This window comes from Amaranthus tricolor, chromosome 7, assembly GCF_026212465.1.
Source record: "Amaranthus tricolor cultivar Red isolate AtriRed21 chromosome 7, ASM2621246v1, whole genome shotgun sequence".
Lineage (NCBI taxonomy): Eukaryota > Viridiplantae > Streptophyta > Magnoliopsida > Caryophyllales > Amaranthaceae > Amaranthus > Amaranthus tricolor.
The window spans coordinates 25,287,111-25,359,199 of NC_080053.1; the positions used below are offsets into that span (position 1 = coordinate 25,287,111).

Sequence of the window (72,089 nt, forward strand, 5' to 3'; positions counted from 1 at the left end):
CTTCATATTTTTACTAATATACTATATCATTGAAAAATAATGTAGGAAAGCACATGCCTAGCTATTGATGTGATCATGAGTGGATTATATAAGGTTCATATCTAATCTAAATCTAATTTAATTCGACTTTCAGTTCAATCTAAAATTGAATTAAATATTTAATTGTAATCGATTTCATGAATAATGGAGCATGACCAATGATGCTTTATCTTTAAGTAAATTTTATCTATCTAAATCTAATATAAATTTAAGATACTATAGAAAAAAACGAACGTATTAAATAATAAGGATCCAAACTCGAAAAAATAACTGAATAATATTTTATTTCTAATAAATACAGATGCTTTAATTTATTTACAATATAGCTAAATGAGTGGTACTCAACAATAATACTCCTTGTTGTGACTTTTAAAAGAAGAATGCTGAGATTGGATTAATTTATTCACTAGAGATCAAGAGCTCCTCCCTTATAAAAGCAAGTTGAAAGCCACAAAATCATAAACACACACCACAAAACACTCATACTCTTTTTCTCTCTCTAATCACTCCCAATTCAAAGAGTTAAGTCTCACGTACGACATATATACTTAACCAAATCTTACCATATAGTCCAAAATACTACTAGCTAACTTTAATCATATTTATATTATTTGTCACTATAAAATCCTTAAATTTTCGTTTCTTATGGAATATTTAGGTATGAACAAAAACTCAAATATGACAAAGATTTCTTCACCAAGAAGTAAGAGAAAACACCACCAACAACAAGAGGACTCACCCTCAAATATCAAGTATTTAGGGGTGAGGCGACGTCCTTGGGGTCGTTATGCAGCTGAGATAAGAGACCCTACTACAAAGGAGCGTCATTGGCTTGGCACGTTTGACACTGCTGAAGAGGCTGCCCTTGCTTATGATCGAGCTGCGCGGTCTATGAAAGGGTCATTTAGAGCCCGAACTAACTTTGTGTATTCAGACTCTCCACCAGGGTCATCAATCACTTCTATTTTGTCTCCCGATGATCAATCTCTTCTAAACCAAATATTTTTTACAAGCGGCTCATCTTCGACCCAAACCCAACCCAATATCGTGGATCAAAATTTTTGGGCTTGTTGGAGTGCTAACTATCCTCAGCCCAATACTCACAATCAGCCGATTGAGAACAAGGATCATACCCAAGAAGTTGAGCTCCCCCCATTGCCCCCGGACATTACTTCAAGTTACAACATGGGCTTGGATGTGGGTATGGGCATGGGCATAGGTATGGGTATGGATATGAGTCAATGGGTTGGAAACACCCCGGAGGTTTTTGGGTTCTCGTGTCAGAATGAATCATTTGGGATTGATAACACAATTTATAGGGATCCCAATGTGATTTCCAACCCGATTTCTGATGGGTTTGACTTTGCCATTTAAGCCTCTTATTTATAGTAAACTTTTTTTTTTTTCCAATAAAACTATATTTTTTGTTTTTTTCCCACTTCTTTTCTTAAACTTCCTTTATTTGATACTAATTATATATTTAGGTGGTACAACACTATAACAGCTTGAGCTCTTGTCTATATCATTATATTTTCTAATCTAACAAAAAGAGTTATAACTAAATAAATGATATTCACATATTCTCAACATTTGGATCGTATGCCATTTGCAAGGAGAGGACGATTCACATAAAAATCAAATGGTATTGATAATATAAATAAATAAATAATTGTTTTTAAATTCTTTAAAAACATGTGCAAAGTACGAAGTTAAACCTGGATAAATGCTACTATCATAGAGGATAGTTAGCTCATATTCTCATACCAACTTAACCACCAAATATAATTAGTATCTCTACAAATATAAATTTATACATAATCACTTGAATGCAGTCAGTTGACAACATGCTATTTATGTTTACAAGCTTAATTGTTATTGTTGTGATTGGTGTGACTTGAGTGCACATTTGATGTGTGCATTCATGTAGTGACTCTTGGGATGGAATCCCATAAGTTTGTCATGAATGGGTGTATTAAGTTGAGTCTTGATGATTGTGGTTTATGATGGTGATTAAGTATGGATTAATAAGGTAATGAAGTGTGAAGAGTTATGGGATTTAATGGAGAAGTGCAAAGGGCTCCTAGGATGCTGTTTTTGACTCTTCATATACTTAGGGATGTTTCATTATCATTTAATCATAGCTTTAATGTACTTAATGTTACTTAGTATGATCTCTTCTATAAATAGAGAGCTCTCATTCACTTTGTAAGTGGTGAATCATCCACAAAAATACACCCCAAGCCAAACACTAGCCTATATCTCTTCTCTATTGTAATTCTCCATATTTGAGAGTTCTTTGAACTCCTTTTGATAATATAAGAGAAACTACACACCGGAGGACGTAGCCTTAGTTGGGTGAACCTCGTTAAATCTTTGTGTCATTTTATTGCTTTATTTTCTCTTACAAACATTGATTTCATTGATAGCGTAATTTGTTTGTCACTAAACTTCATACACTCGATCTTGGTAATATTGGAGTTTGAAACACATTGTTCGAACTCTAATACATCATCGTTTTCAGTTATCCACAAAACTCATTGATATTGAAGATATCTCTAATGTGTTTTGGATTAGAGAAAATTTTAATGTAGACTCCAGGGATCATGGTGTGTTAACGATAAAAAATGAATATTAGGCATACTTGGATTGGATATAAATATTTAAGGGGTGAAAAAAGTCAAAGTAGAAAAATGAAATTGATAAATGAGAAATTAGTGGAATTTAATTGTTGTAGAGGTGGAAGAATGGTTGCAAAGTAATAAAAATGAAGGGAGCTCTCAATTTAATGGGGTAATATTTATCCTAGGAGAGGGTAGGGGAATATATTACCTCCATAATAGGGGAAATTATTTTCTTTTTCCTTCATTATTTTCATTACATGTTTATTTTACCTTCTTCACAATCATCTCAACTACTTCAAATGCATCTCTATTTGCTTTCACTTTATTAGTTTGACTTTATTTTCCCGTTAAATATTTACACCCAATTCAAAATTGCCTTTAAATGTAAAGTGGTGGGAATTTTTTCATGTCTTATTTTTATTGCTTGTATTTCTTTTCTATAAATGTTTATTTTAAGAAAAGAGGGAATGCATACGTAATAATAGTAGATTGTTTATCTTTTATTTAACGTATTTTGTTTGTCTATTATCAGTACAACATAATATATTTTTAGTGAGATATATAATAACATTTAATTTATATGTCACTATTTTAAATTTTACATGGTATATATATAGTGGATTTAATAACATTTATTACACTTTTTAGCAGCATAATAAAAAATCATAATTAAAGTTTTTTGCGACATAAGATTTAGTAATATTCGTCAATTATATTGTCATTTTCATTTTATTTTTTATTTGTAAATGAATATAATAAAATTGAAAATAAATATTTTTTTAAACCTAGAAATTAACTACTTACAATACTATAAAAAAAAAAAAGGCAAGTCATAAATAATTACTAAACTAATACTTCTACAAATATATATGTTAATACAACTAATACTTTCTAATGCAATTAATATTATATAATAAGATAATTACTAAACTAATTACTAAACTAATACCACTAATAACCCCGTGATATCGCTATAGTTAATTCGAAGTAGAATATTATTTCTAAAAATATTCATTTGGATAATGGGATCTTTTCTTAATGACAACAAATACAATAATTTCCATTAAAAAAAAAAGGACTCACCTACTCCTTTATTTACGCAAAACGGTCACGTGATTTGAGGTATCCATTTAAAATGCTTATAGCTTGTGAATAAAGAAGAAAAACAAATCCAAAAACAAAAAGCAGGGAGAATTGAAATCAATGGAAAGTAAAAGAGGGGTTTTGATGTTTGTAATGGTAGGCTTGATTAAACAAATTGTTGGAGTTGGAGATCAACAAATAATTTCTGTCAAATTGAATCGCACTTCCTTTCCAAATAACTTCATTTTTGGCGTTGCTTCTTCTGCTTACCAGGTACCACACTACCACTCTATAACTATTACTTCTATTGTTGGAGTTATTTGGAGTATTATTTTTCTGTTATTCAGTATGAGGGAGCAGTGAAGGAGGATGGTAGAGGTCCTACCATATGGGATACCTATGCTCATAACTATCCAGGTTTTTTTTTAACCTTTTTTACATTTTTTTTGTCTATTTTAATCTTATATACTTTCTCCGTTCTAAATTGTAGCTTGCACCTGATTATGACCTGTTGTATAGGAAAATATCAATATGCAGTAAATACTCCCGCCTATTCACTAAAAATAGAACATTTACTTTTTTGACTCTATCTACTAATGCAGTTCTTCAATGTTTAATATCTTTTATTATATATAAAGAAACATTATAAAAAGTGGAAATTAATAATCTTTGTTTAGAGTTGAATCAAACAAAATCTCACTTAACTATGTTTATATTTATTAAAAATAAAATACAAATTAAGAGTAATAAATGAATAGTGCCAAAAAGTAAATATCTCATTTTAATGGAACGAAAGTAGTATTTCATCGGATTTTTCTCGTTTGCTAATTCGCTTTTTTAATTTGTGATTTGCTCAAGTTTGTCCAAGAATAGCCCAAAACCTACCATAACTCCTTTTTTGATCATCGAAAAGATTAGCGAATCATGTACACTCAACGAGACTCTTATACCCACTACGATTTATAAACTTGTTCTCTCTTGTTAATCTCAGGTAAAATAAAGAATGGTAGCAATGGAGATGTTGCCGCAGATTCATACCACAAATATAAAGTACGTACCTCTTCTATAGGAAGTGCTGTTAGTTTGTTTGGAGGGATTAGTTGAATTTGTTAGAGTTTAAATTTTGTTTAAATTGTAAATTTGTTTTATGTTCTTATGCTTTGGAGTATAAGTAATCTTAGATGCATCTTGTTCTGAGTACTGAGATGACTAACAAGTTTGAATCATGGCTAAAATTTCAAAAGATATACAATGGTGACTAACAAAAAAAACATGGTTATTCACAAAAGATTGAGTATTTTTTGTAAAACTCCTTAAAAACAATGTTATATTAGAGATTAAACAACGTGTTTTAATCTCTAATATCACCAAGATCGAATGTATGAAGTTTTGTAACAAACAAATACACTATCAATGAAAAAAATGTTTGTAGGAGATAATAATGCAATAAAATGACATGGATTTAACGAGGTTCACCCAATAAAGGCTACGTCCTTCGGTGTGTAGTATCTCACTTATATTATCACAAAGGAGTTCAAAGAACTCTCAAATCGGGAAATTACAATAGAGAAGAGATATGGCTTTGTGTTTAGGCTTGGGGTATTGTTGTGGATGATGTTACAATGAGCATATGAGACCTCTATTTATAGAGGCTATTACATTAATGAGTATAACATACTTAATACAAGGGATTAACTCCATAATAAATAGCTACTAAGAACACCAAGAGTCAAAAACCGAATCCAATGTTCGATCAAGGTAATGCTTCATTATTTGGATGCCTCATACAAGAATTTTCACCCTTTAGTCTTCTCATTAACTATCATTCATCATGCCATAATTCGTCTTTATTACGCCAATGTTTAAGTCTCTTATTAAATGCCTCATAACTTCATGCATTCAACACTAACTTAAACTCCACATTCAACATACTCATTAAGACTCACACTTAATTGCCCATAAGATTCCACTTCTATGCACTCATACTAATGCATAGTCTTGAATGGTGCACTCAAGTCACCAATAACTCTAACACTCCTTATGATGAGAAAGTTAATTTAGCATCTTTGTATATAGTGGATAATGTTGTTGATTGGGTGGCAATGTAAGTGCTCATTTGTTAAGCCATTGATTTTCTAGGGTGGGGTATGGGAGGGTCAGATGTTCGCAATCTTACCCTTATTAATGATAAAAGTAACAAAGAAATTGTTTCCAATTAACCTTTAATAGTGTTAAGCTTAATTGAGTTTAATTGGTGATGCAGTTCATAGTCAATTTAAAGATGATACACTAGATTAGGCCATTGAGAAGTTTTATTAGCTAACTCAAATTAATAGTTTAGAAAGTTACATTGATTATTTAATATGAGAAATCTTTAATTCTAGGAATGATGATCTAAATTTAGTGTTTAATAAATAAAGAAATTCAAATTTGAATTTCAGTTAAATCCAGTATTGTTATAAAAGTGGTTAATATGAGAATTCAAGGCTTTAGAGTGTGTGTGGTTAGTGATTGGCATGTACTTCATTTTGCAGGAAGATGTGAAGATTATAAAAGAAATGGGATTAGATGCTTATAGATTTTCAATCTCATGGTCCAGAGTACTACCAAGTAAGAGCAATTTTATAAAACAACAAATTATCAACATAACTCAGTATATATAATAGTGAATCGCTATCTTTTAATTGTTTATAATTTTACTGACATTGGCCTAATAGTTGAAGTATTTTTCTTTTAGTTTTATGACATAAATTTAATTCTCACTACTTACAAATCCTCGTTAAAGAAGAGTCTGACCAAACATACAAAAATAAGTTTCAATCCCATATTCAATTATAATACATGGGCGCCTAATCCAACAAGTTGTATGTTGATCACCCTCTATGAGATTTTTCAATGTGCGATCACAAGTACATATTTTTTAATTTATTATCTCATAATTAAGAACCTTTCATTATTTATAAGTTAAATATTTGGGTTACTCTTGTGAGAAACCGTCTTTCAGTGAGACAACCTCAAAACAAGAAGACCATATAATAATAATTCTATTAATTGGACTATTCAACCTATATATGGGGAGCGTCTCACAATAAGACCGTCTCATACAAGAATTTGTGTAAATCTTTTCATTAAACTATCATGACTTCTTAGTCTAATTGTGCTGGGATGTTTTTTGTTATTCTCCAGAAGGAAAGCTAAGTGGAGGAGTCAACAGGAAAGGAATTAGATACTACAACAATCTCATCAATGAGCTACTAAACAATGGTAATAATTAAGTGCTTATTTGAGATTACCATTTTCTGTTCACATATATCACCAGAATTATTACTGGGTTTTGGTAAAGAACCATCAATACACCCTAGTTTGTGCTATCCTACGAGTGCATTACTCTCGTACAATTAGCATACCCAGTAACAGAAAACACTATATTGATCAACTTCTGTCCAGTGTTAGAAGGATCCAAGGGGTACCACCATTTTTATTGTTATTGTTATTGTTATGATTCAACAAATTCTGATGGAATTTTACAGTTGTGAACTAGACATCAATTAACTTTTCAAACAAAGAATCGAAAACTCGCAAATCGTAAAGAATCCTAGCTATTCCAACTAACATAAGCCGACTTCAACAAGACTCCTTTACTGATCCTGATAAAATTTGGGCTTATACACAAAACCCGTACAAGAGGAGAGTTGATTGCACACAAATCCGATAAGGTTCCTACTAAAACAAATTAGTATTAGGAGGAGTAGTCCATCAAGTATATATCTTAGTCAAACTCTTTCTAATTTTCGATGTGGGATCGCATGTGGGTTATTTTCCAACAATTCCATCAGTACCTTCAATGTTGGGAGCTTGACCGTCATGCGTAGCATTCTCAAGGGTGGAGCAAAAAGTGATAAATTTTTTAAAAGCACTGTGCAATTTCAAAAATTATGATATTTTTCTAACAACTTTGTATCTTTAAACACTTAACATATACTTTATTACTTAAATTAACATTGAAGCCCCCAAATTTTCGGAGCCCTGTACGATCGAACATTTGAACATGCTCAAAACCTCCCCTAAGCATCCTACAACGTAGCTGCACCTTGCATTGTTTTACGCTTAATTCTACCATGATGAAATAGAATTCTGAGAGGAAGAGGGGTTTCCATATCTCCGTTCAAGATCAGCCCATACTGCACTGGCTGTCTTGAAATACATTATGCTTTTTGCTATGTGTTTTTCCAATGAAGAAATTAGCCATCCTGTTACCATGTTATTACAACGCCTCCAAGCCTTTTCCTCTACTGATCCTGCTGTTGGCATGGGCAAGCTACCATCTACAAAACATATTTTGTTCTTGGCATCTAGGCTAATCACCATAGATCTCTTCCAGTCACTGAAAGAGGTCCCATCAAAAACAGTTGACACTAATCTATTACTTGTTGATTCAGAAGGATGTAAGTAATATATGCTACTAGGATCTTGGGTTGGATCATTCTGTACCGGTGTGTGTGACACATTTGTTTGGTTTTGGTTTAGTTTTGTATTGTTATTCTGCTCCATGAGAAAGAACACAGAACAAAGAAGATAAGAAGAAAAAAGAAAAAAGAGAAAAGTAAAGTAATCAGAAGCTATTTGGCTCTGATATCATGATACACTTATGTGTTTTAAGCTTTGTAGAACAGAAGATCACACAACAAATAAAAGGAAGAAACGTAGGAATATTATTATGAATGAATAAATTGATACAAAGAGGAACCTCATATATATAGAGGCACAAGGACCAAGAACAAGAAAACAAGAAATAGCTAACCAACTATAGTTTAGAAAAATAACTAACTATAACAAACTTTAAACACTTATAAAACAGAATGTGTTGTTAACTAAAGTACTCAGCCCTTATTTGAGCATATATCTTCATCAGGTCTAAAACCCTTTGTGACTCTGTTACATGGTGATCTACCTCAAGCTTTAGAAGATGATTATGGCGGCTTCTTAAGTAGAAACATCGTGTAAGTTCCCCCTTTACATGTTACCTAGACGGCCCGTTGGATATGTGGTAATAAATAGTGGTAATGGGAATGAAAATTAGTGTAATAGTGGTTGAAAAATCTCTTGGCTACACTGATGGTCATGCAGTCATGCTTGTTCAACTTCAATCATCTCATTTTCTTCATAAACTTCTTACCAATGCATTATCATTAGGGAATGTGGTATTAGGTGGTAATAGAAATTTATAAACAAAAATTTTTTTTTTTGTGATCAATGTTTCAACACCATGAGAATGTCATGGGATTTCTAATGAAATTTTATACTATAAATCATTTTCATTAGCACCATTTAATACCACTAACTAAAAGGGCCAAGACTGTAATTGTAAAGTCTTGTTAATTGTTATGATCCCACTTCCATAAATGTTTGATATCTTGCATTCTTATAGAGATGACTTTAAGGACTACGCGGAATTATGCTACAAAGAGTTCGGTGACAGAGTTAAGCATTGGATGACAGTAAATGAACCATTATACTATGACATTGCTGGTTATGTAGTCGGAAATGGACCGCCAGGTCGATGTTCAAAGTGGCTTAATCTCAATTGTACTGGTGGTGATTCTGGAACTGAGCCTTACATTGTGGCTCATAACATTCTTCTTGCTCATGCAGCTGCTGTCAACTTGTACAAACAAATATATCAGGTCAATTAATCTTCATATGATTTGTCATTAATAGGTCTATATAAGAATGTCCTTGTCTTGATTAAATTTTGAGCCAATTTAGGACAAATTGGAAGCGGAATATCTAATAGTCTACTACCAAGCTACCACATTAATTATCGACCATAGTGAAAAAATACTGTTTTGGTCACGGTAATAATCGCCAAACGGATTTCACAGCTAATACATATGATTTTGTGGTCAATACGGTCTATATTTCGGTTGCGCTAAACTCAAAAATCTTTACAATACGGTCGCAATACGGTGATGCTGCCTTATTTTTGCACAATGTCTTGGGCCTGTTTTTGGTGGTTAGAATTGTATAAATTTGTTAATTTCTCCATTCCATTGAATTTTGGAGAGTTGTAGGAAATTGAATAGGATGAAGAAAGTAATTGACTAATGGTGGTCCAATAACCATGGAAATTGTGTCATGTTGGGCCGTCCATGTGTCATGCCTATTGTGCATTGTGTCAAATTGTATTATGTGCAAGTCGTATCGTAAATGGTGTCGTGCCGTGTTGTTCCTTAAGAGGCCTGTGCCTAAAAAGCTTGTGGTGTGTGCGCCCGCCCAACCCACTTACATCTTTATTGTTCAATCATCTAAAACATTTAAAATGTTTTATGTTGATGTGATTTTGACAAACTACTAAAACGACACAGGCATCTCAAAAGGGAAAGGTTGGGATTGTCTTAGCTGCAAATTGGAATGTGCCATTATCCAATTCTGTACAAGATCGCAATGCTACTCAACGAGCACTCGATTTCACAATTGGATGGTAAAGTTCATCGTTTCTACTATGTTTGGATTGATGGAACCAGAGTGAAAGAAAAGAGAGATTCAGAAGAATGCATTTTTCTTGCTAGAGCATATAACGTTATGGGACCTTAACCATCAGCTTAAACTTTTATTTGAGTTAGTTTCTTGACATGGTATCAGAGCTAACGTGACAAAAGGTCACGGGTTCCAATCTCAACCAACTTGACATAGTTTTTTGTTAGAGAATATTTTTTTGTTTGGATAACAATCAAATTGGACCAAACCGTATAGTTCGAAATTAAAATCATTTCCAATATGATATCACCTCTTCTAATATTTTTCATATATAATATATCTATTATTTGGCTCATTATTTTTTATTGTGATTAGGTTTATGGAACCTCTAACAAGCGGGAAATATCCAAGTATTATGAGGTCTATAGTGAATGACAGATTGCCAAAGTTCACAAGAATAGAGTCGATGATGATAAAAGGGTCGTATGATTTCGTAGGGCTAAATTATTATTCAACTTCATATGCAGCAGATTCTGCCCCATCATCACTTAATGCATCAAGATTCAGCTACCTTTCTGATTGGCATGCTATCTTTACAAGTAAGCACATCACATTATTTTTTCGTCCTTAGTAATAACAAATTCAAATGGACAGAAAATAAGTAATACATGCACTAAAGTAATATTCGCTTTTCCGTTTTATTTATTTTGGATCACCAATATATTTTTTATTTCATTTGAAAATCATTTCTTCGCACCCCAATTTATTTTTAATAATTATTCATGTTAATAGACACATTTGACATTATATTTATTAGATTATGTTATTGAAATGGAAAAGTTAGGTAAAAAAAAATGTATTTTTCATTTCATTTGAAAATAATGTCTTCCAAATTTTAAATCACCCCAATTTATCTTCCTTGTTATCACCAACATCTCTATTTTCTTAAGAGTTTTCATTTGAAATGGAAAATTTAGGTAAAAAAAATTTAATTTTCATTTCATTTGAAAATAATTTCTTCCAAATTTTAAAGCACCCCAATTTATCTTTTTTTTTTTTATCACCAACATCTCTATTTTTTAAGAGTTTTCCGTCAAATAAAAAAATAATTATCATTTACATATTCCATTAAAAATAGTTTTTATGTGATATATTGATTCTTTTACTTATTTTCACAGATGAACGAAATGGAATTCTTATTGGGCCAAAGGTGAGAATTTAACAATAGAAAATGTTAGGATGATTTATCCCACATTAACAAATTGAATATAGATTGCACACTTTATAAGTTTGTGGAGTCCTTCTTCCCATTGCCATATGATTTTGGGATAATATATATTTCCTTGTGCACACTTTATAAGTTATTGGAGTCCTTCTTCCCATTGCCATATGATTTTGGGATAATATATATCTCCTTGGCTTATGAAATGTGTGCACCTTGTGTCTCCCCGTTAATGTGCTGGTATTTACAATAAGTCCAACCTAATTTAACATGGTGTCAGAACCGATGGTTCGATCAAAAATTAAAAATGGTGGGTCCGAAAAGAATAGCGTTCCTACCCTAATTGAGTTTTTCTTCCCATTGCCATATGGTTTTGGGATAATATATATCTCCTTGGCTTATGAAGTGTGTGCACCTTATGTCCCCGTTAATGTGTTGGCATTTACAATAAGTCCAGCCTAATTTAACAGAAAATTATCACATTTTATTGCAAAAACCTCATAGAAAATACTATTGAAAGACTATGTTTTGTCAAGGCTGGCAATATAAGGGAGCAAGAGGGGCTTGTGTTTCTTGTCCATTCAAAAAATTCGAAAAACGATGCTTTAAAGTTTAATAATTAAAAATCTATAAAAATATATTTAGTAATTAATCGCTCATAATAATCATATTTCACTAGGGCATCTCAATCTTATGTAATATTTTACCAATCAACTATATATATTCTTAATAAGTTTTTTTTATATACAGGGTGTGGCGGAAGGGATCAACATTTATCCAAAAGGAATAAGGAATCTTTTACTATACATGAAAAAGAAATATAACCCACAATTAATATACATCACTGAGAACGGTAATTTATTCAACTTCTTGAATAAATATATTTATTAATTTTTATATCTTTAATTAATTAATATATAAATTAAATCTTGTGTAGGTATTGGTGAGCTAAACAATTCCTCATTATCCCTTAAAGAGGCCTTGGTTGACACAACAAGGATAGATTTTCACTACAAGCATTTGTATTTCCTAAGAGAAGCAATTCGGTACGTAACTTCTAAGTCTGCCATTTCTAATACTTTTCACAAAAAATCCAACTTTTTTTAAAAAAAATACAAAATTCTATGTGATGACTTAATTTTTTTTTTTACTTTTCTACGGAATAGACAAATATTTTTAACATTCACGTGATAATTTTAAGTTTCTAACTTTTGTACATAGTAGATAAAAAAGATGAAGTTTTTATTAAATTTACGTTAGTATTATCCATCCTAACAACTTTAAACAAATGTTGCGATCACCCTTTTAAGACATGTTTTTCAAAAGTTTATTCAAAACGGGTACATCTTTTAATAAATAATTTAACTTTTTGTTAAGGTGAAAGCTCGGGGCATAAAGCAAATTAAAAAAAATAAACTTAAAATTACCATATAAAATTTCCCTTAAAATATATAAGGATGCATTACTAAGTATTAACACAATTTAATTTTGATTGTTTTCTTATTTCTTAAATTTTAAATAAACTTGCACCATTTGATTTACTAGAAAATTTTGACCCAAAAAAGTAATTCCTCAGTTCTTTAAAATATTCTATTTTAAGAAGATTAATTAATATTTTTAACACATATTTAGAAGATAAAATATTAAATGGTATATTTGTGTTAATAATTATGTGTCGCAGGAATGGTGTTAATGTCGGCGGATATTTTGCATGGTCATTGTTAGACAATTTCGAATGGGGTGCAGGTTACACAATTAGATACGGCTTAAACTTCGTGGATTTTCAGAATGGAACGAAGAGATATCCTAAAAGCTCCGCATTGTGGTTCAAGCATTTTTTGGGAAAGTGAAATCAATGGCTTTCAAATCCTATTGTTTTGTTTTATTAAAGTAGGTCGAGAGAAAATAAGGCTCAGTAAGAATCAAATTTTAAATTTTATATATTTGGAAAAAGCATTATTTGCTTTAGTTTAGATAAGATTTAATTATCAATTGTTATATTCTTTATTTATGCAATTATAGAGTTTTTAATACTTATGCATGTTTTAACGCGTGTATGTTTTTTTAAGTGTAGAGTAGGCCGAGAAAGTGGAGAGCTAGAGGAGGGAGGGAACGAGAATCATACTTATGACCTTATATGAAAAAAAGTGATACAAATGCCTCCAATTGAAATAAGAATGAATTTTCATGTTGAATGTTGTAAATGCACTAATTGAACATTATTAAATATGTGAGTATTAAGATGAAAATGTGCAGAAGTAAAAAACAAACAGTGATACCAAGATTTTATGAGGTTTTCCAATATGCCGAAATAAAAGATGACCATGAGTTCATGACAATGCCATATATGCCGAATAAAACTTTGATGTGCTGAATCTGACCTTTGAGTTACCAATAAATTCACTGAGATTTGTGCATATTATCCTTCTAACAGACAAGATTTGTTATTTTACAGATACAAATTGTTAAAAGATTGTCAGGTATGTCTCTTTTATTTTGATATAAACTGAAATCAACAAACCAATTCAATTAAAAGTTTAAACTAATTGTTAAAATTTTAGGATATATTATATATATTTAATACCCCACTTATACGTGATCTCATTGGGTTAGAAGTGTGATGCACATAGGTGCTGAATATTTCACTTTATATTAGGAGTAGTTGAGATTTGAATCTGTAGTCTCTTGTCACGTTGGCTCTGATACCATGTGAAGGAACCAATTCAACCAAAAACTTAAGCTAAAGGCTGAGGCCCTAGGATATATTTTATGGACTCTAATAGATAGTTGTTAGCTAATAAATACTATGAACGATTTGACTAGCTGGTTTTTATAGAATGCTTTGACTGGCTAAATTTGACCCGCTATTATGAGTAACTTGCTCAAAAACAACTTATTTATAAAAAATTGGTTGTTTTAAGTAGCTAATTTACCAAGTACTAACATTAAATGGTTTGATCATTCAACCCATATCAAAATAAGTTAAAATTGTTTGATAAACTATTTTGCTAAATATCCTAATAATTTTCTTTTACGAAAATATCCATTATTTTCTATTCTCATTTAGACATTTCAACTCTCTATTAATATTGTTCACACAATTTAAATATCTTTAATATATTTTAATCTATATGCAATATACAACTAGAAGTTTCAAAATAAACCTAATGACTTAATATTTATTCGACCTTATAACTAAATCTAACTTGATCAAACTTAAAATGAATTTGAAATTATACAAAAACCAATAAAAGCAGAAGATTGAATTTAAATCGATCCAAAACATCTGACCTAAAATCAACTCAATGAGCCAAATGAACACTTATAAGTTTATCATAAAGTTTGGGCTTGACTCTTGAGTAAAGAAAGTCTAGGAGCCGATATATATACTTCATTACAGAGTACTCTGCAAATCTGGATAGAGTATAGTGATACACTCTTCAAAATACAGAACATTGTGAAGAACAAATAAATTAATGGAAAAAAGAGTCAGGATCTTCAGATTATTTGAAAGTCCAAGAATGATAATTATGATCTTGGGGTTTCTGGTGGGTCTTAGTATTGCACAAGCTTTAGGTGATCAACAGATTTATCAAAACAAAGCCTTGTTAAATCGAACTTCTTTTCCACATGGTTTCATTTTTGGGGTTGCATCTTCGGCTTACCAGGTATCGATTAGCTTTCTTCTTTGCTTATTATTCATTTAAGATGACGTTGGCTACATGAACTAGAGCTTCATCATATTAGTAACTAGTAAGGACAAAACGGACAACAAGGTCTCCAAATTTTTTTACGCCCAAAATTTATTTTTTTAATGTATAAAATTAATATATTAACTTTAATTAAATTTAGGTGTAATACTATGTAATATGAGTTATTATGACTTTTTAAAAATAGTTAGAATATCAATAATACAAAATAAAAATAGTATTATATTATTTATTATGCTTTAAATTTTTAGGGACTCCTTTTATTTTTCATTCTGAGGCCTAATTGTAGTTCTGAGGCCATGCGAGGTGCTCAACCGCACAAGACCCCAAACCTAAAGGGTCTCATATTAAAAAGTTATATTAAAATAATATTCTATCATAATAGAGTTGTTGGTATTCAAAACCTATTGATTACATTTTTTCTTTCATTTTTCATCTCTTTTCAAATTAACTCTTTACCTTTCAAATATTTTTCTTACCTCATTTAATGTTACAAATACATCACACATCAATTATCACTAATTTAATTTATATAAATAATCAACAATTTATTTTTAAATTTTTCAACCCTTTAAAGTTTTACTCTTTTTATTATTAGTCATCAATCCATCATTATCTTTTCTCTTACATTTTAACATTAGAAAGAAAGTTGAACTTTTAACAACTTATTTTAAATTTAAGAAATTAAAATTGTGTGGAATTTTTATTTTAGTTCAAAAAAATCTTTTTTTTTCTAATTATGAAGGGCCTCAATTTCAAAAATTTATAAAAAATAAATTTTATTAGTGTTAAGTGATAAATTCTAAGGTGGTCTAATTGCATAACTTGTTTTTCAGTATGAAGGTGCAGTGAAGGAGGATGGTAAAGGTCCTAGCATATGGGATACTTATGCTCATACATTCCCAGGTTCTTCTTTATTTCTCTCTTCTTTAGTCAAATTCAATTAATTCAATAAATAATGTTTATATTCCTTTTTCTTTTAAGAAAGTTAAAATCTATTAATGTAAAAATTCATTATATTCATCCTAATATATAAGACATATTTTTTATAATTATTATAAAATGTATTTATAGATATAAATGTGCAAATTATACTTGATAAATGTGTAATTGGAATATTTAGTGAGTTTGATAAGTTAGTGTGTTGCATTCAAAATTATTATAATTTAAATAGTTTTTGTGTAATTCGTAGTAGTGAAGACCTACAAAGGGGTTAGAAGTGTCATGACACCACCAAAATTAAAAAATATTAATATTTTAACGGAAAAAGAAAATAATCAAAAGATAAAATCACAGATCTCACTAAAAAATTAATACTTATACACATAAATACAATAAAAATTCATAATTAATAGTTCTAATTTGTAAATCACCATAAAAAGATAAAATAGATACCAATAAAGTAAAGAAAATAAAAAATAAATTAAAATCTAAAAGTCCCATCCTATCAAATTATTACACATAAGGGTAATTTGTCAATATTACAAAATTACCGTTATTTACTTAGACTACCTTTCAAAGGGGTTATTTATTGAAAGGAGGTATTAATAAATAACGGTGATTTGTGAAGTTAACAAATCACTCTTATGTGGTAGAATTTGATAGGTAGAAATTTTGTAATTTTAATTTATCTTTTTTCGATTTTGTTTACTTTACTATTATTTTTTGTTTCTTCTTGTGATAATTTGTAAATTAGGTTAATTGATTAAAAATTTCTGATTGATTGAAGTGCGATTGTGATAAAAATTTGATATATTGACAGATAAAATTAAGGATCATAGCAATGGAGATGTTGCTGAAGATTCTTATCATCGGTATAAGGTATTGAGTAATGTCCAAACAAGCATTTCAATTTGTTTTACAACTAATTTAGATTGTTATAAAACTTTTACATTTTATATTTGCAGGAAGATGTAAAGCTCATCAAAGAAATGGGATTAGATGCTTATAGATTTTCAATTTCATGGCCCAGGTTATTACCAAGTAAGTACCTTTTTGATATGTCTAAAACACAATTATATATTTTCCTTTATAAATCTTTTAATATGTATATTTAATGTATGATATTTTCCATAATATTTTTGACTAATTGATTTTGAATATGATACTAAAAATTATTTGTTTAAAAATAACTTATTCACAACGACGAATTGTTCGACTAATTTATCTACCAAGCATTAGCATTAGATGGTTTGATCAACCATCTATCTATATGTACCAAAAAAGCTAAAATTGTTCAAAAATCTATTTTATCAAATACTGGGTAATTCTATAGTGGTTGACTTTAAACTAAACACTAATAAACAATTGTGTTATTATGATGGTTAGCTTTAAAAGTCAATCACTATAGAATTATCCTCAACTCCAAACACCCCTTTGCCTTAAATAGTTATATAAGCTACTTAGTAGTTACTCTTAGAGTATATAACATATCCTGGGGCCTCAACCATCAGCTTAAGCTTTTGGTTTAGTTGATTCCTTGACATGGTATCAGAGTCAATGTGACAAGAGGTCACGGGTTCGAATCTCAACCACCCCTCATTTAAAGTGGAATATTTAGTGCCAGCTATGAGGAGGGCCTGTGTTGCATCCACACTTCTAGCCCAAAGGGCTCTTGTGTGAGGGGGCATATTAGAGTATATAACATATTGTGGGGCCTCAACCATCAACTTAAGCTTTTGGTCGAGTTGGTTTCTTGACAATTACTACACTATGCAATTCCATATAAGAGCTTTAAAATACTTCATATTTTAGCAAATTGAAGGATATGGGAAGTATAGGGAGAATCAATCAAGCACCCTATGCAACATTAATATTATCATTTTTTGATAAAAATTATTGTAATGAAGATTTTCTATTAGAGCATTATATATAGAATCTTTCCAATTCAAGTAGGAAATCATGGCTTCCTTGGACTAGGTGCTGGACCATCACTTTAGGATACTTGCATTATAATTACCCTTTTGCCCCACTAAAATTACAACATTTTTTCTTAAAAATTCTCACATAAATAATATATAATTCTCACATAAATAATAAATCTATATAATATTGTAATTTCAATGGAACAGATTAGTATTATTATTCCCAACTTGTATAACTTTATCCTTGTTGAATTTGTGGTCACACCAAAATAATTACATACTTCATATCTTTCAGAAGGTAAGCTTAGTGGAGGTGTCAATGGGAATGGAATTAGATACTACAATAACGTCATTAATGAGCTACTTAAATTTGGTACGTATAATACACACTTTTTTCAATTTGTATACATTATTATTGCAGTAGTGGATCCAAAAAAATAAATAAATAATGTCAATTTAAATAAATAATTTATTGGATTTTGATCCTAGTCACATACTCACATGTATGAAATGCAATATATTAACTAACTCATTTAGGAAATATTTATCTGTAATATTTAATTTTATTTTGAATTTAATTGATATCAGTAACATCATATTAGATCCGCCACTGTATTGTTGGTTAATTTTAATACTAGTATAATTATAATCATCAATTGATGTAAGTGCAGGAATAAAGCCTTTTGTGACTCTTTTACATGGCGATCTTCCTCAAGCTTTAGAAGATGATTATGGAGGTTTCTTAAGTACAAGTATAATGTAAGCTACACTCTTTGACTTTGATTATTAGCTAAGAGTATATTGTCATTATATAATGATTTTCAATTATGTGCTTAAATTTTTTAGTCATATTATAAAGTATAAAAATACAAAAAGATTGAAGAACAATTTACTTCTACGTTGGCGGCATATAAGTAGTGGAGTCATATCAAAAATAAAAATGTGACTAATTTATTATAATGAACTAAAATGAAAAATAAAGCAAATTAAATAGAATAAATAAAAATAAACATTTGATACAAATAATACAATCGCTCCTAATTCCTAGAAACAAATTTTATAGCATACGTTAACATACCCACTTGTCCCAAAATTGTTATCGATCATCTTGATGGGAATTTTTTAATTTGTCATTCTCATGTCACGCACATATACTAGATTTCGAGCCCATGAATGCCAGCATATTAACGGGAAAACACGAGGTGCACACATTTCATAAGCCAAGAAGATCCCAAAATCATATGGCAATGGGAAAAAGGGCTCCAATAATTTATAAAGTGTGCACACTATCTTTAGTTTGTCGATGTGGGATAAACCATCCCAATAAACTCAACCTAAAACTTAAGTTAATGATTGAAGCCCATAAATATATTATATACTCTAATACTTATTACCACCTGAAGAATTAAAGAAAACTGATTTTAGGGTTTTAAAGGAATACTGTTTTGTATTAATTTTCTTTATTATTACAACCCTAATTTATACAAAATCTATGAACTAATTAAGGTAATACAAAGCTTGGACAATCAGACATTCCCTTAATACTTTGAACTATTTTGAGTAACCAAATCAGAAAAATATTCCACAAATCAGAAAAATATATTCCCACACTCCCCCTCAAGTTAGGTTATGGGATTCCCAATGCCTAACTTGGATAAAGTAGTTTCGAAGACTTCAACTGAAACAGCCTTTGTGAGAATGTCAGCTAACTAATCTTCTGACTTTACGTGTGGAATGCTGATGATTTCCTTCTCCAATTTTTCCTTTATGAAGTGCCTATCAACCTCCACATGCTTTGTTCGATCGTATTGGACCGGGTTTTCTGAGATATCAATAGCTGCTTTATTGTCACAGAATAACTTGCAAGCTCCTGTTGGCGGAAAGTTGAGTTCGTATAAGAGCTTTCTTAGCCATAAGATCTCTGTTATTCCTTTTGCTACCCCTTTGAATTCAGCTTCTGCACTTGACAATGCGACTACCTTCTGTTTCTTACTTCTCCAAGTAACCAAGTTACCCCCTACAAGGGTAAAGTATCCAGATGTAGATTTCCTGCTGTCTCGATCGCCTGCCCAGTCAGCATCTGTGTAAGCTACGAGATCAAGATGATGGTTTTTTTCAAAGAAGACTCCTCTATCACTCGTGCCTTTCAAGTATCTCAAGATTCTCATTACTGCTTCCATGTGTGGGGTTTGTGGTGAATGCATGAATCGACTTACGACTCCAACAGCATATGATATGTCTGGTCTAGTGTGAGATAGATAGATCAATTTTCCCACCAGTTTCTGATACTTCTCCCTGTCAGCTGGTTCTCCTCCAGGAGTCGTCTGGAGTTTATGATTAGCAGCGATTGGTGTTTCTGCTGGTTTGCAGTCAATCATCCCTACTTCTGCTAATAAATCTAAGATGTATTTCTTTTGATTAATGAAAATTCCCTTCTTGGATCGGAAAACTTCTATACCAAGGAAGTACTTTAAGTTTCCCAAGTCCTTCATCTCGAACTCCATGAAAAGCCTCTTCTTAAGCTCTTTTATCTCCCTTTCATTGTTCCCCGTTATAATTATATCATCTACATAAATTATAAGACATGTGATCTGCCCACCTTCTTTCTTTAGGAATAGGGTATGGTCGGAATGGCTTTGTTCATACCCAAATTTCTTCATTGCTGCGGTAAACCTGCCAAACCAAGCTCTTGGAGACTGTTTCAAGCCATACAATGCCCTTTTAAGTTTACATCCTTCCCCCGGGGCAAATTCATCTGTAAAGCCTGGTGGAGCATGCATATACACTTCTTCTTCAATCTCCCCATGTAGAAAAGCATTCTTTACATCAAACTGATAGAGGGGCCAATCTTTATTAGCAGCTATGGAGAATATGACCCTGATGGTGTCTATCTTAGCAACTGGGGAGAAGGTTTCAGAGTAATCAATGCCATAAGTTTGTGTATATCCCTTTGCTACAAGCCGAGCTTTGTATCTCTCAATAATTCCATCTGCATGATACTTTATTGTGAAAACTCATTTGCAGCCTACTGGTTTCTTTCCTCTAGGTATCATGCACTTGTCCCATGTGCTATTTTTCTTTAAAGCCGAGATCTCATCTATCATTGCCTTTTTCCACCTCGAATCTTGGAGAGCTTCTTCAGTATTCTTGGGCAGGGCTTTTGAGTATAGGCTGGTTTGAAATGCCACAGCTGTTTGTGCCAAGTTACTACTTTCCCGGTTAATAGGATACCGAGATCTTTGTGATTCAAACTCTGGATCATACCTCCTTGGAGGAACACCTCTCTTGCTCCTTGGGGGTAATTCATATCTGCAGGGTGAGTTAACAATACCAGATATATCATCATTTATTTGGGGTTCAGATTCAGTTAATACCTCTTGAGACTCACAGGCAACTTCTTAATCATTGGATGCCTCAGACAAGGTAGGGAAAGTCTGAGGAGAAAGTAATACTATGTTTTCCGTAGCAATGTCTGTGGGATTACCTACTTGCTCTTTCGGGTTCAGATCATCAATTACAGAATATGTTAGCCAGCTCAAGTTATCACAGACAGTCTCCCCCTGAGGACGAGGCTGGGAGTAAAAATAGGAATGTTCAAAGAAATCACAATCCATTGTAGTATACATCTTGTTCTGTGTTGGATCAAAGCAGCGGTATCCCTTTTGATTTGTACCATAGCCCACAAATATACACTTTACAGCCCGGGGTTCAAGCTTGGTTCGAGCAGGTTTGGGCAAATGAACATACACAACACACCCAAATATGCGAGGAGGTAAGGAGTGAAAAGATGGGATAGTAGTATGGGTACTAAGGACTTCTAGAGGGGTTCTGAACTGAAGAATTTTTGAGGGTAGTCGGTTGGTGAGATAAGTAGCAGAAGCAATAGCTTCAGACCAAAAATAAGGTGGGACATGGGCTTCAAACATAAGGGCTCGACCTATTTCAAGTAGAGTATGGTTCTTTCTTTCTGCTATGCCGTTCTGTTGGGGTGTGTGAGGGCAAGAGGTTTGATGAATAAGACCATGGGTGGTAAAGAAATTTTCCATTTGTTTATTCATATATTCCCCCCCATTGTCTGATCGAAGAATTTTAGGCTTAGCATGAAATTGTGTGACAATCAAATTATAGAACTTAACAAAGACATCAAAAACTTCAGATTTGTTTTTCAAAAAATATATCCAATACATTCTAGTACAATCATCGATAAAAGAAACAAAATATGAATAGCTATGTTTTCTAAACTCAGGTGCAGGACCCCAAACGTCAGAATGTATCAAAACAAAAGGTTCACTGCTATGATTAAAACTAGGAGAATAAGAATGCTTATGACTTTTTGCAAGAACACAAGCTTCACAGTCCAAATCCACAGTACTTTTAGCTAATGATGGAAAAAGACGTTTTAGATACCTAAGGATGGATGTCCAAGACGTCGATGCCAAGTCCATAATTGATGATCAGGGAACCCACGAGCAAGCAACGTGTGACCCGTTTGAATCGCTTCGTCCACATAGTATAAACCATCTCTTTCAGTACCATGACCAATAATCGTTCCTGTCTGAGCATCCTGCACAATACAACCAGATGAAGACATAAGTACAGTACAATTTAACTCCCGAGTCAACTGACTAATAGATAATTAATTATGAGATAAGCTGGGAATTAAAAGACAATTGTTAATTTTGAGAGAGGGAGAAATTGTAACGGGTCCAGATTGATCAACACTCACACACTCCCCATTAGCGGTCTGAATATAGGTGCGGGTTTTTTTATTTGTGGATAAGAGGTCATTAGGATCAAAAGTCATAGTGTCGGTAGCCCCGCAATCAAATATCCATTTGGAAGAATAACAAGGTTTACAAAGGAGACCATGTTTTTGAGGGTTGAGAATGTTTTTGGGTATTTGGGAAATGGGTTTTAAATTGGGCCGCGGGTGGTTTCTGGGCTTAGGGTTTGTGGTGTTGGGTATAAAAGAGTGAGAGGGGGGGAGTTTTGTGTGCCGGTTTATTTCCAGATCTTTCTCCATTTCTCTTTCCTCTGGTCCGTCTTCTCCCTTTCCCTTTTTCTGTTCACCTGTGTTGCCATGGGTGACTTCTTTGTTGTGGGTTGGTTCATCAGTGACCATGTCCGTGATGTGGAGGGCACCAGTAACCATGTTAGCCTTACCGCCGGTTTGTTTTGACTGAGCCTTGGTGGCGGTTTTCCATTGCCGGTGCTCCTCCCACCACTCCGGGTAGCCGATTAACTTAAAACACCCTTCCTTTGTATGTCTACTTCCTCCACAATAACTACACTTCAGGTAAGCCTTGTCCTCCATGTCACGCCGGAATGAAACGTTTTACCGGTGATGTTTGACGGCCAACCCACTCCCAATTTCTGAGGGATTTTTTCCCGATGATGAAGCGTGAATCATAATACCACGCCGTGAAATTTCGCGCCTGATTGCAGCATAAGCCATGTCTACTGTTGGGAGTGGGTCAAGATTCAGTAAGTCCCTTTTTTCTTTGTCAAAAGTTTCATTAATTCCGGCCAAGAATTGGAAGAGCCGTTGTTTCTGGATGAATGTGTTAAAAATGGTAATGTCTTCAGCGTGTATCATCGGATTTGGTTGTCTTCGATCTATCTCCTTCCATATTGTGGTCAGCTTCCCATAATAAATCTCTAATGGATCTTGGTTTTGTTTGATATTATTTGCTTGTGAACTCAGATCAAATATCTGAAGTTCATCCCTTCCACTGCACAGTAAGACCTCGATCCCCTTCCATAGGTCTTTTGCAATCGTATAATCTAGGAATTGATTTATTAGTTCAGTGTCTATGTTTGAGATTATCCATGATAGGACTATTGAGTCCTTTTGCTTCCAGTTTGTGTAATTAGGATCTGAAGTGTTGGGAGGGTCGTCAATGATATGGCTGAGACGACCCCTGCTTTCTAATGCTATCTGCATCATTTTACACCATGTTGTGTAATTTTGGTAGTTTAATTTTTCGGCTAATTTCAAATCTGGAGAAATAGTTTTAAGGGTTGTGTTTGGTTTTTGCATCTGTTGAAACAGTCTGAACATGTGTTCCATCTGTTCCATTGTTATGATTTGGTTTGGGTTTGTTTCCGCCATTGTTACAGGTAAGTTTTTAAGGGTAAAGGATGATGCTGAACAAAGGTTAATCCCAGATTAAACCTTACAGCTCTGATACCATGAAGAATTAAAGAAAACTGATTTTAGGGTTTTAAAGGAATACTGTTTTGTATTAATTTTCTTTATAATTACAACCCTAATTTATACAAAATCTATGAACTAATTAAGGTAATACAAAGCTTGGACAATCAGACATTCCCTTAATACTTTGAACTATTTTGAGTAACCAAATCAGAAAAATATTCCACAAATCAGAAAAATATATTTCCACACCACCAACTCTTTTGTCTTTCATTAGATAAGTGCTTTTTCATATTTGATATTTTTTTAGATTAAAGGGTACAAAATCTTTCCATAAATATTAACAGATGTAATTCGTTAAATCTTTTATTTTCGTACTTCTTTTCATTTACAGAAATGATTTTAGAGACTATGCCGAGCTATGTTACAAAGAATTTGGGGATAGAGTTAAGCATTGGATGACAATAAATGAGCCACTTTATTACGACTTAATAGGTTATGCAGTTGGACAAGGCCCACCGGGCCGATGTTCAAAGTGGCTTAATCTCAATTGCACTGGTGGTGATTCTGGAACTGAGCCTTACATTGTTGCTCACAACCTACTTATTGCTCATGCAGCCGCTGCCAACTTATATAAACAAAACTATCAGGTCAATTTATTACTTGTTTCGATCTTAGGCTTTATTGAAAATTAACTCACACATGTGATCTCAAATCGAAGAAATATAGAGAAATTGACTAACATATTAGTTTGACTAGATAGATTCCCGTGTAAAATACAGATATAATAAATATATAATTACATGAATATATTAGTATTAATTTATAAATTAATTCATTTACAATATAAACTTAATCATTAAATCTTTGTATATGTTATAACAATATAATTGATAAAGCGAAGAAATAATTTATTATACAACTACATTAAAACATATATGCGAAAAATGGACTAAAAATTACCATCAATAAATAAATTTTTATGAGTAATTCCACGTGGTGACCTTCAGTTTTTTGCTTTTCCACAAATGTTTTTTTAATTCGCATGGTGACTTTCAGCTTTCAATTTTTCTATGTGGTACACAAAACGTTATATTTTTGGTTAATTAAGTAATTATTTCAATTGAGTATCAAAATACGTCATTAATTAAAGTGATCACGATGTTTGTTTTTTTTTTTAAAAATGTCATTACATTGGTAAAAATAGTGTAAAATTAACAAAAAAAAACTTCATTTGATCTACCACGTGGAAAAATTAGAAGGTTAGGGTCACCACGTGGATTAAACAAAGTTTGTCTACCACATGGAAAACTCGAAAATTCAGGATTACAACATGGAATAATTTTCTAAATTTTATCAAATTAATTATCGTTAACCTATATTATATTGATGAAATCAACCCAAGTAAGTCAAAAAAAACATCGTCAATAGTTTTTATTAAATTTTAAATAATATAATTTTAACATGCAATAGAATACTTTATTTATTTTAAAAAATTATTCTTTATTCTATGATCCCATCATTAAAATATTTTAAATTTTTCATCAATATATTATATTTTAATCTAATTTGTAGATTTTTTCATCTATAATTATAAAACATTTTTGAAAGAATAATAAAATATATACTAAATATAAAATATAATATAAATTTTGAGTTTAAGACTTAAGATTGTGTATATGAAAATAGAAAATCAAATTATTTTATTTTAGTTTTTTTTGGTTGGGTCACTTCTAAATGAAGTAAACATTAATTTTATTTAAGATTTGGGATAAAAAAAATTATAGGTTTATATAAGGAAATATATTTATAGTCAATCAAAAATTATTATATTTTTAATGAGTTAATTATTTCTTTAAATATCAAGTCAATCATCAAAAGTTTTCATGTCAACAATAGAAAAAAGGCGGGAAAATTAATAAGAATGTGACACGTGTTCCAAGTTGTTTCTTCATTAGTACATTTTATTGATTATTAATTATTAATTATTGATTATTGATTGATTATTAATAGATTGCTTCTACTATAAATTTTAGGATGAAACCTCAATGGATTCACGTTCAGTTTAATTCAAAGCTTATTGTTTTTGATCATCGGAAAACTAAATAATATCGTCCTTCTATAAGAATAACCCGTGGAAAGTTGAAGTTGACTAATATAAAAATTGGGCTACGTCTCCTATCATGAATTAACTTTAGGATGAAATTTCTTTGGCTTTACGATTAAAGCCAAAGGATGTCAAAATTGGAGATTCTTAATTTTGATAAGCTATTGAACAAATTCAGGCATCTCAAAAGGGTAAAATTGGGATAGTGTTGGCAACAAATTGGTACGTGCCTTTATCGAATTCTAAGCAGGATCGCGACGCTACTCAACGAGCACTTGATTTCACAATTGGATGGTACTTTATTTAATTCTTGCTAATCACTCTTATTTCAAAATTATTATATCAAGCGGTTTCATTATAAGAGGTATCTTATATATTGATTATAGCTGAACTAATACATATTAAAAGAATATAAATTTATTGTTTTAAAGTCATGTCATTTAAAAACGGTCTTTTATAAGAATAATTGATTTTATTTTAAGACTTTCTTTAGTGGGCTTGGTAAAGCTCAGTGTCAATGCATTATGTATCCTTAATGATTATGTTCAATATCATGTGAATAACTATTACACATAATTATCAATTCACGATATTTTAAACACTAATGTCATTTATGTTGATGGGTTAAAAATTTATAGTTATTTGATTTCAGATAAAAAATTAATAAAGTAAAATGTTTCATTAAATTATTTGCATCTTTCATTTATGTGAAATTGCACATAACATTTGCTATTAAGGGTCAATAAAAAAACAATCTTGTTGTTAGGTATATTATAATTAATCTCTCAATCCTCATAATAAGTGGAAGCCATTTAATAGCTTAAACACTGGTAAGACATTACAACCCAATCCCATACACAAAAATGTCAAATAATATCTTATCAATTGCTTGATTGATTAAGTTTGTAATTTGTATTATGATAGGTTCATGGACCCTTTGACAAGAGGAAAATATCCACAAAGCATGAGTTATTTAGTCAAGGATAGATTGCCAAAGTTCACAAAGGAGCAATCAATGATGATAAAAGGTTCATATGATTTTCTAGGACTTAATTATTACACAGCGTCATATGTGGCTAATGTTCCATCATCAACCAATGGCTCAAGATTTAGTTACCTTTCCGATTGGCATGGTACCTATACAAGTAAGCATTTCAACAATTTCATATTTGATGTTATCTATCCTTTTCTCCATTCCCAAATCTGATGACGGGGTTATTTGGTAATTAGTTGTTTGGTAAGTTTAATTGACTTGTTTGACTAATCTTTAGTATTTTTTGTTTTTATTGGTTGTTAATCTAGCGATACCAATATATATAATTCAGTAGTAGATTGAGATAACTGTTAATTGTTTATTTGAAAAAGCTAGCAAATAAGTGAAATAACTTAATTTAAAAAGCTTTTTAGAGTTAGCTTAAAAACTGTTTCTTAAACAAATCTTTTGATTGTTTGATCAATTCATAAGATAAAAGTCAAAAATCAACTAACAAGTAAGATCATAAACGGATAGGCAGTGTAAGTTGTATACTTCTTCCTCTGTTTCTCTCAATTTGCACCACTTTTCATATTAATTTGTGTCACTCATTTTATACGCTCTTTCCTTTTTGATAATAGTCTCACTCTCTTCTTTTAATCTCATTTACAAACTTATTATTTTTCTCCATCTTAACAATTCTTTTCTATCATCCTTTTAATTTTTTTGTCTAATTCTTCAATACAATTTTTCTTTTCCATTAATTTCACCTACAAAGTACTGTGCGTATTCTCATAGTGACTGTCGGAGTACTTGTCAAGACTAGAAAATATACATAGATTGTTGCACAATACTAATAACTATTTATCAATTATCATTGTTGCAGATGAACGTCATGGAATTCCCATCGGTGACAAAGTGAGAATAACTGATAACAATTATCTTTAATTATATATATTTCTTGTTTTTATTGCATTAATAAGTTCAATTTCAGGTTGCTTCTGATGGATTTAACATTTATCCCAGAGGAATAAGGGACCTTTTGCTTTACATGAATAAAAAGTACAAAAAACAAGTGATATATATTACCGAAAATGGTACTTGAATTTTCTTAATTATGTTTAAATTCTTAAAATAGACAAGTTATATTCAAAAATATATATTTTTATTATAATTTTTTTTTTTGTAATTTTAATTTGTGTACAGGTATTGGTGAACAAAATAATGCCTCATTATCACTCAAAGAGGCCCTAGATGACACAATAAGGATAAACTACCATCACCATCATTTGCATTTCCTAAGAGAAACTATTTTGTAAGTTCCTTATGACTAGTTTTGATCAATGTCTATCCTTAAATCTTGTTATTTTTCAATCTCGTTTTTTTTTTTAAAAAAAATAATGTGGATGTGATCTCATATCAACAAATTAGAGAGATAAAATTGACTTTATATATTCAAGTTTGATGGGTTACTCCTTCTATGCTAATTGGTTTTAGGAGTAACTCTCATCGAATTTATATGTAGCCAACTCTTCTAGTGTGTAAGTCATGTCACTTTTTATATACGTAATAAGTTAAAGTTTAAGTCATCTAATATTAACTAAATATAAATCTTTTACTACAGCGGTTACCACAACTATAAATAATAGGTTTTATAACGGTTTAAAGAAACAACTTTAGATATAGCTAAATATACATTTTTAGCGTAATGAATAGTATAACTTCGTTATTTTTTCTATTGATTAATCATCAAAATGTATTTTTTTTATTATAGTAAAACTTTTTTCTTGCAGAAGTGGTGTTGATGTAAGGGGATACTTTGCATGGTCATTGCTGGATAACTTCGAATGGGGTTTAGGTTACACAATCAGATACGGGCTACACTTTGTCAATTTTCGTAATGGGTTGCAAAGATACCCTAAAAGCTCTGCTTTGTGGTTCAAAAATCTCTGTAAAAAACAGACCATATAATCTGATTTCTTACTGCTCTTTTGGCTGTTAATCACTCTTATTATAAGCCAATGTGTACCAAAATCAACTTAATTAATAAGCCTTTTGTATCTGTTAAAACAAGTGTCAATATTCATATGAATGACGTTAATTTTGAACATTTAATCGAACATGCATTGTCTTGTACTTTGGAGAGGGTCGATAAAGATGTGTCGTATGTGACCGGTTTGAAGTTTGGAACGATAGATGAGGGTTGCTTGATCGAGGCAACAAGTGGAGAGCAGTGTTGAAGCTCGCTCTACCGGTCGAGCTGTTCATAGCCGGGTCAAGCGAGGAGTGAGTGGGTCGAGCAGAATGGTCAGAATAAGTCAGTAGCTAGTCTGAAGGCTCGCTCGATCGAGCGAGAGTCGAGCAGTCAATATTGGATTCTGTTTTGGTTAGAATTTGTAGTGATTGTGCAATAATGTGGTGCATTACTCTATTGTTTATTGTAATGTTTGTTGTCATAGTTAATTGGGATGTTAAATGTGCTTTATGGTGAGTAATTGAAAGGTTCTACGAATGATACTCACTTTTCACTATAAACGGGAGTCTCATTCATAGAACAAAGACCACCACAAATACATATTGAGAGTAGTATAGTACATTGTTAGAAACTTGTGAGTGTTCTTACTTTGCTCTAGTATTTTGTGATCTTGAGTCAAGACAATGAGAGGTTTATTACATTGCAATTGTTGAATTCAATTTAATAAACTACATTTGAGGGAAGATATCTAAGAAACTTCATAAAAAAAACCTCATAAAACACTTGTGTTCATCTTTGCTTATATTTTTCATTTTGTTTTTTCATTGTTAAACCTCTTTGAGGCTTTTATTTCAACTGGTATCAGAGCGGGAGTACTTCTTAGGCTATTTGGGGTGAGAAAGTGGGGTTAAAAGAACAAGAAAAACACAATGAGTGAAGAGAGAAAGTTCTATATTAAATTGTTTGACGGGAAAATCAACTTTGCTATATGGAAAAGCTCCGTAGAGGATTATTTGGTGCAATAAGACATCGATGATGCGCTATTGAAGGAAAGACCAAATAATATTGAGGAGGCAAAATGGACACAAATGAGAAAGAAAGTGGTAAGTACAATTTTTGTGTGCCATACTTGATGATATATATGAGTTATTTTTCCAACATGCTCTCTTATATGTGAGTCTTTTTTTAATTGGGGGGAATGCTATTTTTTTTAACTCGCATATTGTTTTTTTATTAAAAATCAAGATTTTTTTTATTTGATTGGAAACCATAGACTATGGTACATGGAAGTGTTCCTTTTATAACTTAGGTTGTAAGGGTTTTTTTAATATATTATTCTTAATTGCCAAAAAAAAAAACGACTACCTAAGTAAAGTAACCACACGTGAAAAAAAAGTTTAGTATTTTTAAATTTTAATAACGATAAAGTAGGGCTAGTAGGTGTAAAGGTGTGAAAATAGTAACGTAAATTAGTTAAGTTAACATATCAAAAATAGAATAAGACAATTTAAATGATTTAACCAAATAAGAAAATGAGACACTTAGAGTGAATAGTAAGGAGTAACTTACAAAGTTATTTATCATATGATCTCTCTTGATGACTAGAAGTGTAGGGTGTTCGAGCAGGTTCCAGATATATAATATCAAGTCACATTATTATTATTATTATTGAATAATACGTGATTTATTATTAAAGAGTCGTCCGACATCTACATCAGACATAAAAATTAGCAAGTATATAACAACTTTAACCAAATATAATTTAAAATTAACAAAATTATAATTGTTGTGATTTGTGTATGAGATCTGACAATTCTGAATATCCTCTTCCACATCGCCGTTTGGTACAACATTCTATGAGAGAGTCTTTTGATCTGTTGTTGTCATGAGATAGAATTGAATTTGATGTAACTGATGGTAATTGCGTTTTTGGTGTCTACTGCATTATCGCATTAATCTCTATCAACAAATCAACTAGAGAGCAAAATTTATAGCCTCAAACTCTCACGAGGAGAGAGATCAAAATCCATTATATGGGTAAAATCAACCCAATAAATGGATAGAACAACTCTCTTATAGGGAGAGAACAAATATTTATTCTAATCATATTCAAAAAATTTAAAACAGAGAAATTAACGACTTTCATCAACTAAAAGGTTGATATAGCCCCAAACTAACTATAGAAATTAGAGTTTTTTTAGTGAGAGAAGAGAGAAAAAGAGAGGGAGGCGGCTAGAGTTTCTACTTTTACTACGTATTCTAACAAAAAATCACGTTAATTTAGAATGTAATATTTTGACAATCTAATTTAACATCTAAATACAAATATATTTTTAATTGAGTTATACTTATACTTGATTTCGATTAATTGAGATCCATTTTGAAATACACTTAGCCCTTAATTGAGCTCTAAGTTCTTGATTTGAATGAATATTAATTGATTAAAACCAAAAATATTTATCTTTTCATAATATATGGACATTTACATACAATCTGAACTATTAGATTTGTTTTTCTTTTAAACAATTAAATTAAATTTATTTATGAGCAATAGGAAATTATTAAAATCTCGAAACATTTGGCGGGAGATAGTCATCCACAACCATATTCGCGTATACTTGTCCACACTGAATCATTTCTATTACTTCATCCTTCTAAAACCCTAATTTCCGACAAATCTGAAAAAAATTGGGTTTACCAAAACCCTGAAAATTATCAACTAAACTTCGATTCAATGGAAACTGACGATAGTAGTGATACTCCAAATGTATCGAAAAAAGGGAAATCCAAAACTTCAAGTAAAGCAAAAGCAAGTGTTCTCAAGCAGAGTAAGTTAGAATTCCCTCCTTTTTCATGGTTCAAATTTGTTTTCATGTGATTTAGGGTTGTGCTTGATGAATTTGATATTTTGGATTGGTAGAGTCACCTGCGGAATTCTTTGCGGAGAACAAGAATATTGCTGGATTTGACAATGTAAGTTCTAGCTCAATTTGTGATCTTTGAATTTTTTGAGTTGATGTGAAACTTTTTGAATTTTAAAGAAAAAATCATGACGATTTGATATGTGCTTAAGTTATTTCAAACATCTAGACTATTTAACAAATTTTGCAGGAAATAGTATTCTTATAGTGAACTAACTAGGTTTTTTTTTTCTAAACTAAAGTAATTTGTTTGGACCATGGAAATGACTTTATTTCATAGATGTGTTATGACGCAAATTGTGTATTGTTCACCATAACAAAAGGAAATAGAATTATGCTGCTACTCTTGATCAACAGTAAATTTGATTCTCTTTGTTTTACATCATCATCATCATACCCGGTGAATATATGAATGCTCCTAGTTTGATCATATAAGTATGATGATTAGTTTTAGTTAAATGATTTGGATGGTCTTGCCAAAATTTAAGGTGAAGTTGAGCTCAATCTAATGTGATGAGAAGTATTAGTGTGTGCTATCATAGGTCTTTCGTTATATAAGGGTCTATTCTCTTCAACTTAAAAGTACTGTTCTCTTTAACTTGATTAAAATTGCTTATTTTCATTGCTAATATTAATTATAAGTCAGTACTTGCAAGTTGCAAGTAATTGTTCACGAACATTTTTTTTTTTTTGTGTTCATTTTGGAAATATCTATTGGAAGAGTTGATATATTATATCTCTCTTATAGCCTGGCAAGTGCTTATATACTACCGTGAGAGAGTTGGTTGAAAATGCCCTTGATTCTTCAGAGTCTATATCTGAACTTCCTGTTGTGGAGATTACAATGTAAGTTATTTCAGTTTGTGATTATGTTGGGAATGTATTGATGACATAATTTAACCTGTTTATTATACTGATGTATTTACTGGAGTTTTTTAGCATCTAATTTTGTACTTTACTTATGTCAATGCAGTGAAGAGATAGGGAGAAGTAAGTTTAACTCGATGATTGGTCTCGTTGATCGCGAGCGAGTTGATGAAGAGCTCTATGATGATTATGAAACTGAAAAAGCCCGTGAGGTGTGTGAGCTTCTAGTGTTTTCTCGAACGATTCAAATGTTAGTTTAAGCATGCCTACATCATTCAAGGTTAAAGCATGTTTCTTGAAATGTCCATTTTATGGCTATTCGAACTTATGGCTCATTCTTGAGTTTTCTTTGTAAATTAAGGTTTGGGATTACTTGTTCCTGAGTAAGTTATGACTGAGAAAGATCCTAGTTTTTGAAGTAGTTTTTTGTGTATATATGTAAACGATACCTCAGACTTTAACTCTGTTTTATATAATGATTACGCGGATTATTATGTTAAATTTCTGTTCCTGTATCGTTGGTTGTTTACTCAGAAACGTCTGGCAAAGGAAGCTCGTGAACAGGAAATGCTAGCAAAAAGTGTTGCGTTAGGGAAAAAAGTTAAAGAATCTGCTGCTAAAGTTGGGAAAGGTCGAGGTGAAGCCACCTTTTTCAGGGTGATTTGTAAGGTGCTTCGTGTGTAAATCTTTTTTCCCTGGTTATATGCTCATTGCAAGAGCTGTGCTGATTTTTTTCTTAAAAATTTCCTAGCTGATGAGCTTCCCTCCCATTGCAGGATAATGGAAAAGGAATGCCACATGATGACATACCTAATATGTTTGGGAGAGGTGTTATGCTTATTCTTGTATAAATCCACTTTATTTCCCAGCTTTTTGTTAATGATGATTATTTTTTGATTTGTACGCAGTTCTATCTGGAACAAAATATGGGCTGAGACAAACACGTGGGAAATTTGGATTGGGGGCTAAGATGGTGAGTGTATGCTTTTGATATTTGCACTGGCAGAAACTTCAACTCTGCTGTTGTTTGTTTTTGTTCCTTTACGTAGCAACATTTAAGTTATGTCTTCAGGTATGAGGTGTTTTGTAACTCGTTAAGTCAAGCTTTACACATTTAAGCTGTAGGTTTATGTGAAACATATCAAACTCTTGTAGGCATTGATTTGGTCCAAGATGAGTACTGGATTACCTATAGAGATCTCATCAGCGATGAAAGGTCAAAATTATCAAACATTTTGCAGGCTGGATATTGATATTCATCGGTAAGATAGAAATTGCATAAAATCGTTGGTTTTTCCTTGTGTTTTTATGATTATGTTTTTTCGTAACGATACTGAATACTGATCGATTAGTGTCAACACTCCTATGTGACGTATCTTTGATCCTTTGTGTGATGATTTTCATCTAGGAATATACCACATATTCATTTACATGAAAAACGTGAAAATAAGGGACGTTGGCATGGAGCTGAAATTCAAGTTGTCATTGAGGGAAACTGGACTACCTACCGGGTATATGTCACTGGTGTCTTTTAGTCTTAATTAAGTCATGGCTTTGTCTTCTTTAACTTCTTATTCTTCAATAATACCATTCTCGTATTTTGTAATTATTTGTAACATGTTGCTTATGCAGTCTAAGATATTGCATTACATGCGTCAAATGGCTGTCATCACACCTTATGCTCAATTTCTATTCAGATTTGTCTCAGAAGCATCCGAGTATGTCATCTGTTCATACTTTTTTAGTCTTCATCTCTCTCTTTATTGTTGTGGCAGTGTCAATTACACAACAGAACTCAGGCTGTTCCCCAAGGACAACCTAATCAAACTCTTGATGAGTATTTTGTCATTTTCCAGAATCTATCTTTATTTTTTTTGCAGTAAAAATGTGACTGTACAATTTGCACGAAGAACAGACATAATGCCCCCAGTACCAACGGAAACAAAATACCATCCATCTGCTGTCGATCTGTTACTCATTAAGCGGCTTATTGGAGAAACATCAAAGCAGAATCTGTTACAATTTCTTCAACATGAGTTTGTCAATATAGGAAAGCCTCACGCTGAGCGTTTGATTGGTAAGTGTCATATTTTAGAGGTTAGTAGATTTTGATGCCCAAAGTTGAGTTTCATGCAGAAGTTCCAGTGCATTGTTTATTCGCTTATCGCAGGTGGCCTTTATATGCGCTTTTCCATTGGCGTCACAGATGCTCAGAGTTATCTAATATGATGATTGATGATGCATTCAATTTGCAGGTGAAATGGGTCCAGAATTCAGCCCCAAAATGGCTGTAAAATCACTGACCTCACAACAAATAGTTCGTATACACCAGTTGTTTCGGCAGGCTAAATTTGGTGATCCGAGTGGTGATGTAAGCCTCTTGGACATTACTAAATGTTCGTAATTTTGTGTTATCTTTACATTTTTTAATGTACCTCGAAACTATCTTCAGTGTCTCAGCCCTGCTGGGGAGTACAATCTTCGTTTAGGAATTATAAAAGAGTTGCATCCGGACATGGTTGCTACTTACTCAGGCAGGTTTGTATGAACCTTAAAATTTTCTCCTTTCAATGTGTATTAGGATTAACTATCGTCAATCTGTATTTCTGAATAATATCAACTTCTTTGTGAAAATATAAAACAGTTAATGTGATTCGATGCAGTGCTCAAGTATTTGAAGGCCACCCTTTTCTTGTTGAGGCTGGAGTCAGTATTGGTGGCAAAGATGTGAAACAAGTAATTTGCTGCATCTGTTTTGCTAGTTTTTTCAGTGAAGTTGACTGGTTGAGAAGTGATGTAAACTGGAAACTACTGGGTATCGAGAAGGAATACTGTTGATTTAGTTTTTGGATAGACCAGAATAGAGTGCAATGTGCAAGGTTCTGCTTTGGGTTTCGTATTTTCATCATAGTGATTTTATATGGTGAAAAAGAATCGTTTTTGTGTCAAATTTGTTTTTGATTGATAGAATTTCACAAATGCCTTAAATATTAGGCTTGTTGCATTTAATGTAATATTTACTGCCACTTTTAGTATTGGATGGATTGATGCTTGGTATTTGCTTCCTTAGTCTTATGAATCTCTAATTCTTGCTTTATTATAGGGTTTAAACATTTTCCGGTTTGCTAATCGCATTCCCCTTCTTTTTGAGCAAGGTGCCGATGTTGTCACAAGGACAGCTTTGAAGAGGATAAGGTAAATGCTTATTTTTTCATTGCTTTTGCCGTGCCTGAAATTTTGGGGGTGTTAAGCCAAGCTTTAGGAGAGTTTCTAAGACCCAACAGCAGAAACTAGGATAAATACCATATTTTTCAGAAATATGCTTCTATTGGCGAAGCAGATGCTCCAATTTAGAGCTTCTCAAATTGTTTTATCTGGGCGCTAGCTCTTGCCTTTAATGAAGTTTTAGTTATAAGAAATTATACCCTTGACGAATACCCTTGTTCCATCTAAATCCCTACTCCCTCCCATCTTCCATGTGTCTAAATTTCTGTCATCTCTTGAGAAAAACACATCACACATTTTTAAACGTACTCCGTAACTGTTTGGACTTCGGACAAATGAAGGTTAATAGCTTTTCTGTGAAACAAGTTTCCACCTTTCACCACCAAAATTTTTGATATTATTTTCAATAAAGTTTTGTTTCGTCCTTCCATTGGGCAATATGAGATGAATGTTATATCATTTTGTTTAAAAGAGTCCTTTGAATTGTTGCAACTTACCATTGCTTTGTTAATGGATGTAGTGAGGTTGTGTTAAATGTTGTTTTAAAAATCTTTTGAACTTGCTCTTATAAGGTTGGATTTTTTTATTGTTTCTTAGATTTCATTCTCCAATCTTGTGGTCAAGCACTTTTGTATATCATTGTGTTTCTCCAGAAAGTTTCTGCGGAACTTCTTTTATGATACAAAAGTTATTTTTTAGAAACTCGGCCAAACATTTGCTATGGTAGACAATATTCTCACTGAGATTATTTGACAGTTGGAACAATTATAAGATCAATCAGACTCAGGATAAAATCGGAGTGTTTGTGAGCATTGTCAGCACTAAAATCCCCTTTAAAGGGACTGGAAAAGAATACATCGGTGATGACATTAGTGAAATAGCTTCTGCAGTGAAGGTGAGGTATCTATTCTTTTTAGGTGTACTTTCTTTGTGAAGTTAAAATTTTATGTTGAACACTAGATCTCATTCAATGGCATCTTTGCAGTCTGCTATTCAGCAATGTTGTATCCAATTGAAGTCCAAAATCGTGAAGAGAATACAGGCTAGGGAACAGCAGGAAAGAAAACGAAATATGAGCAAGTTAATAGACTTGTCTTACCTTGTAGTTTACTTCTACTTTCTATTGGTATGCCTGTTAAGTGCTCACTCGCAATGTGCTTGCAAATGCTAGATACATTCCTGATGCTGCAAATGCTATCTATGATGTGCTCAAAGAGGCGGCACAATTGCATACATCAAAGAAGAGAAAATACGAAGGCGAGGATGCAGAAATATTGAGTAAGGTGTCCACACGTGCTTTGACAACAGAAACACTAAAAGAGAAGCTCGCCAGACACGTTGAACAGGTGAAGTTATCATCAATCTCTATTTCGGGCCCATGGAAAACTAGGGTTTTGGTCTTGCTTCAACATTGTTTCTTGATACTATTGCAGTGTAGCATCATTCGACAGCTTATTCGCTTATTGAATTCGTGATTCGCTAAAAATGACTGTCAAAAACCAACCATAATTAGCTTTTCCCGATTCGCAATTTGCGAGAAGTTTATGGAATCATGTGGCCAGCTCTATAGCCATATTTCTGCATCAAATAAGAATCTGGATATCCTCAAATCTGTATGTAGAAACAATGTTATGGACTTATGGATGTTATTCCCTTTTTTTTGAACAAGTGTGTTGACAATAAAAATTTTATACATGCAAATCACATAAGAGCGAATCTTGTGAGAGAGCATCTTTCGGGAAGATGAACTTAGTATAAAGAGCCCATATATGGGGTATATCTCACGGTGAGACCATCTCATACAAGAATTTTTGATTACGTAAAGATGCAAGAAATATGGGAACGATAAATTTCATTATGTTTGGAGTCTACAATGTGATAATCTGCATTATTTTTTTTCGTCTTACATTTTTGAGCAGTAAAAGTATCTGTTTACATTATCCGAAATTTTGATTCTATAGCATAGTTTGATGTTTCTTTTGCATAATGCATTTTTGCAGGTGGACTATGAAATGGCTCTGGACTACGCGACACAGACCGGTGTTAGCGAGGAACCTAGAGAATGTATTCATATACCGCCATTGGAGTCTAAACGCAACTTCATTGACCTACATGGTCCGGTTTTTGTTTTTCGACTTTTCCAGTAGGTAGTGACATCATCAAACATCAATTTACCGTTCATTTATAGTTTTTTTCATCAGTGATATGTATACTTGAGAGTAGTTATTAGATTTGTAGACTGTACTTCCTCCCTCACTATGAGAATGACAATTGCATACAGGCGGTTCTTTTCTCCTTTTTTTCTCCGATTATGTAAACTAAAAGTCTGAAAGTGAGTATAAAAGCTTGAGCAAATAAAGTGTTGCAGATTGGATGAATTCAATGCTTATTTATTTCTCCCCCTTATTTTTAGTAATTTCATTTAATTTTTTATACTTGTCGAGATAATAATTTAAACCTTAATTCTATATTTGTACATAATTAAAATTTATGAAAAAGTTGATATTAACATTGAGATGAATGAAGTATGATCTTAATTGAATTTAATTTAACTTATGAAGTAGATTAAGAATAAAATACAAAAGGAAAAACTACCATGAATAATTCAACCTTTTATCTTTTCCCCTACAATAATACGAACTATTGATTAATGATGAATAATACACCCTTTAAAAGGCATTTTCAAGAAATAATCGCAACCTAATTTTTAGCCTAATCTCTCTTATTCCTATTGTTCAAGAAACACAATTGTAGCCATTGAAGCTTCTTGAACACTGTTATTAATTGTTAAATATATTTTAACATGGAAGTTTTGTTTTCATATTCGTTTTACATTTGGTTTATTTCATTTAACTTCCTAATTTATTATGCTGAAGAAATCATAGGTAGATTTAACAAAATAATTTCAGTTTATCTGTGAGTATCACACAAAGAAATTTAAGTTATGATAATTTTCAACTCATTTAATATACCTAAACACCTTTTTTATTATGAGATATAATTGATCATATGGAAGTTACGACTATCCCATCACCTAAAGTTTTGACACAGTTTATAATAGTATAATACAAGTAAAATAATTTTAATTTTATAATTTAATACAAGTAAAATAATTTTAATTTTATAATTTAATACAAGTAAAGTAATTTTAATTTTTGAAATATAGAGGTAGTGCAATAATAATAGCCGGCAAAGAATATTTGACAAATGACACAATTTGGTTTACAAACAAAAATAGATGACATTACCTTATTATATAAGGCTTATTCCACATACATTATACATAACTTAAATTTAAAACTTTATAGGAGTTGTGTACAAGAAGTACACATTTAATAATAATTCACATGCAGAATTGCAACAACAAATTGCAACAGAAAAACAAATTATTTCACAGGAATTAATGAAGATTACATTATTATTAATATATATATATATATATATATATATATATATATATATATATATATATATATATATATATATATATATATATATATATATATATATATATATATATATATATAAATATCATTAATTCTTATATATAGAGTTTAATGTAGTTGAGCAATGATATATTGGTAGTTGATTAACAAAACCAACACCAGCATTTATCATTCCTGCATTGCCAGTGATCGCCACTTCGGGGACGAACTCCTCCCCAATAATTCAAACACTTGTGGCTGCAGCGGTAACAACAATCACCAGTGTTCTTCCATGAACAGCTCTGTGCTTCCGCCATTTCTATTCCTGATTTCAACGCATTATATTTTATCATCAATTCATCGATTAATATTATATAATCAAATCAATTCATTGTTCCAATTAATTATGATATATGGTAAACTGATGGGAAGAGATGCTTAGGTGAGAATCAAACCGGCCAGAACCTCTCATCATCTGGTCGGACAATCGATACTTATTGTCCAATATATTGAGACAATATCATATTCTCAAATATATAAAATATAAATGTAGAGATGTTCAAAACAGACTTGATATTTACCAAACCTTCTAATTGAATCCGACTTGACCAAAAATAAATTTAAAATTATATAAAAATCAATGTAGACATTAGACGCAATTTTAAAATGACCCGAAACACATAACTCGAAATCGACTAAAATCAACACCTCAATATATATGTATATATATATATATATAAAAATATAAAATATATAGCATGCTTAATAGTTCGTGCCAATATATTTAAAAAGACTCACCAATGCTCCCAATAACAAGGAAAATAAGACATATTGCGACCAGGCTGAATTGAGTTGCTTTAGCCATTTCTTTTTAATTCTATATTTTTTGAGGGCTAATTTTTCTTATGTTGTGAGGAATTGGATAGGAATAGCATTGCTATTTATAGATTTTATTTTCTAACTGTAGTTACCGGCCCAAATATCTAATAAATAATCCACTTGCAAGCTTATAACATCAATGTGAACTTAAGAAATAGTCAATGGCAAAGATTTCCGTATTGTATGATGTACCAAATTAAATACATTTTTTAGTCGTTGTTTACCAAATATATTTTTTATCGTTATGTATGATTTGCTTAGCTACTTAACTACAATTTATGCGTATCCGACTTTATTAATTTCAATCTATGTATAGAATTCAGTCATTATTGATATAGTTATAATCTATTAGACTGTGTGCAAACTAATATAAAGTATTTTTTCTTAGTCTTTCAGAGGGGCCAAAATATCCACTTTTGTACTTTGTTATATTCTTGTTTCAAGTCAAGGTTATAAAAATCGGGATTTTACCTAAGACTGTTGAGATCGGTTAAATCGGATTTTAGGATCGTGTGAGCCTACAAATATGCATTAAGGTGCTTTAGATTACTAATTATCAATCATATTGTTCTTTTTTTTAGTTTTAAAGTGTAAGTAAATAGTTATTTAACTTCATCTATTAAGTTTAAGAGAAACGCTTTTAATAATCATTTCTAAATTGTAAATCAAAAAAAACTTGAATTTAATAGTGATATTAATATCAAAAATTTATAAAAAGGTACCTCAATAAGCTGTAGATCAACAAGAAGTAGTAAATTGCAAGTTTATGAACCTACATTTATGTGAAAGTTGATTAAGAATTTGTGAACCCTAATTTTTCGAAAAAAGAAAATAAATACAAAAATTAGTACCTTAAGTGAATTTAGGAAGATGACAGAACTAATTAGTAGTAGAAACTTGGAATTTGATGAGATTAATTGAAGGATTAAAGTTGATTTTAATGGTGGAAAGAAGAGGGAGATCTCGTAGATTGAATGAGAAAGTAAACTAAAATGAGGAAGAAAGAGAACTGAAAAATTTAACATGCATGAAGTCGCTGTTACTAACAGTGACTTGACCTTGTTGACCAGTCAAACATTAGGTCGCTGTTAATAACAGTGACATATCCGTTGACTAAAATTTTGACCATTTGTTTTAATTCGCTGTTAGTAAGAGCGAGTTTACACCAGGCCTAGCTTTGGAGCCAAAGACGCTTATTTTAGAAATAAAGTTTGAACGAAGCTTGATTTTGAAATAAAATTATTAAATAATCTTATTTTTTTCAAATTTTCGCTTCTTGGGCTGGTTCTGGATCTTCCTCTGGGCTTGTATTATTAATCTTGCTTGAAACATGCATGTTTGGTCGACAATGGGTAGAACTGTTTAAAACAGATCTCACGATCTAATATTTATTCAAAATTATAACCAAATTTGATTTAATTAACTCGATTTTAAAATAGATTAATAATTATATAAATATATATATAGACATAAAAGTCAATTTTAAACCGATACTTAATAATCCCTATAAGCACATCTACCAATGACAACCAAAACATGATGATCGTGAGTATTTTGTTTGGGATTTATATATTTTGTATAGTGGCATCTAAATTTCCAAAGACATCCATCTAACTTTGGTGAAGTCTTATCTAAAAAACAATTCTACCAACTAAATTAACCGATATTATAGTTTAATTATATGAATAGTCGTGAAAAGACGCATTCAAAAGTCTCCTATCTTAATATTAAAATTATTTGTTTAGGAATCCATAAAGATTAGAAAAGGTGGAGTAATTTTTTAGCAAGCTAGAGATCGAAATTAATTGGGCAAATGCTAGAAAAATAAGGTTGTATATCCATCAGCTTGCTAATAATATTTGAATTCTTCAAATTGATTTCGTTTTACTTTTTAGGTGGTAATATAAGAATTCAACTTGCTCACCTTATCAATGAATAATAATGGATGGTCACATATTATTATAGGCTTTTTAACTTGAAGTATATTGTATTTGTCTTAATACAACAATTTATGTTTGTTTTAAATCCTATTTATATTTATTTATTTATTTTATCAGAGTAGGCTAAAGAATCTTTATAAGCAAGGGAAAGAAAATATATCATTCTGTATTATTTCATATAGGTGGTGAGAATCGAAATACTGTTACAAAGGTAAGAGGGAGAACCCTCGACTGCTATGCTAACACATAATTCTCCTATTTTTTATTGATTTTACTAATCAACATATATTTAGGCATTAAGAAATTAACTAATTAATTATTCTTTTTATTAAATAGTCTATTATTATAGCTATTTCTTATTTGTTATTTATCACTTTCATGTGTTGAACCATAACTATGAAAAGCTAAAATAAACTTATTATTAACTACTCCTAGTTTTTGTTCATAAGCAGAACTTATTTTTACTGAAAATGCAAATTAACGTTTTTAGAAAACATTTCTACCATCTTTATTTTTTTTATTTTGAATGGCATAAATTGGATAATCTACTCACAATGTAAAATTGCTTAGCTTGTTTGATAAAATTTTAGCCAGTAATATTTAATATGTTTAAATATTAAATCAAATTGTTTGTCAAACAAGCAACAATGAGAGTAGATTATATACATCTTTTATGCCAACATGGAGATCATGACCTTTTTGATTTATTTGTCTTTAACTACTACATGGAAATGTTTACAATGGAATACTTCATGTAAATGTTAATAATATCACAAGTGGATGAATATTTACATGAGATAAAAATAAATTAAATCACTGTACTGTTACGTACATATAGAAGACATAATAGGATGGAATCCTTAGTTAGAAGAAAAGAGCCAGAATATTCTCATGTAATATACTATGTATATCACATTACATCCCTTTACAAACGCCATTTCTGAACTTTTGGTGGCCCAGGAGCGAGACTAGAAGTAGGATTTCTTATCGGTATCGCTAAAAATTTTTCATTACTATCCTCATAATGTTTTTCATCGGATCCACGAAAAGCTAGATTACTTTGTGATTCTTTTATTTATTGTTGAATTCATTTTCTTTTTTTTATTTTTTTATTTTTTCACTACAAGATGTATATTTTGTGGCAACATTATTATAATATGTTAATTACAAATTCTTAAATGAGACCGTTTCACTATGAGACATGCCTCATACTTGGGTTAAATATTGCAATAACAGAAACTTTTAGCTTATGAGTTTCTTGTTTTGAGGTCGTCTCACCGTGAAACAGTCTCATACAAGACGGACCGTTTTATATATATATATATATATATATATATATATATATATATATATATATATATATATATATATATATATATATATATATATATATATATATATATATATATATATATTTATATATTTATATATTTATATATATAAAACTAAAAATTGTTAATTGTTAGTTAAGGCACGTGCATTAGGCATGGGCATTTTGTAACGGCTAGTAATGAACCCAAAGCCTATAAATATGCCTAGGGTCTCATTGTGTAAACGTTCAAGCATTATTCAAGTAATTCAGTTTTCAATTTCAGAAAACAAGTTTTGTTTTAGAAGTGTTGTGTGTACAAACTTCATCAAGGGGTGTGCATCTCTTTTGGATTTCTTTGATCGTGGAACAATCACCGGATTTTTAAAAAACCATACAATATAAGGATGTATCCTTGAATTGTGTAAGGGAATTAGAAGGGAGTGATGAGTGAAGCCAAGCCTGACTAGTTCATCACAATTATATCAAGAACCAGTTTTTTGGTTGTGTTTGTGTTTTACAGGGGCTGTGTTAATCAGCCTTGAGTGTAATTCATTGTGTTTTAAAGTCCTATATTAGATTAATTCTCATCTATGTAATCTAGAGGATCTGGTTTGCCTTAGGTTTGCATCAGTTGTCAATTGCAATATATGTATGATCACCTTTTTGTTTTTTTTTCATGATTTTTGTTTTGTCTTTTAGTGTTAATCGTTGATTGATCACGAATTGATCGTAAATTCAAAAAAATGGTGGGAGTTTTCCCATACATAGTCATATATCTATAAATAATACTCCCTCATATTCAGCTTATGTGTCCCATTTCGTTTTATGGTCAAGTCACCTCAATTGTTCTATTTTTGATATGAGTTTTTGACTTTTATGCCCTTAGTAGATTTATCCTATTTTCAATTATACCCTCCATTACCCATACTAATTTTCCTCCTTTACATTAAAAATCCATAATACCACTCTCTTTCCTACCTTTAGGGTCCCACTTTTGACTCTCCTTAAAATCCGTGAAAAGTTAAATGAGACTCTTAAGGTGAATAGGAGGGAGTAATACACAACCCACAATTTTAACAATAATTTGTTTAAGATTAGTTATTTTAAATTAAAACTACTATTAAATTATTATTGTTATTATATCATGTTTCTATATATTATTCAAAAAGGGAGAAAATTATTTTTCCTACTAATACTAAATAAAAACAATTAATTTATATTGATAGTAACATTATAATAATATGTGTAATACTACAATAATATGACTAATACTGTACAAATACGACTTTGACTAAACTAAGACGACTATATTATTAATATACTCCCTCGATTCCTTAAAAAAGTTACCAAATAAATTTTTATGGAAATTAAGAAAAATAAATTTTTTTAGATGATAGATATATTATTTTACTAAATAATAAAATTGATGGATGATGTGGAGACCATAAACATTAAAAATATTAAAAAAATTAGTGGAAAAATATAGGGACCACAACTATTAAAAAAGTAGGAAACATATGGGAACCATAAGCATTATAAAAATGTTAAATAAAGTTAGTGGAAGATATATAAGGGCAAAAAACATTATTAAAATATTTTTCTTCATTCTAAATTACTTGCTACGTTTCACTTTTTACGCATTCTAATGTATTAATTCAATCCATAACATCTCTAATTATGTATAAGAAAAAATTAATCTTTATAATATTAATAATATTTGCATTGAAACGAATCAAACAAGATTTTACTTAAGTACTTGACTATGTTTTAACTTATAGTTAAAAATAATCATATGCTAAGGATGATGAATAAATAGTAATGTTGCAAGTAATTTGGAACTGCAAAAGTATTAAAATGAGAATAAACAAGGTTAATTTTGTTCAAAATTTGTAATTTAAATAGAAAGATTCTTTATAGGAACAACAAATAGAATAATACAAAATGTCAAATGAAAACAACTTTAAGAAATAGAGAGTAACTAAATAAAATACTAATATGCCTAATATTTTACTAAGATGCCTAGTATTACTATACTAATACAACTAATATTACATATATTTCATTAATAGATCTAATATTAAGCTAATAAGACTAATACTAAACAAATTCAAGTAATATACTAATAGTTAATACGATGAATCTTATACTAATACACCTATTTACTCTAAGATAACTTATACAATTATACTATGCTAATATGACTTATACTATATTAATACGACTAATACAACTAATATTGTTCGACTAAAACTAATACTACATTGTCGCAACATATATATGATTAAAACTATTAAAATGTTTCTTATGTGGACTTTATTCTTATGTATTAAACTCAATGTAAGCTTTTTTATGAAAGTAAATTAAACATACTGTTCGACGGACTAGCAATTTGTTATTTTGTTTAACGAATGAGTGATTTTTTGTTATGATTTTTTGGTAATGAGAAATCATTAGTAGAAGTTTATTAATTAAAACCTTTGCTATTGGTTCACGTATTTTAGAAAACTAATTATAGTTATCACTTATCTCTTATAAATTATTCAATTACTCTAATTAATATATAATAGCAAGTATACCTATTTTTCTCTACTTAAACATAGTTATTAGAATCTCGATTCTGATCTACGATTTTACGATCTAAAAATAAATTATTGATCTGGATCGTAGAGGTAGGATCTTAATGCGGTAGAATTGTGCGATCAAACTTAGCTCAGGATTTTAAGTGATGGGATCACAACACAATTATACGATTCTACGATCTAACGATCTAATCCTATAGTGACAGTTTAAATCGTAAAATATTTTCATGTAATTCAGATTTCAATTATGTATGAATAAATATATTTAAAATAATTATATTAATATCACTATAAAATTCAAGTTTTTTTTGATTTAAAGTTTAGAAATGATTATTAAAAGCGTTTCTTTTAAAATTAATAGAAGTTACATAACTATTTACTTACACTTTAAAACATAAAAAGAGAACAATATAATTGATAATCAGTAATTTAAAGCACCTTAATGCAAATTTAATGCATATTTGTAGGCTCACACGATTCTAAGATCCGATTTAACCGATCTCAACAGTCTTAGGTAAAATCCTGATTTTTATAACCTCCCCAATCTGATATTATGGTGCCGGTATAGACCGAAATTCCGTTATGGTCGAACTCGGATCGGTTGAAACAAGAAATATAACAAAGTACAAAAGTGGATATTTTGGCCCCTTTGAAAGACTAAGGACAAATATTTTATATTAGTTTGCACATAGTCTAATAGATTATAACTATATCAATAATGACTGAATCCTATACATAGATTAAAATTAATAAAATCGGCTACACATAAATTATAGTTAAAGTTAAGTAACTAAGCAAATCATACATAACGATAAAATATATATTTGGTAAACAACAACTAAAAAATGTATTTAATTTGGTACATCATACAATCTTTGCCATTGACTATTTCTTAAGTTCACGTTGATGTTATAAGCTTGCAAGTGGATTATTTATTAGATATTTGGGCCGGTAACTACAGTTAGAAAATAAAATCTATAAATAGCAATGCTATTCCTATCCAATTCCTCACAACATAAGAAAAATTAGCCCTCAAAAAATATAGAATTAAAAAGAAATGGCTAAAGCAACCCAATTCAGCCTGGTCGCAATATGTCTTATTTTCCTTGTTATTGGGAGCATTGGTGAGTCTTTTTAAATATATTGGAACGAAGTATTAAGCATGCTATATATTTTATACTTTTACATATATATATATATATATTTTGAGGTGTTCATTTTAGTCGATTTCGAGTTATGTGTTTCGGGTCATTTTAAAATTGCGTCTAATGTCTATATTGATTTTTATATAATTTTAAATTTATTTTCGGTAAGTCGGTTTCGGTTAGAAGGTTTGGTAAATATCGATTCATCGGGTCTGTTTTAAACATCACTACATTTATATTTTATATTTTTGAGAATATGATATTGTCTCAATATATTGGACAATAAGTATCGATTGTCCGGCCAGATGATGAGAGGTTCTGGCCGGTTTGATTCTCACCTAAGCATCTCTTCCCATCAGTTTACCATATATCATAATTAATTGGAACAATGAATTGATTTGATTATATAATATTAATCGATGAATTGATGATAAAATATAATGCGTTGAAATCAGGAATAGAAATGGCGGAAGCACAGAGCTGTTCATGGAAGAACACTGGTGATTGTTGTTACCGCTGCAGCCACAAGTGTTTGAATTATTGGGGAGGAGTTCGTCCCCGAAGTGGCGATCACTGGCAATGCAGGAATGATAAATGCTGGTGTTGGTTTTGTTAATCAACTACCAATATATCATTGCTCAACTTAAAACTATTTACAGGAATTAATAATGATACGTATGATCAATACATATAATAATAATAATAATAATAATAATAATAATAATAATAATAATAATAATAATAATAATAATAATGTAATCTTAATATATTACTGCTGTGAAATAATTTGTTTTTTCTAATATTGTAATTTGTTGCAATAATTCTGCATGTGAATTAAAATTAAAGATGTGTACTTCTTGTACACAACTATAATGTTTGATATTAAGCGATGTATAATGTATGTCGAATAAGCCTTGTATAATAAGATATTGTCTTTGTAAACCAAATTGCGTAATTTGTCAAATACTCCTACCGGCTATTATAGCATTACACTTACGTTTCGAAAATTAAAAAATATATATATCTCATAATAAAGATTTTTAGATAAATGAATTGAAAATTGTCATGACTTAAATTTCTTTGTGTAATCCTCATAGATAAACTTAATTATATGTCCAAAATTAAAATATATATTTTTTCTTCCCCAAATTACTTGTAATATTTTATTATTCAGGTAATCCAATGTACTTTTTTAATCTTTAATATCTCTAATTATATAGAATAAAAAATTATAAAAATTTGATAATAATAATTTATACATCAAGACAAATCAAAGATAATTCTACTTGGCTAATCTTAACTTATAAATTAATAGTTAATTACAAATTAAGGATGATGAATAAATTGTTGAAAATACTTCATATGTGAGATAAAATTTTCACATTGATAAAATTGTGGGTTGTGGACGTGCATATATATTGGATGGGCTAATCCTCATACTACAATATAGTTTTGGGAAACAAATAAACATCACACGTGTATATGCAAGTCAACGCTCTTAACCCATGGGTTTGTGAACCCGAACCCACAGGTGTCCCATGTCCACATGAATAAGCCACAGTGAGATTGTGTGAATAAATGTGACGATCTAATATAAATAATACAAATATTGTTAATATTAAAAGTAATTTGAAACAAAATAAGTATATACTCCCTCCGTTCCTTTTTGATCTTCCACATTACTATAACGAGTAGTTTCAAAAGTTCTTCCACTTTAGAATACTTTCTATTTTTAGAAAGTTTTTATCTCACTTTTACCCCTTAAAATCCCCCTTTTCTTTTAATGTACCCATTTTCTTTTATTTATAATTATTTTCTCTCTTATACTTCCAATACAATCATTACTTCACACCACTATTTAATTAAAATAATACCCACTACAACCTCATACTTCCAATACAATCATTACTTCCCACTATTATATAATTAAAATAATACCCACTACCACCAAAGATTCTCTTTTTCTTAATCTTTGTGAAATACCCAAATAGGAAGAACAAATAGGAACGGAGGGAGTAATATATATCATTGGAATTAAAAAAGTACACCTCTTTAAAATATCTTAGTAGGAGCACGTGTCCTTTCCTACGCCAGCATGTATGTAAGCTTGTAATAGTAACATTCAATAAAAAAAAAGTACTTTTATGATACTAATTAATATCTTAACTAACCCCTCACCTCCCTAGTCCCTCCATTGGGCCTCGTTCCTCATTATGAGCTTTCCATTACATTGTTTGGAAGCATCTAGAACTCCATCCACCCCCTTCAAAAAAGTGAAACTCTACGCAGACGTTTAAGCTTTACTCACCACTAACTCATCTTTACAACATCAACATCACTCCAATTTCTTATTTACAAAATTTTCTCATGAATCAAATACTTAAAATCCTAATGCTAACTTTTAACCATTGTTTTGATGCATACATTTTTAAATATCAATTAGATTTAGTCAAAATTTTATATGAAATTAATTATAGAAAAATATTCAATATGTGATATCATACGATGAATTAAAATAAAATTAACTAACATATAAAATTGGTTAACTACTTCTTTAATTACTAATTGATTTTAAAATAAAATTTTATCGTGTTATGTAAGCCTTCAACCCTCTCTTTGTGTGGTTGGGTTTGTTTACAAGCTAATATCTCAACTCAAAAAAATATATATACTAAAACCTCAACTCATCTAATCTTTTTTCTTGTATGTTAATTATAGAGTCAACCATCACTTTTACTCTCTCTGCATCTTTGAGTTTGTCTATTTTACGTTTTACATGCTTTGAAAGCAAACTTTGAGCATTAATATTTCTAAATGGACAAAAAAAAATTATAATATTGTATAATTACAAACTTTACATTAAAATGAATCTAACAAGTTCTTATATAAATATATTTTATTTTAATTATAACTCAAAAATATTATTTTAATTTCTTTCTTCTATATGAAAAATTCTAAATTGGACAAAAAAAAAGAAAAAAGAAAATGAGTATAATAAATAAATTCAACAATTTTTATATGAGATTGTCTTATAGTGAGACATGTCCATACAAACACCCTAAACTATTTATATTTTAAAAATAATTAATTCAATATTAAATCTAAAGTATTTTTTTTTTACTTTTGTAATTTAATAAATTAAAATTAAGCCAATCTATATTGAATCGTCTTGAGATAATTATGTCTTGAGATAGTCCTCATTAAAAATTCATCTAAATTTTATAATCAAAAGTGAAGCCACTACATTAAAGATATTCTCAAAAATATCATAACCCCAGAGATATTTTTTGACCCTTGACCTTTTACAATTTCTATTTATAGAACTATAATTCTTCCATTTTCCCCCCTTTTATTATACCATAAAAACACACACTCCCTTCGTCAGTCCACACAAAAATCTCCTTCATCTCTTTCTTCCTCTCTAATTTTCGGAAACCTTAATGGATTCCTCAAATGGCGGACTCGAAACACCAACACTAGAAAAAGAAACCCCGGGAATACTCCAACGCGTATCCGAAGAAGGTGGTGGGTACGCGTTCGCACGTATGGCGGCGGCAGCACGTGAGGGGGATGTACGTGCAGCCGAGATAGCACGTGAAATGGCATGGGAGCAACTACACAGTGGGCCATGGAACTCTGTTCTGCCAATCTGGAGGGATGCGTATTCAATGGCGTGCTTACACGTGGCGAAACATCATTTCGCCGGCGGTGATTTGGAGGAGACGTTAAAAGTTTTGGATTTAGGGTTAATAATGGGTGGGTCATTGTTGAGGGTTGATATTGAAAATGGGGTTGATAAAGTTATGGCGGTTTTGGAGCAGAGACAAAACATGGTTATTAATAAGGCTAAGGTTGAAGATGGTGGTGGGTTATTATTTTCTTCTGGTGAATTAAACGAAATTGAGGTATTGTTCATTTAATTTGTGTTTTTTAAAATTTATTTTCTGTTGAATGATCTAAATTTTGTAGATAGTTGATGATTTATTAGTATTAGTTTTGTTATATTTGTCATTGAGATTTGATTTACATTGAAAATTTGATTGTTGTTGATCTAATTGATGCTAAATTGTTGAACTTTTAGTAGTTTGTAGTGATTTTTCTTTTCTTTTATGGTTTAAAGATTGCATTTTTATTGAAATGTTGGTGATATATAATTAGTAGTTTATTGTATTTATTGATTTAGTTTTAATTGGGAAATTTTAGTGTTATTTGGAAATATTGAGTTGGGATTATGGAATTGAAGTTCTGTTATTAAAGTGTGGCAAGTTGGTTAATGGTTGTTTTCTGGGTGCTGGAAAACATAGAAAGAGTTGGCATTAAAGATATTATCTTTATTGAAAATTTCATGTTTTGTGGTTTATTGGTTGATTTCATAATATATAATTACTATGTTATTTGCATTTGGTTGGTTGTATGAATTATTAGTGATGTGCAGGGGTGGAACAAAGCTAACCAAAACCCTTTTGTTATGTGTTTCCAAAATTAGGGCCCTTTATAATTCAACTCAATTGTGATTTGAAGTACTATATTCAGATAAAAGACTCGACACAATTTCTAACGATATTAAAATTGATTTATAATTGCATATGAATGAATGCTTAAACAATCCAAAGGGAAGAAAAGATATGGATTTTATTTGTGTTCACAACTTTAGATAGATTTTTGATGAAGTCTTATGGATCAATTTTTCGTCGACAGAGTTTTATGAAATTGTATCCATTTCTAAAATGTCTTTAAAAGGGAAATTATATGGAAGTGCTTTTTTGTTTTGTTTACCTAGCGAAAACTGCTAAAGGTTGAAAGCATTTGGTCTCCTTGTTTCTCAGATTTGATGGTTGAATATATGTTGAATTTAAGATTCTTGATAGTTTGGTCTTTTGGTATAGTAATGGTATTGAATGTGACTTAACTTGATTATGATTTTGATATTTGTTTGTGCACTTAATATTGTTCAAGTTGATTTGAGAAATCTAGCTTAACCTGGAACTGAAGTTGACTGTAGTTTATACTTGGACTTGTAGGTTCTCCGGTTATTGCCACCAAAATCACTTTCTTCGAAGCATGTTTTCAGACGCTCTGGGTTATCTTTAGAGGGTTTCCTTCGGGACTATTATCTATTGGGTTTGCCTGTTATAATCAGCAATTCAATGGCTCATTGGCCTGCTAGAGCTAGGTGGAACAACCTAGATTATTTGAAAAGGGTTGCTGGTGGTCGGACAGTTCTTGTCGAGGTGATTAGCTGATGCCTATTTCCTCTCAACTCTGTTTATCGGCAAGTATACTTCTAAAGAATGATTACATCTTTCAACTTCTACAATTTGAGCAATCATAAGCCTTACAATACTATGTTTCATTTTAAAGGATTACAATATTCTCTGTTTGCATCTATTAAGTTGATGATGATCACACCTCCTCTAATTAAAAGAACAGCTCTAATGGTTATCGATTCTTGCTTCATCCCCTTTTGGGTTTTTTGATAGGAATTCGACATTAATTTTCCTAGTTAATTTGCAGGTCGGGAAAAATTACCTTTGTTCCGAGTGGAAGCAAGAGCTTATAACATTCTCTCAGTTTCTCGAACGAATTCAGTCGAGTAACACATCTGCAGTTCTGACATACCTTGCGCAACATCCGTTGTTTGACCAGGCATGTATGATATAACATGAGCTTTCTGTATGTTTGATCGAATCAATATGTTCAATTGTTGATACAGTCATGGGGTTGATTCCTACAGATAAAGGAGCTGCGGAAGGACATTCTTGTTCCAGACTATTGTTACGCTGGTGGCGGGGAATTAAGGTCGATTAATGCTTGGTTTGGTCCTGCTGGGACTATAACACCTTTGCACCATGATCCTCACCATAATATATATGCTCAGGTAAAAGTACATTCCATGCCGACTTTATGCATTTAATTTCTGCATCGTAACATTAATTATTGAACCCATTTTGGTGCGAACGGTCAGTTGTTAGATCTGAATCTGCTTTTGAATCTCGATCTTTCCTTCTGAAGGCAAGTGATTGTCCTCTACCAGGTTGTTGGTAAGAAGTATGTAAGACTATATCCAGCATCATTGTCTGAGGAACTTTATCCGCATTCTGAAACCATGCTCAGCAACTCCAGTCAGGTAGGCAACCCACCAACTGTAACTATGTATTGCTAAGACTCCCTGCCTCACTTCATCTACCTTTCTCCGATTTTCTACACTTGGGATGTGTATGAGTCTGGAGTTAGGGATGGGCATGGGCATGGGCATGGGCATGGGCCGTAAGGGTTTAGATTCGACCGAACCCTAATTAAAGGGTCAGGATCCTCCTAATTTTGGCCCTAGAGTCCGGGTCAAATCTGGGTCCGTGTCCACTTTTGTGATCCTGATTCGACCCGATACTATGGACCCTTAAAAACATAACTTAATACAAAAATAGGTGAGGTTTTGAAAGGTTGATGTAAACCCTCACACTCAAGTAGAGTATATCGCCTCGAAGAAGAGGCGTGCATTTGGGGTTTGAAGTAGTCGACTAGTCTTGTTAGGTCAAAGTTGGGTCAAGTTTCTATAAAGACCGTTACTTGATCACCTGAAAGCTAATTGGGTCAAGTTCTTAGACTCAATTTCACAAGGTTTCTTAGCTTTCCTGTTTATTCTGTCTTTGATGTGCAATTGATATGTCATCTGATCAAGTTAAGACTTTTGAAGGTTGATTTAGACGACATCGATGACAATTTATTCCCAAGAGCGAAGGATCTGGAATTCATGGACTGCATTTTAGACGAAGGAGAAATGTTATATATTCCACCTAAGTGGTGGCACTACGTACGATCTCTCACACCGAGCTTGTCGGTCAGTTTTTGGATGAACAACTCCGAAGGTTCGTCCTCAACTAATGAAGTATTACAATAGTGTACTAGCATACTTTTTTGGAGAGGATTATTGTCAAATTGAGAAATCTAGCATGTTAAACCGATTTTCCGACAATGTATATCATTTTGATGTATATAAACATTCAAATGATGTATTATTGAATGAGCAAGATATTTAGCCAGTTTATGTAAGACTCATCCTCAACTTATGAGAAAATGTGTTTGTATGATTTCAAGCATCACCAAGTAAATTTCAGCAACTTCATATGAAGCATAAGTCGTTGTTGGGGATCAAATTCCTCTTACACTTTGACATATTTGTTGGGCTGAATAAAACTATTTGATGATCTGAAAATCTGATGATTCGATTCAATATTCGATTTAAATCTTATGATATCGGATTGAAAGTATAATTCGGATTGGATATTTGATTCAACAATTCAAATATTGAATACCAATTAGGATATCAAACTTTGAGATTCAAATTTCCAATAATTGTCTTTTTAAATAGTCGAATATCGGATATTTGACATTATTTTGGATAAACGAATATCGGATATCTGCATATTAGTAATAAATTTAATATAAGAATAAAAATATGAAGTACTATATAAAAAACATATTGATTAAATTTGGATGTCAACGTCGTAAATTCGTTTCGGATATACAACTTAAAACTTTCAACCTATCCTCGTTGGCATCGAATATCAGATGTTTTTAATATCCAATAAATTTATTTGGATATTGAATTCGGATATACGAGTCGGATCGGATGTTGTAGTTTCCGAATGTCCAATATGACTGCATGTTTTGGATTAAAGACCACTTTTTGCTCGCCCATACCTTTTTGAAATTTACTCGCCCAAAACCAACAACCAAACAAATTTGATATTAAGCCACCCGAGACTAATGTGCCGATGATGTCTAATCGAACGAGGCCTACATTTAAAAATTTACCCTACAAAAGTGAGGTAGTAATCATAAATGGGTGATATACATAGCTTTCCTTGTGTAGATACCTAAGTAGTAATTCACTTGATCGGTCACTTAATAATTAATCAACTAACTGTTTCGAATTGAGCATGATCAATCGCTCCATGTATATGACAATCAACCGAATCGATTAATTAACAATCGAATTGAGATTCACTCGTTTGAAATTGAACTAATTCTCCAATTGAAAACTTCTACTTAAACCATTCATAGTTAAGAAACTATCTTAAATCAAGCCTCATCTACATATTTATTCTTTAATTAGTCCTCTATAAAGGACTTAAATCCGCTAAAAACTATTGTGGCTGAAATTATAATCTGAATTCGTCATTCCCATTGTCCTTATTTCACGTCAATGATTAGCCTACAATTGATACTTAAGCTTATGGGTTTATCGATGGTTGTTGGAGTTGTTAACTGATTTGATTAGCCGAAGATATTAGAGGTGTTTGACATTAAATAGTTGTTGGTTGATAGTTATTTTAGTTGACTTAATTGACCAATTGATGTTGTTTGATATTTTTTAAGTTAACTAGATAAATCAGGTATTTAAAAGATATTTGGTAAAATTAAATAATGGTAATTGACTGTTTATTGGAGGAAAAGTAAGCAATAAGCCAAAAGCTAATGAAAAAAGACAAGTTAGTCTTTTCATTTTGACTTAAAAGCCATGTGTTTAGCTGGTTGAAAAATTATTAACCAAACATTTTTTTATTTGAGCTTTTTGACCAAATAAAAAGTCAAAAACCAACCAAAAAACTGACTTATTATCTAACTATTTATCCTAGCTATTTAAATCAGTTATATGAAGGTATTTGGGAAAAAGTTGATTGTTGGTTGTTGACGGTTTATTTGGAAAAAACTTAAAGCCAATGAAAAAAATATTCCTAATGGTTTTTTAATTTTACCTTAAAAAACAACTACTCAACTTATCTATGAGTCGTTTAGCAAATAGTTTTCTGATTATTTGATCAACTCAAAAGCTAAATACCACCTAAAAGTCAAGAAAAAAGTCATTTGACAAATACCCCTAAATATAAATGCATAGGGGCACCAATGAAAATCCTGAATCCGCCTCCACATACATATGTCACCATCTCATTGATGTCACTATTTCCACAAGTGCGAGGATGAAAAATCTTCATGGGAGCGAGAAGTGGAGAAAATGGGACTACCACGGGGTCGTGGAAGAACATAATGATAATGTGTTCAATAATTTGTACAAATATCTTTATTTACTGTTAATTGCCCAAGGAATATGAAAATTGAACCTCATTTTCATGCGAGACTATTAATTTCTATTATATGTGGTGTCATCACCCTGAATTTGTGTTTTCTGTTTGTACGTCCAATGTACTGAATATAAACACAAATGCATATTGCAAATATGGCCCCCTTCTATAACTAACAGCTGAAGTTTGAACTATCAAATTTGAATGGGGCCTTGAATTATTGGTCTAATTGGTACCATGTTTAGCTTTTATTAGCCCAAATTAGTTAGTATTAACTATTTTATTAGTGCCTTGACATGGTATCAGACTTTATTAGCTTAAATTTTTGATTGAGCTAGTTTCTTGATATGATATTAGAGCCAACGTGACAATTGACTTGGGGACATTGATTTATATCTCATCAACTCTTCATTGAAAGTGGAATATTTGACACTATGTATGAGAAGGACATGTGTAGGGATGGCAATGGGTATTAGACCCGACCCGGATCCGTGGATCTGTATCTGTTATCATGGATCTGGATCCTTAAAAAATGAACCTGGCGGATCCAGGTCGAATTCGGATCCGTTTAAATTTCACGGGTCCGAATCCGGATCTGCGGAAAATACTCAGACCCGGACCTGCGAATCTGGAGGACCCGTTTTATTTTTTTATTTATTAACCTTATTAAATATATATAAATATAATTTTCTAATTCTAAATTCTAATTTCCCTCCCATAGTCAGTAGTGTACTAGTGTACTCCAAGACTCCCAGTAAGCCCAGGCAGTGCAGATTTCGTGAATGCACTTGCCTCCCTCCCATTTTCACACAAACCCTAATCCCCAAATCCCATTTCCAAATCTCACGGCCACGGCCACGGCCCACGGCTCCTCACTCCTCACAGGCGGCCGGTGCATTTGAGGATAATAAACCTTAATTTTGATTTTTTTTCCAACAATTCTTTTGATTTATTTGGAGTAGTTTATGATTTATCTTGAGTTTAGTGGTAGATTTATGTTGAGTTTAGTTGTTTTGATTTATTTTGAGTAGTTTTTGATTATTTGAGTTTAGTTGTTATTTGATTATTGGAAAATTTACCCAGAATAATCCAACCTATTCATGATTTTCCTACAATAATCCCAACTATCGATTAACCATGAATAATCCGAACTTAGGTGGGTATTTGCCTTGGGTACACCCGGGTGACCTGCTACCTATTGTAGCAAGTCATTTTGAATATAAAAAAAAGGATAAATATTTTAAAAAATGGAAAATTTACCCAGAATAATCCAACCTATTTACGATTTTCCTACAATAATCCCAACTATTGACTAAATGCCAGAAAATTACCTATTGCACCGGTAAAAACAAGAGCAACAACAGCACAGGTTAAGTGAGTCAATAGTTGGGATTATTCATGGTTAATCGATAGTTGGGATTATTGTAGGAAAATCGTGAATAGGTTGGATTATTCTGGGTAAATTTTCCTTGATTATTTGATTATTTTCCTACAAATTTGGAAGATTGGATGACTAAGAACATGAATGATCGACTTTTGTTAATTATATTAAGTTATTTTGAGTGAAAAATTATGTATCAGCTATGTTTATTTATGTAAAAAACAACTTTAATGTGTTCGTTGGATTTTTCAAGACAATTTTAAGTTGTATAATGTTTTTTGGGTGATCGTTGTGATATTATATATGTTACTATCATTAGTTTATAAATATAGCTTTATTGCAATCTCAACACCATTCAATAATACAAAAAAAAAAAAGCAAAAACAAGTCTGACCCGTTTTGGACCCAGATCCGGTACTGGATCCGCAGTATCCACAGATTCGGATCTGGGTCTTGCAAAACTAGACCCGTGGATCCGGGTCCGGATCTGGATCCTGTTCTTGAAAACGGATCTGGATTCGGGTCCGGATCTGGATCCCGTTCTTGAAAACGAATCTGGATCCGGGTCTACCTGGACCCGGTCCAGATCCGACCCGTTGCCATCCCTAGACATGTATTGTATCCTCACTTCTTGTCTAAAGGGCACTCGTGTGGGGACTGAAAAGGCGTGTTAAAGTATATAAGATATCATGTGGCTTCACCTACAATTTAAATTTTTGATTGAGTTGCGGTTCCTTAACGTACATCATGATTGAACGTATTAATAAATTCACTAGCTACAAAATAATTTATTTTTAGTTGGATATCTTTAGTGATATTTAACTTAACGGCCCGTTTGGTTGATGGTAATGAAGTAATGGGAATGAAATGTTGTAATGGCAATAGTAATGAAGGAATGGATATGAGAATTGGTAATGAAGATTCTTTTGTTTGGTATGCATGACTAAAGAATGATAATGGAAGATAATATTCCATTGTTGCATTTGGTTGTTAGTAATAAAAAATGGTAATGACTCTTAGTTTCATTATTGTATATTTGTATCTAAAAACATTATTGTATCTAAATTATTCTATCTAATGATTCTTTTTTTAATAATAATATTTTTTTGGATAATTACATACATTACCTTTTTTTTCTTCATTATTTTTTTTTCTTCAGCTCGAAACAACATTACCTTATTTTATTACCACAGTAATACTTCATTACCATTACCGCCTAATACCATGTTGTTTGATGGTAATGAAAATGGCCCTTTTGGTAATTTCATTACCTTATTTTATTACCATCCATTATCATTGAAGGCATCCAAACAACCAAAATTTTCATTACTTAATTTTATTACCATTACCGCCCTCTAATACTATGTACCAAACGGGCCGTAAATGTCACTACAATGATTGTTTTCCCTCCAAATCTTTTCCCGTTTGGAGAGATCACATTCTTAACAAAATTTATCCATGTTTTTTACTCCAAACCCTTCCCTTTTTCTAATCCTTCCTTTTGTTTTGTTTTCCAAATGGGGTATCCTTGCTTTTTCTAATCCCCTTCCTTTTCCTCAATTTCCCTCTATCCAAATATAATGCTAATGCTTGGGCGAGCAGTTGGCTTTTGCTCGAGTAAACACATGTGCCCTATTTTATTTACTACTATAGATTGGGATGGGAATAAATCTCGAAACCTTATAATTTAGACCCGACCAGACCCAAATCTTAGGTCATGGTCTGCGTTTAGATTCGGTTTCATACACCTAGATAGATCCCACCCATAAATCCTTTTGTATTTGTTTTAAAAAAATTATTTATTATTAAAAACTTAAAATTTATCCTAAAATTATATTTCTTAACAGCTATCATAAAAACATAGGAAAAAAACCTAAAACCTAAGTCTCTTACAATTCAACCTTATTCCTTATTCAAATGTACAACCCTTTTTATGGCACATCGAATGCTTCAATAGTTTGTAACATTCTGACTCCATCAGACTGTGATAACTATCCAGGAAGGCTATAAGACTGGCCCCATATATTAACATAAATCGTCTGGGCGCAATTATTCCTTATTAATATAATATTTACAAAATTTATTTTAGAAATTCAACAAACCAACGTCATTCACACTTAATTCGTATGAAATATAATGACTGGAATTTAATATTAAATTAATATTAAAGGTCGTGATAAATAATTACAGTTTATACTGTTAAATTTCCCATGGTTCTTTCTCAAAGGGTAATTGTTGAAGTTAAAAAATATTTCACGTACTTCCTTAATCATTTGACCAAGTATAATTGTATGCCGATGTTATATTGTGTTTGTAAAATGTAGACAACTAATACTGTTCATCTCATAATAAGTTTATTCCTTCTTGTCTTCTTGATCATGTTGTTCGTCTTCAATTTGTTAATATTGTTAAATAACTTAACAAATCGTTCAATTATTGATAAACATCTATAAAACACTAAATATATATTAGCCACTTGTTCTAACGCTTACCATTTAAAATTGTATATATTTATTCATCACAAATATATATCTAAACTAATTTGGTCACTCACTGGAAGAAGTCAGAATATCAATGTTTAGAAGACCGAAAAACAATAAATAATTAATTGTATATATATACTTCCTCCTATTCACCTTAAGTGTCATATTTTCTTATTTAGTCAAGTCATCTTAAATGTCTTATTTTTATTTTAGGTATGTTAACTTTACTAATTTATCCTTATAAAACTTAACATTTTTACACCTTTACCCCTATTAACCTCACTTTACCGATATTAAAATTTAAAAACACTATACTTTTTTCTTTCATATGTAGTTCCATTTGACCACCTAAAAATAGTGAAAAGTCAAATGGGACATATTAGATGAATAAGAGAGTATAATTGAAATTTTGTAGGGCCTGAACTCACAAAAACAAACTACGAAAGAAAGACACAGTGGCCGGGTCGCCCCATGTAGCTTCGCACTTGGTCACTCAATCGCTTGAATTCATGAAAAATTTCCATGTCCAAAATTGAAGAAACCATGACAAGTAAATATTATGCTGGTGACAAATTTATAAATTAAATGGAGGCAAGTAACAAGAATATTTTATTGCAAAATAATATATATGATAAACAAATAATTAAAAAAACATCGTCTTAAATAGAATTTGTAAACCATAATCACAAATAAATTTAAAATAAAATATAGAATCTACATTGGCGGGCCACGTGGCGGTTCCAGGACGCTAATTTGTTTACCTGGCCTTGGTGAAGGTGGATATTGAGGTTTTTGATTATGATCAACTCGGCGCGACACCAGCCGCAAATGGTTAAGGCCTGTAATATGAACATAATCATGTAATCTTAAAGCTTCTGCTGGAATTGTTTGAGAAACCAATAATCCACTCACCAAAGAAAGTATGAGCAAATATGGCTTAATTACTTCCATTCTAGTTTGTTATTATAAGCTTAGTTAGTTATTGCTAATTAAGCTATTTATGTTATATATAGCAATGTGAATGCGTAATGTCAAAGATTATGTAAGAAATGTTTATTTATGATAATATAATCAAATATTTAGAATTTGTAACTGTACGACTTTACGACTGTATAAAAGTCAAATACGGCAGCAGCGTTCGGTCAAACATATTCCGTTTGAAGCTTTTTATTTTATTAAATGCATATAAAAGATTTGTTTCCCGTCTTCTTTATAAGAATTCTCAAGCTTTACCTTGAATGAAAACAAATTATTTCTTTGTCTAATCTTCAACTACCTTCCTCTCTTTCTTTTTAATTACAAGGCTTCCTAAAATACACATGTCAATGTATATTTTTAATTTAATATATATCTAATTATAAATAATGAAAATTACAAAAATTAAAAATTAAAACTATATAATGAGATAAATCTAACATTATTTCACTTGATTGTATTTTTTTAAAGGTCTAATTAATTAAATTAACATTGTGAATAGTATAAAAGTCAACAATCATTAAGTGTTCAACAACAATATAGTTTATTTTTTAATGTTTAAATAAAAACTAAAATCAATAAAACACAATTCTTTGTGATGATAATAATAATTTTAATAGTTTAAATTGAAAATGTATATGGAAATTGTGTGTTTGGACATTGGCCATTTTTATGGTTTTTAAGTTAACTTTAGGCTTTTGACTTTTGATTTTTTGGACAACCAAAAAAGTTGATTTTCAAACCAAAACCAAAGGCTACTACTCATTGGAGCTATTTGGCAATTGATTGTTTGATATTGGTAGTTGCATTTTATTTGACTTGTTTTGACAAGTTGAAATGTTAAATGTTTTTGTTGGCTTTTTAGCTAACTACTGCTTATTAAAATTAAGTCTTGACGGTTAGTTTTTCATTAAAGGACAAACAGATCAACAAACCATAAGTCGTTAAAAAAAATTAACAAAGTTAGATTTTTTATTTTTCTTGAAAGTTAATTTTTCAATTGGCTAAGAAATCATTTGTGAAACACTTTATTTGTTTCATTTACCTTTACTTTTTTTTATTTATTTAATTTACCAATCAACAAGCCAACTCAAAAAAACAAATCAAAATTCAACTACCAAACAATTCAACACAATAAAAAACATAAAATGTAATGCATAATTGCACGTATTTAAAGGATTTAAATTCCTAAGTTACCAGTGTTTATTACATCGTTACCTGAATAATAAACTCATTGACTAGCATGTCTAGCAAGTAGCAATATGAACATAAATGATAAGAAATAGTCAGTTACAAAGATTTCCATGCATGATGTAACAAATTTAAAATGTAAGTTACTTGGTTACCAAATAATTCATTAATTTTGTTTATCGCTTTTTACCTTTTTCTTTACTTTTATATTTATTTTTAGTTTTTGTATATATTCTATTTATTCTTTTTATAAGTTACAGATTTACAGGTTTTTCTCTCTTTGAAAATTTTTCTCGAGCTGAGGTATTCTTTGACCACACTCTCTTCTATGGATATGAGTAATCGTCGTTCTTCCCTCTTCAGACCCTAATTATAGTGTTATATGAGCAGGATACACTGGGTATGATGATAATGGTTACCAAATAAATATTTATTGTATTTAAGTTAAAATTAAGGTATTTAAGTTAAAATATTTATGAATGAGTTGAGTTTATTTTTTCAATTCAAATAAATATACTTTATTTTAATTTTAACCTAATTTAAATATCATTTAATAAATTAAATTCAAATTTGTAAATAAACAAATAATAATCCCCTACTTACATATAATTTTTTTAATGAAATGATTAAACTCTTTAAGATTGTGATTTAGGAATAAAGAATTTAAGTAATAAAATCTTTTAAATACTTATCTAAATTAGTTTTAAATTAATACATTTGGCAAGACTCTAAGAAGTCGTCATTTGTGATTTTTCAGCTCTTCATGGTCATGATGATAATTTAAATCAATATAACATATTTTTCAAAATAATTCCTTACTTACGCTTAAAATGATTTTTTGAAACAATTAATGTCTTTAAGATTTTTATTTAGATATAAAGAATTGATTTAATAATATCTTTTAAATACTAAATTAATTTAACTTAAAATTTTTTTAGAAATTTTTTTTATTCAATCAATTATAGTCCTATTAAATTATTATATTTGGCGAATCTCTAAGAAATTGTTATTTGTTATTTTCTAATCTTTTTAGTATTTATGATGATTTGAAAACTTACCTTTAATACTTAAAATCATAATTAATGTAATAAAATCATTTTAAATATCACACAATTACATTTTAAACTGTAAATTGCTCCATTTGGCGAAGCTCTATAAAAGCGCCATTTGGAACTTTTATAGTATTGTGTTTGTATTTTTTTCTTTTTTTTATACAATTGTATGGTATGATATTATATTTATGATGATTTGAAAAGTAATCTTTAATACTTAAAATTATAATAAATGTAATAAAATCTAATTTAGTTTTGAATTAATACATTAGACAAGACTCTAAGAAGTCGCCATTTGTTATTTTGCAGCTCCTTTTATTTATATTCATGATTATGATGATAATTTAAACTAATACAATACATTTTTCAAAATAATTTCTTAGTTATGTTTAAAATGTTTTTTTGAAACAGTTAACGTCTTTAAGACTTTTATTTAGATATAAAGAATTGATTTAATAATAGATTTTAAATACTAACTTAATTTAACTTAAAATGTTTTTAGAAAAAAAAGTTTCATGAAATCAATTATAGTCCTATTAAATTATTACATTAGGCAAAGTTCTAAGAAAGTCATTTGTTATTTTCCAATTCTTTTATTAGTATCTAATATCTATGATGATTTGAAAACTTACCTTTAATACTTAAAATCATAATTAATGTAATAAAATCTTTTTAAATGTCACATAATTACATTTTAGCATGTAAAAATGCTTTATTTTGCAAAAATCTATTAGAGTGCCATTTACAACTTTCAATTTTTTAATAATATTGTATGATATGATGATATGATTTTATTGTTGTTTTATTTGTAAAAATGTCACACAACTAAGGGTGAAGATGTGTTGCTTTAGGAAAAGAGTATTCTGTCACAATTATTTTTTTGTTATTTTATTTGCAAATTTGTAATCTAGTTTTATTTATTATTTGTCAAGTTTTATTTTATTGTAATCGTGCATCTTTAAATCTATTATTAGAAATTGTTAGTGTCTTGATTTAAAGACTTAACAAACTATTTATTTGTCCCGATAAATTTGTGAAATTCTTATTTTGAGTTGTTTGTTTAGGATGTACTATGGAAGTTGTTGTTTATGTCCTTTGGTGTAACAAATACATTGTGTAATGTATTGAGAAATTGGACTAAGTCGTAACTATCAAAATAGAGTTAAATATATGGATCAAATTAAAATAGTATGATTCATTTTCATATTAAAAAATAAGACATAATGAGTAGATTGATATAAAATTAAAAATAAGGCAATAGAAAAATCACAAATCAAAATAGAAAATAAGCCAAACATTTAATAGGAATAGAGAAATTATAATACTATTCCTTCCCTCAAAATTTTTAATATCTATATTATTATGAATTTGTATTATCAAATGTACACACTTAATTAAGTATTAAATATCTAATCAATAAAGTGCATTGACTTTTTTGTAAGTTCGTTAAAAATACTACTCTATACTCTCCTATATAATACAAAAGTTACCATATATAAACTAGTCATTTTAATTGAAAGACAATCTCTAACAAAAGTAGCACTATGGAATATCAAACTTATTGTTCGAGAGAAAAGGAAAACTAGACAATGGTTAGATTAAAGATTTCACTAATTCTTAAATAAGACGTTTTCACGGTGAGACCATCTTTGTTTTAAAATGATTACTTATAACATTAAAGTGATCACTTATAATTTTAATATATTTACTTTTTACAGTCTTAAAATGATTGCCTATAACCTTAAAACGATTACTTATGATCATAAAATAATAAATTAAAGAAATAAGCTAATATATGGATCTGTGTCACTATGAGATGGTCTCATACAAGACGAGCTATAAAGATTTTTTTAGAAAGTAAGTAATTGTTGTTCAAGTAACACAAAACCCGAATCTAAAATAAGCCAAAATTGCATAGCCAATAAATTATTACCCAAAACAAACGTAAAAGAATCGGCTTTATTAGTCCATGCCCAAAAATCTTTCACCTTCCAAATATAGACCTTATATTTTGCTTTATTAATGTTAGGTTGTCCGAAAATCCTTAATGAATTTGAAGAATCGCCATCATGATGAAGATTTGATGAAATGATCAAGCCTTTTCTTGTATTTGTGCTTCATATAATCACATTTTGGTATGTGCTATTTTCCTTGTAATTTTATTGTTTTGAATAATAGATTTGTGATTTTTCCAATTAAATTTTGATAGAAGACCTCATATGGAATTTAGAATTGCATGATGTGAATTTTTTTTTTTTAATTTGTTAGTATATTTGGTGGCTGTAAACTTTTGAGATTTAGAATTTAATTTAACATCGTTGTTGTCGTATTAAATACATTTCCATCACAATATTTGGAATAATATTTCTAGATGTCACATTATTCCATTGAAATTGAAATTTATCTATTGGATGATTGAGGTTTAATCATATTTTTGTTTTTCCATGGATTTTTGTTGGATGGGTTGATTTTGTTTTTTTGGACTCTTTGATAAGGATAAAATTGATCATACTTATATTAACAAATACAATCAATAATATGTCATTATTAAGATGTGATAATGGCATTATTTAATTTGATGTAATAATTTAATAATTTTTTAAATTGGGTAAGTCTAAAGAAATTCTCCACGCAAGGAGAAAAGGAAATTCATCCGTTATGTAAGTGGAGAAAATCAAACCATCTTAAGTAATGGCGGATCAAAAAAATGATTTTAGTGATTTAAAATAAAAAATTACAATCACTATTGAATTTTTTAGGGCAATACACGCTTCATATGTTTTGAACTTTCTAAACAATACACTAACAAACTCATTCATGGTATATTTACATGTACTACTTGATTGACCTTAATAACTACATACTTGATTCACCCATGATATCAGGTATACACGAAAAGAAATGTGCTTAACAATCAGGCTAACTCATAATTCTCGATTTGATGCAGAATTATTTAAAATAATCGAAATAAAAGCGAAATGTCATCATCATTAAACTCACCATGTGCGGCATGCAAACTTCAAAGGAGGAAATGCACGCAAGAATGCATATTTGCACCATATTTTCCTCCCGATGAGCCCCAAAAATTTGCGACTGTGCACAAGGTATATGGAGCCAGCAACATTGCGAAGCTTTTGAGCGAGCTGAACGTAGGGGTTAGGGAGGATGCCGTGATTTCGTTAGCGTATGAGGCGGAGGCGAGGCTGCAAGATCCGGTGTATGGTTGTGTGGGTCACATTCAGCTTCTACAGCAACGGCTTAAGCAAATTCAAACTCATGTTATAGCTGCTAAGAAAGAATTGGCTACTTATGTTGGGCCGTGTATGATGATGCATCACCAGTATAATATGGGCCCAGTTATGGGTATACCTACTGGGATTGTTACAGGCCCATGCCCATCTCAAGGGGGTGCTGTTGGGCCAGAATTGTTTGAGGCCCAACTTCAATTCAGTGAGGAAAGTCTTGGTGACGGGGGCGGGGGTGGGGGTGGGGGCTGTGGTGGAGGAGATGGAAGAGAAAGAGAAGGTGAGGGGGGAGATGGAGGAGGAGTATTTAATCAAGTGGGGTCCACTTCACCATTGACTCTTGGGTTTAATCAGATTCAAGCAGATCAACAACCACTACATGAATCATTAGGACAACTTAATTTGGTTTTAGAGCAAGGTGCTAATCAAACAAAATAGAATGGCATACTACTTGCATGATATTATAATCAATTTGTTTATCTGGTTAATGATAGATAGTTGCATTTTTATTCATAGATTAAGACTATCATTTTGGGCTTTTAATATAACAATAATCTTTCAATTTTCAACATTATATTAAGTTCTTATTCTCCAATTATATTTGACTTCAATTCAATTCATCAATTCAGCATGTTACTTTAGGTTTTATCTATTACTCGTTTTTTTTTATATCAGGGTAAGGAGAGTGAAGAACTTATGGCTTGTTTGATGAGTGGTATCAAATGGTGGAAATAGAAATGAAAACTAGTGTAATTTTGGTTGACAAATCTCTTAGCTACCTTGATGGCTATACTTATCCAACTTCAATCATCTGATTTTCTTTATAAAATTCATTCCAATGCATTATCATCGGGAAAGGTGATATTATGTGGTAACGGAAAATTGTAAACAAAAAAGCATTTTTTTGTGATCAAAGTTTCATCACCATGAAAATGATATGAAACATTTGATGAAATTTTACACTATAAATCATTCCTATTAAAATATACATTTTATAACTCCAGCCATTTTATTATTAAACTATCTTAATCCAACTCAAATTTCAAAAAAAAAAAAAATCGTAATCCAACTCATGTCTGATTCTCATTTCTCATGAAGTATAATATATCATGATCATTACTGAACTAGTTAGTAGTTATTTTCAAACACAAGTAGATACTTCTATCGAAAAATTGTTTCAGAAATTCTTGTATGAGACAGTCTCACCGTGAAACGTATTCCACACTTGAATTAAATAGCCCAATAAAAGTTGTTTCAAAAATTCTTGTTTGAGGTGATATCACCCTGAGACGGTCTTATACAAGACGGACTGACATTGTTTGTACTTCTATATTGGAAACTAATTGGCCCAATCAACAAACACCTTGTCCTTTTTCCTTCTATGGATCTGCCCAACCACATGGGCCTACTCACCAAGCCCACGTTAACCATCAACGATCAAATGCAAATTTCACTTGTCAACTTTTGAAATAAAAAAGTTTTTTTAATAAAAAAATTAAGTTTTTTTATTAAAATAATTTTCGAAATAAGCGAATATGTATTCAAACCTAAGATCAAGACCTATTCAGTGACTAGAAACGAACAACAAAATAATATGTTAAAAGTAAAAAAAATAAATGTTCGCTAATATTATTAGCAATAGCAAACAAAAAGAAAAGAGTCTAAAAACAATATTAAAAATCCTTGGGTAAACGTATTAAGGATTCCAATTGGACATATATGAATATTTTCGATATTTTGGAAATATTGAATTATGATATCAAGTGGCGTATTAAATATAGAGAGTCTAATACAAGTAGTTCGGCCTTGAGCTTAGCCTGCTTATATCACCGTCGGTAAGCATTGGTGATGTATGCAAGTATTCAAATCATACATCATACATTATATTTCAATGAAAAAGCTTTGATAATTTTAAGTATCGCAACTAAAAAGGATTTGTTAATTGGAATTTATTTATTGGCTAAATAAAAATGATTTGATATTTGATCTTGACTAATATCTTTACTGCTTCTATTAAAGTATTTTTGACTATTATTTATGTATAGTTAAATTAAGTAAATTAGAATAAGTACTGCCTAATACTTTTATATAGTTGAATTTCCAAAATTATAGAGTTAATTTATATATATAACTATCAATAATAAATGTTTCTAGTGTATAAAATCTATTGCTTTATTTTTTTAATATCATATATTTTTACACAAATTCTTGTGGAGACAGTCTCTTTGAAAGACCATCTCTAATTGGGCCGACCCATTATATATTTTTTGAAAATATTGTAAGTAGGCATTAAAAATAATGTAAATTGACATTTAAAATATTATAAGTAGGCATTAAGGATAATGTAAGTAGGCATTAAGAATACGGTAAGTAGACATTAATCTTTATTAACTTGGGCTTGAGATAAATCTCTCAAAAAGACGGTCTTTCAAGAGACTAGCTAATATTTATATATATATATCGATACTAAAAAGAACCATAAATTACACCATTTCTATACTAGTTAGATATAATATGTTTGTTTAGTCATTTAAAGTGAATGCTATTCACATAATAAATATCTTACAGAATTGTGGCATTGACAACACGTATATTCATTGTTGTTGGTATAAAATTGTGATTTTTTTTGGTTGTATGGCTGTTAATGCAGGTTATAGGATATGCTATTTGGACACTAAATGCCGTATGCCTCTTCTTCTTCTGTTGTCGATTAGTAGATTCAGGTATTTATAATCTTTGGTCCCTACACAACACAGCTTTAAATATTTTTACCTGTATTTATGAGTCTCTGTAGCCTACAACTGCTGATATCTCATTGGTAGTTTAATATGTGCCTCAAAAACTTACTCTCCGGTCTTTTTGAAATATTATCATTTCATTCAAAAACTCTTATATACTTAAATCAAATGGTTATGATATTATTTCAGATGGACAAAGGAAATATTGCTCAAAGATAACTATCGATATGTTGTATTCTATTTCTATTCATTTCTAGACTCTGAATCGTGTTGTAAATCATTGATAGTTATCGTGTTGTAAATCATTGATAGTTATCTTCCATAATTATTGTTTGTGCCTTTATAACTGTACGCTATTTATATTTTTCTAGTTTTAGATTCCTAGGTGAGAGTTGAGAGGGTCACCATACGGTACAAGACTATAAGCACACTCTGGGCGTTGATTGGCTAATAATGTCGCTTGATCGACGTGTTACGTACCATGTGGTCAGGGTCGACCCTAGGCAAGGGCAGGAAGGGCTTGTGCCTGAAGGCTAGGAAAAATAGACAAAATTTGTCTTCATATGCATCGCACTTGAAACTTTATGTAATTAAATTGAACACTTAACCACCAAATCAAAGTTCTATTAATAATAACTGTTACTTTGTTTACTAATTATTGAATTATAAATGTGTAGCTATCAAACAAAAAGCGGATAATATAGAGCTCAATTATTGAACTTAATTAGTAATTAATACTTCTTATTTTTTGTTGCTTTTTTTCCGTGACTAATCCTATAATTTTATTTTATTTTATTTTATTTTTGTAATGCATTTAATTTGTTTTTATTTGAGCAATTTCATGTGTGTTGGATTTGAGCAAGTACTAAATTTGTGAATGTTGAATTTTTTTTTATTTATTTTATATGATAAATAGAGCTCTTTATGGATTTTTATGTAGCCTTTTAAGAGTTGTAATACCTCAATAAGAAAAATTAGATTGATAGTGAGTTTTATAATACATGAATTAAAATGCTCAAAAATTTTAAAATGTTCAATTATTTTTAAAGTCTTATTAATTTTACAATTTATGAATTTTGGGGCAAAAAATTAAGAAATTAGACTTCATTTTATTTTATTCCATTACCATAATGCAATTAGCTAGCACCCATCTAGGCCCAACGTCAATAGATTACACGGGCGGGATTAGTACTAAATTAACTCTTTACAAATTTTTTGTGAGACACCAACTCTAATTGTCGGCCCATCAAGAAAGATATAGAGTAAGTTTGGTGGGTAATAAGGATATTGTGAGTAGGTATAAGATATTGTAAGTACTGCACGCTTAATCGGTAGGCATTTAAGATATTGTAAGGTAGGCATTTAAGATATTGTAAATAGGCTTTATAATTACAGTAAGTAGGCATTTAAGAATCATGTAAATAGGCATTAAAGATACTGTATAGGCATTTAAAGATAATATGAGTAGGCATTCAGGATATTGTAAGTAGGCATTAAGAATACGGTAAGTAGACATTAACGATGATGTAAGTAGGCATTAAGAATAATGTAAGCAGGCATTAAAAATACAGTAAATAGACATTAAGCTTTAATGGGCTGGGGCCTGAGACATGTCTTTCAAAGAGACAATCTCTCAAGAGATCGGCTGTTAATTGTTTTATAACTAAGATGTCACAAGCTCACTACAACATAATATACTTTTAGTGAAATATATTTAGTGACATTAAATTTAAATGTCACTTTTTAATTTCTAATGGTGCAAATAGTGACTTAAGTGACATTTGTTGAACCCCTTAGCAATATAATAAAAAAATCATACTAAAACTTTTCGTCACAATGGATCGAGTGGCATTTCTCATAAATGTCATTATAGGCTATATTGACAATTAAATATGTCTCTAAAGGCAAAATAAAATTTTACTAAATCACTTTACAATAGAACTTTAAATAAAAACTACTCAATGTGTTCCTTAATGGAGTTTACACCAGGAATATTCACGGGAAATAAAAAAAATAGAAACTTTAGAATAGTGGATATAATATTTTATTGAATAATAAATTAGATGGAGGAAAAGTGGGGATCAAAAACGTTAAAAAAAATTAAAAGAAAATTAATGGAAAAAATATGGAGAACACAACTAGTATTAAAAGTTAGTGAGGACCTTTAGGAATATAAAAAAGTTAATGGAAAATATATGAGGACCTTTAAGAATATAAAAATTTCAAAATGAAGTTAGTTGAAAATATTTGGGGACATAAACATTATTAAAATATTAAAATGAATATGAACAAGATTATTTTTGTCCAAAATTTGTGATACAAATAGAAAGATGATACATGAGATAAACAAATGAAACATTTCAAAATGCAAATAAGAACTTTTTAACAATTATATGACACTCAAAATATAAACATTATTAAAA

The 72,089-nt window shown here is 30.6% G+C and overlaps 6 protein-coding genes across 8 annotated transcripts; all 6 read left to right on the forward strand.

The window, feature by feature from the left end:
- The first annotated feature begins 532 nt into the window (after positions 1-532).
- Positions 533-1,413, forward strand: LOC130818645 (ethylene-responsive transcription factor LEP-like). The gene has a single exon (XM_057684805.1). The coding sequence runs from the start codon at positions 685-687 to the stop codon at positions 1,411-1,413; it is 729 nt and encodes a 242-aa protein (XP_057540788.1). The 5' UTR covers positions 533-684.
- Positions 1,414-3,686: 2,273 nt separating this feature from the next.
- LOC130817404 (beta-glucosidase 13-like) lies at positions 3,687-13,491 on the forward strand. Its single transcript, XM_057683091.1, has 13 exons — positions 3,687-4,016; positions 4,091-4,160; positions 4,735-4,793; positions 6,278-6,353; positions 6,930-7,007; positions 8,656-8,743; positions 9,172-9,427; positions 10,109-10,224; positions 10,596-10,819; positions 11,399-11,430; positions 12,193-12,295; positions 12,380-12,488; positions 13,124-13,491. The coding sequence occupies exons 1-13, from the start codon at positions 3,864-3,866 to the stop codon at positions 13,290-13,292; spliced, it is 1,533 nt and encodes a 510-aa protein (XP_057539074.1). The 5' UTR covers positions 3,687-3,863; the 3' UTR covers positions 13,293-13,491.
- Positions 13,492-14,821: 1,330 nt separating this feature from the next.
- On the forward strand, positions 14,822-29,370 carry LOC130817405 (beta-glucosidase 13-like). The gene is made up of 13 exons (XM_057683093.1): positions 14,822-15,110; positions 15,989-16,058; positions 16,915-16,973; positions 17,060-17,135; positions 18,312-18,389; positions 18,688-18,775; positions 24,565-24,820; positions 26,456-26,571; positions 27,202-27,422; positions 28,137-28,168; positions 28,245-28,347; positions 28,457-28,565; positions 29,044-29,370. Exons 1-13 carry the CDS (start codon positions 14,919-14,921, stop codon positions 29,219-29,221), a joined length of 1,578 nt encoding a protein of 525 aa, XP_057539076.1. The 5' UTR covers positions 14,822-14,918; the 3' UTR covers positions 29,222-29,370.
- A 2,348-nt stretch (positions 29,371-31,718) lies between these two features.
- Positions 31,719-38,613, forward strand: LOC130817406 (DNA topoisomerase 6 subunit B). Its single transcript, XM_057683094.1, has 19 exons — positions 31,719-32,053; positions 32,146-32,198; positions 32,895-32,992; positions 33,120-33,225; positions 33,548-33,682; positions 33,790-33,841; positions 33,922-33,986; positions 34,169-34,275; positions 34,422-34,524; positions 34,646-34,731; positions 34,894-35,090; positions 35,269-35,384; positions 35,466-35,551; positions 35,677-35,749; positions 36,117-36,208; positions 36,995-37,133; positions 37,224-37,318; positions 37,410-37,584; positions 38,239-38,613. The coding sequence occupies exons 1-19, from the start codon at positions 31,960-31,962 to the stop codon at positions 38,383-38,385; spliced, it is 2,019 nt and encodes a 672-aa protein (XP_057539077.1). The 5' UTR covers positions 31,719-31,959; the 3' UTR covers positions 38,386-38,613.
- Positions 38,614-50,854: 12,241 nt separating this feature from the next.
- Positions 50,855-54,607, forward strand: LOC130817407 (lysine-specific demethylase JMJ30-like). 3 transcript variants are annotated; one of them, XR_009043778.1, is made up of 6 exons: positions 50,856-51,423; positions 52,540-52,749; positions 53,033-53,164; positions 53,253-53,396; positions 53,531-53,645; positions 54,213-54,268. XR_009043778.1 is itself a non-coding variant. In XM_057683095.1 (6 exons), the coding sequence occupies exons 1-6, from the start codon at positions 50,959-50,961 to the stop codon at positions 54,414-54,416; spliced, it is 1,248 nt and encodes a 415-aa protein (XP_057539078.1). In that variant the 5' UTR covers positions 50,857-50,958; the 3' UTR covers positions 54,417-54,607. The 3 variants fall into 3 exon arrangements, 2 of the variants coding, with proteins under 2 accessions (XP_057539079.1, XP_057539078.1); XM_057683095.1 differs by having other exon boundaries at positions 50,857-51,423; positions 53,553-53,645; positions 54,213-54,607; XM_057683096.1 differs by lacking the exon at positions 54,213-54,268 and having other exon boundaries at positions 50,855-51,423; positions 53,484-53,619.
- Positions 54,608-65,737: 11,130 nt separating this feature from the next.
- LOC130818646 (protein ASYMMETRIC LEAVES 2-like) lies at positions 65,738-70,203 on the forward strand. The gene is made up of 4 exons (XM_057684807.1): positions 65,738-65,818; positions 66,631-67,346; positions 69,579-69,651; positions 70,158-70,203. The coding sequence occupies exons 2-4, from the start codon at positions 66,662-66,664 to the stop codon at positions 70,201-70,203; spliced, it is 804 nt and encodes a 267-aa protein (XP_057540790.1). The 5' UTR covers positions 65,738-65,818; positions 66,631-66,661.
- The last annotated feature ends 1,886 nt before the right edge of the window (positions 70,204-72,089 follow it).

Coding starts and splice junctions, on each gene's coding strand:
- LOC130818645 (XM_057684805.1), top strand. CDS start 685: ATGGAATATTTAGGTATGAACAAAAACTCAAATATGACAAAGATTTCT.
- LOC130817404 (XM_057683091.1), top strand. CDS start 3,864: ATGGAAAGTAAAAGAGGGGTTTTGATGTTTGTAATGGTAGGCTTGATT. Junction 4,017..4,090: donor TTGCTTCTTCTGCTTACCAG/GTACCACACTAC, acceptor TCTGTTATTCAG/TATGAGGGAGCAGTGAAGGA. Junction 12,489..13,123: donor TTCCTAAGAGAAGCAATTCG/GTACGTAACTTC, acceptor TATGTGTCGCAG/GAATGGTGTTAATGTCGGCG.
- LOC130817405 (XM_057683093.1), top strand. CDS start 14,919: ATGGAAAAAAGAGTCAGGATCTTCAGATTATTTGAAAGTCCAAGAATG. Junction 26,572..27,201: donor CTTGATTTCACAATTGGATG/GTACTTTATTTA, acceptor GTATTATGATAG/GTTCATGGACCCTTTGACAA. Junction 28,566..29,043: donor TTCCTAAGAGAAACTATTTT/GTAAGTTCCTTA, acceptor TTTTTCTTGCAG/AAGTGGTGTTGATGTAAGGG.
- LOC130817406 (XM_057683094.1), top strand. CDS start 31,960: ATGGAAACTGACGATAGTAGTGATACTCCAAATGTATCGAAAAAAGGG. Junction 35,552..35,676: donor GTTGCTACTTACTCAGGCAG/GTTTGTATGAAC, acceptor GATTCGATGCAG/TGCTCAAGTATTTGAAGGCC. Junction 37,134..37,223: donor AAATAGCTTCTGCAGTGAAG/GTGAGGTATCTA, acceptor GCATCTTTGCAG/TCTGCTATTCAGCAATGTTG.
- LOC130817407 (XM_057683095.1), top strand. CDS start 50,959: ATGGATTCCTCAAATGGCGGACTCGAAACACCAACACTAGAAAAAGAA. Junction 52,750..53,032: donor GTCGGACAGTTCTTGTCGAG/GTGATTAGCTGA, acceptor GTTAATTTGCAG/GTCGGGAAAAATTACCTTTG. Junction 53,646..54,212: donor TGCTCAGCAACTCCAGTCAG/GTAGGCAACCCA, acceptor AGACTTTTGAAG/GTTGATTTAGACGACATCGA.
- LOC130818646 (XM_057684807.1), top strand. CDS start 66,662: ATGTCATCATCATTAAACTCACCATGTGCGGCATGCAAACTTCAAAGG. Junction 67,347..69,578: donor TAATTTGGTTTTAGAGCAAG/GTGCTAATCAAA, acceptor CTGTTAATGCAG/GTTATAGGATATGCTATTTG. Junction 69,652..70,157: donor TTGTCGATTAGTAGATTCAG/GTATTTATAATC, acceptor CCATGTGGTCAG/GGTCGACCCTAGGCAAGGGC.